The sequence below is a fragment of the Bicyclus anynana genome, chromosome 10, assembly GCF_947172395.1.
Source record: "Bicyclus anynana chromosome 10, ilBicAnyn1.1, whole genome shotgun sequence".
NCBI lineage: Eukaryota > Metazoa > Arthropoda > Insecta > Lepidoptera > Nymphalidae > Bicyclus > Bicyclus anynana.
This window is the reverse complement of record NC_069092.1, coordinates 6,319,501-6,380,448: the sequence shown is the minus strand read 5'-3', so window position 1 is coordinate 6,380,448 and position 60,948 is coordinate 6,319,501. Positions and strand designations below refer to the sequence as shown.

Sequence of the window (60,948 nt, the reverse complement as noted above, 5' to 3'; positions counted from 1 at the left end):
GTTGAGCACGCAAATAACACGTAAACAACAAAAGAAGTTTATTTTGTCCTTTCGAGTGTATCATTCTGTCGTCTTCAATACTATTACTATTCTTATTTTTTTTAATAGAAAAATAGGTGTTTTCTCTACTTTTTGTGTTTCAAAGTAAATATAGAAATCTTATCCTAGATTCAGTTCAAGTGAGCCAGAGAATAATTATTATGAACCAAGTAGAACGATATCAGCATAATTGTGGCAAACTTTGCTTCTATGATCTAAACGTATTAAGTATATTAATAATGTATACTTACCTATACCTAACTGCCTACATAAAAATATGAAGCTATACCAATTATTGCAACACTTCACGTGTAAGCGTTGAAGTCATGTTAAATCTCAGAGCTTTCTATAATATACCTACATAGCTAACGTGACAACCTTAAAGTATTTAAATCATAATTATTACGTACTTATATCGATTATTGTTTCAATTATCGCTGGACATACATAAAAAAAGAACATACATACAGCCGAACGTAGAACCTCCTCCTTTTTTGGAAGTCGGTAAAAAATCGATTTTAACCTTCTCCTCTCTCACCACTTTTCAGTGACTTCACAAAACTTTTAGCAATATTACAAAACTTAAACAAATAAATGTACCTATATCATTAAAAAAACAAGAGCTTAATACAATAGCTTGACAGTATTCTTCAACAAAATCAAGACCCAATTTTTTCAAGCCTTTACCTGAACCCGGTGTATCCATATCACCATTTTTTTCTAGACACGATTGTCGACCTAGTCAAAAAACAGTCTTTGTTCAAAAGTGAAAGTTGAAACAGGGACAATTGTCGGAATTCTAAATAAAGTAGCTTATAAAAAGTCAGTATAAAGAATGTTTTTATTTCCAGACGTTTTCCACACACGCAGCTGTAATTTGACTCGAGAGGTAAAAGTTAGATGAACACCCATCATTTTACCTTTTCGTTTTATCTCGGACTAGCAAAATAGCTAAAACATACGAGCCAACGAGAAAAGTTGTGAGTAGAACGCCTTTAGTACAACCACAATAATTGCCTCCCTCTAGATAAAGAGAGGCTTTATACCCTCTAGCCTGCAGGTGAATGCAAATACTTGAAACTCGGGGTTATTTTATACAAAATATCCTTTGTTTCGCTCGCATTTAGGAAACTTAGGTAGACAACAACTTCGACACTACAGCACTTGAAATGGCACTAAACTAAAATAACTTTACATTATTACTTTGATCTTTGACGTGGGTGAGGAAATTTTTCCATTTTGCATGTTCCTTTGCCTTAACATTAAAAAATATTAATTAAAAATGTATTTCGAAATCTATCTATGTACTTCATAAGTAATTTTACAGTAAAAACAAGTAGGTAAGGCTTATTTGACAGTAAAAAGACTTCAATAAAATAAATACATTATTTCTTTAAATATTGGATAGAAGCAGGCGTTAGTTTGCGGAAGTTGATCATGAATATATAATAATTTATATATTTTGCTATTATCCGCGAAAAGCCGACGAACCCATGCGACAACGTCACCCAGGTCCGACAAAATACCCTCTACGTACGTTTCACCCCAAAACCGGAGCATCTCCTGAGGATCTTTTTAGAACAGTTACCTCCTGTTTGTTTCAAAACCTTTTTCAGTACAACCTTCAAGGCGTCTCGTCGTCTCTTCCATTATGTAAATACGTAGATACATATCTTTTAATTTTCTGATTGCGATTCCGGAGACAAAGCAAATAAGTCCGTTAACTAAATGCAAGTCACGAACGAACCAATATTTGTATGTAAATCAGAAAAACTTGCAAATACGCTATCGCTGTAAGCATCCGCCTTCCTCCGAAGGAACTCTGAAACAGAAATTGATTTCATTAACATGTTTGAGTTATCCGGCGTTTTCCCGTCTGGGTTGTTTATCTCAAACAAGATTCAATAAAGCCCCACTAGCTCTCATATATAATGCTTGTAGCCTTTCCGGCTCTTATTAGGATTGGCAAGGATCTTTTCCTTATACAAACTTCGAAGGAAATTGTGTTACAATATAAGATTATACAAGCATGCGTATTTTAATTAGGTGAAAGTATTAATTAGCTGTATAGCAAATTATCATAGGAGGTGATTATTATTCAGTTAGTACACGTACGAGTAAGTACCTGCAAAAGGAAGTTATTTACGCATTACTGAACCTAAGATGTTTTAAATCTCAACTCAAAACTAGGTATAGTACGAAGAAAAATTAATCCTAATTTATCGATTAAGTAATATACTAGTAGAATATAGTTATCATAATATACTAAATCTTATTATATAAATGCGAAAGGTACATCATTCATCACGTAATCTTGAAAACCGTTTGATGTACAAAGCTGAAATTTGACAGGGAGGTAGTTTATAGTTAGTAGGTATCCACTAAGAACGGATTTTGTGATAGGACCGGATCAAAGTGATCTAAGACGGACGAAATCGTGGGCGTTCGCTAGTATAGTATATACATAGAATTGGAACTTACATACCCAATGAATGGTTTGTACTGTTTGGAGTAAGACTCCACATCCAACGGTATATCTAGAAAACAAACAAAAAAAATAATGTATTCAATAATATATTATGCATGGACCAAAAAAGTACAAGTGGTACCAGCTCAAGTGGCGGAACCCAAGCGCCTGACTTCGCGTCGTATCTATCAAATTACACAACCCACGAATAATTCAATCCATTCGTGCCGTGAACTATACACATAAGTTTGAAAAATACCGCATATTTTCCATAAAGCTTGTCGGCAAATAACAAATTAACCCTTGACTGTAATCTCACCTTTGTTAAGTGACGAAGCAGTCTACGGATGCGGGCATATTTGAAAGAGGTTACGTACCTACACGTACGATGTTCTACCGTACCTATGACAGTTGCAACGTGGCAGCGTACTGGAACGCTAAAACGCTTAGCGGTATTGGCCGTTAGGGTGGTACATAGCCAGTCAATGCCAAACAAGACCCGAGCCAATTTAGAAAATATAAACTAAACTGAACCATAGCACTACCAACATTGCCAGAAATACCAAAATGAAGTAAATAATTAAATGTTTACGTTAAACTTCTAAAATGTAGGTGCTCGTTAAATAAGTACCCTCTTACCTTCGTATCGTGCTTTTGGAAAAGGTATTTCTGAAATATCTCGCTATAACGCTTAAAGTTCGAGATGTTAACTAGGGTTAAAAGCGAAACACGTTGAAGTTAGGCAATTTACATGCTAATACAACATTTTCTCTTCAAAATTATAACATTTTCGTGCTTTCTGATTAAGAAAGATAATTAGGAGAGTTATTCAACGCGTGTTTTATTTGCGTTTTAAACTTAGGAGAAGCTTATAAAATTATAAAGGTGCTAATGTAGAGGCTTAAGCCTTTGCTCGAATATATAATATATACCTACTCAGTAGTAGGTATATACCTACTCATCTTAGCTACATTTCGAATTACATCTATAGGTATATGACTTTTTCAAAGGAATATTAAATTAAAAAGAAAAACGAAACCTACTCGTGCCTACATACAAACATAGTGTATTAAAATACCCGATCTGGTAAAAAAGAAAAGATATGTTTAAAAAATAGCACCTTTTAAAAATATTTAATGAAACCTAATTTAAGTTTCATAAACACCAAATGTCTGGGTATAAAAAATTAGTGAAACCATAATCTTGCTCCCATTTAAAAACCATTCGATGCTTTTAGGGATTGACCTCGTTAAGGCGGTGAATTCAAGGTCTCATTTTGGAGACCCGCTATTGTTTTGCCTATACGTAGAGGTCCTTTGTCTCGGGAGTTGCGTAGACATAAGGCAAAGTTATCTTTGAATTTATCTCTGAGCGTGTTGTTCCTAACTGTTTATACAGATTTATTAGATTTAAAATAATTATAAACTCCATATATTTATAAAGTAACATTTATAAATACGGAGCTTGCACATAATGTAATAGTTATATTATAGCGTAGTTTTACGGCCTATCGTTGCTGAGCAAAAATTTACTTAAGATAAAAAGAGCACGGAACGTAGTACGCAGAACTTAAAACGCGGAACACAGAACTCAGGACTGAGAACTCTGAACAATGTCAGACAATGAGACGAGAATAGAATACGCGGGCCCACAACGTTCTTAGGTACTTATTTCTAAGCCATTTCGTTATCTAAGTAAGTACCTATTCCTAAATATTTAAATTTTCTATTTAAAATAGCTGTAGGTACCTACACATTTTACGAATTAGTTATAAGTTTTCATGTAATTGACACCTTATTTAGACAAACATTTATCTTAATATCATTGCGATGTAGGTAGGTTATCTTTGTTTTTTTTTTAATAGACCTTTCTTAATGAAAGATATTTTTTCATTTTGATTAAAAAAATATCACAAAATCGTTGGACTACACACAGCGCTTAGGAGCACACCGACGTGGAATTAGAAGGGAAAATAGAAGGAGATAATTATACCCCCTCCCCGCTACCCCACCCCGCTTCTGACCCTTGTTCTGACTTTAATCCGTTTAAACTTTTATTTACTTTGTTCAGTCGAATTCATGCGATTGGTACCAAACTGAAGACTTCTTTGATTAATTATTTTAACTTAGATGTAACTGAAGTATAAAGCAAGAACCTAATTATCTATTTAATGTATTTGCATGATTTTGACGTTCATGTCTTGTTTGCATGATTTGATGACTAAGTACCTATCTAATACCTACTTCTTATTCTATAAGTTAAAAATATATAGGTATGCATTAAATAGGTACCTATGTGTTTCTTTGTAGTTTTACTTTACCTATTTCTGTTAAAATTTAGTAACTACCTGCTTGCCTATTCACTATTTTGATTTTTATTATCAACCTATAAAAATAAACTGAGAAAGAAATGGCATCTTCCTACTATATGATATCCACCACACGAGATGACATTTGTTACATATAATCTCAGTTCCGTATATATCAGCTAGCATAGGACGTCAAAGATAGTGAATTAACCTGCAGGAGAGTAGTCAAACGGTCACCGGTCTTTGAATAAAAATAATATATTCTTGATATACAGGTTAAAGGTAAATTCTCGTAGGTGAATTTATATATGAAGAGATTGCAGCTATCTTCAAACCAATGCCATAAGAGACGGTAGCATTTCAAAACTTCTGTTAAATTCTCCGCACAAGTTCAGATACTCGCAGTTGTATAGCGTAGGTAGTATTATGCAGTTGCAGTCGTCGGCAGCCATATTGCTGACCTGTCGCCGAGTGCGCGTGCAATATACCCGTCTCCCTCACACTTATGCTAATCCGTACGTGTTTCTCTTTCACCGGCGTCCCCTGCATCCAATTAGGGCCAATACGCATGCGTACGGTGTCAATGTCAAATCAATCCGTGTAGGCTGATGCTCTGATGCAACCGTCTCATAATAATTTTCATAACACTGTATGCAAAATGCTTGTTTTAAAACCACGTCCTTTTTTAGCTGATAAGCATCCTGTTTTGATGAGCTCCTTAATAACACTGACCAGTTGGATTCCGTTTTTGCATCAAACTAAATTAATCCATATTAGGGAAAACTTAGGTCTTATTATGCATTTGACGACTTAAGTGTCCAGCCAGATAGTAAAAACGTGAAAAAATTTGGTAGATACCTACTACCTAGCTACCAAAATATAAACCTTACCTACCTTTTGTTTGTAGACAAAACCATTAGGTTTACTCGTAAACTTTGTTAGTCACGTTTCTTACATTTAAAATTTCGAGAAATTTCTCACATTCGATAAGGCGGCGCTGTGCAAGTGTTATTCTATTTAACATTATTTTATGCAAAAACACCTTTAGGTCGGAAAATAGGTCTATGTGCGAGTATTTACCTATGTGCCTACCATAAAAACATACCTACACTTTATAATTGTGATTGGAAATACTTTGTTTTATATATTCAAGACGTAGCTTTAACATAGCGTAGACACTATACCAAGTTAAGAATTTATTTTGTTTACTTAATAGGAAATATAGTACTATCTATATAATATATCTTATTTGACATGTATATTCTAAACTAAATTATTTTGTTACAGGAACTACATGAAACTGCAAAGAATGGAACGGTTAGTATAAAACTTTTCAATAATAAAATAACTTTATTTTATATTTAACTATTTATTTATTGGTAGGTATCTACGTATAAATATAGGTATAGAGTAATACAATATTGCACCTACTTACAGGGTAATACAATAACAGACTAAGTAATAAATAAAAAAAAAGAAACACTTTATAAAGTAGGTATAGTTTAGATATATGTAAAAAAAACTATTTGGATATATGTATTATGTAGGTAGGTACTATAAATATATGCAATAAAAATGTAATTATTAAAAATTAATGATTAAAAGGTTGTTAACACCTGCTTGAACCACCGAAAGGCCAACGCACTTTATTACCAATTTATAAGGCATGGACCATAGGTATAAATATTTTCAATATTTGTATGCATTACCTAGCTAAGGCGCGGTGTGTGTGGTACAAATAGGGACGAGTTGTTAAATATTTAGTCATAGAACGGGAGCCATATTTTTACGAGTGCTACAAGATCAGCTCATTACTATCTTATTACGTACGGTGTCGGCTCGGGTCTCGATGAGTCGAAACACATCCAATTTCCCAACTTCCCATTTATTGATATTGACTCGGAGAGGACGCCCCGTAAACGATCTACGGATAAGATACCAAACTGGATGTGGCTTATCGTATATTATCATATCTATCTAATTGGTGAAAGTTTTTTTTTTTTAATTTTCAACTAATGTTGACATTTGAATACGTAAAACGGGTATATTTAGATAGGTGAAATTAACGGAAAATGTTAATAGGTTATTTTAATTTCAATTGCCTATGTAAGCAGTTGAGTTGAGTCGGTTATTACTATATACGAATAGAAAAGGTTTTTTAATAAATTACTAATTTGCCTTAGTAGGTAAGTATGAGTTTCTAATTTCTATCAACACAATTATAACTGATAGAGATAGAGATTGATAGAGCTTGGGGCCATATGATATGGAAAACACAGTCATGTTTCTTCAAATAACATAAATAGTTTAAAAAACTAAAATAACGCTTGATACCCATATCATGGGGTGCATTTAAAACAGCCAGTCCGCCATCCATATTGGATTTGTAATGACATTTCTTAGCAAGTCCTGTATTGTCATCAGAACTCAGTGCGTGTGCAAAATTTCATCCTAATCGAAGACCGGGAAGTGGGTCAAATTATAAGATTATCTTACATAGTTACAAGTGAAGCTAATAAAATAACCGTGTTAAAAAGTAAAACAAAAACTACAACTGAGGTAAAATAGATTTGCGGAGTAAAAAGTTCTATTAAATAAGTAGTAGGTATATATACATTGCGTAAACGTATTAAGGGGCACTTAGTGCATTTGATATACCTAATTTACTTATACAATTATTTTTTTGGTTGGCTGATTTAATTTGGTCGTAAAACTAAAAGGCGAACTAAATATAATTAAGATAAAGCAAGTTAAATTGTCAGTAACGTTTTTACGTAACACGATTTATATTTCTCAGGGAAACAACAAAAAATAAAAATAATGCTTTTTAGAAACAAAAAATAATTAAAAAAAGAAGTTTTTCCAGTGAAACTAAATCTTGTTTTTCGATATTTCGCGGTATCACTTATTATCATCAAACCTAACGCCAGATAAGCTGGAGGCGCGACGTGACTTGCGAAAAATAGTCATTTAGCTTCTACATTCGGATTTGTAACCATGAGGCGTAGATAACCGTAAGAGAGGATCACTGGCGCGCGCCGTCTTAGTAATGAAGTTGCTTCAACATTCCTATAAGTAGGTACGTTCATATGTAGATTGTAGGTATATTAAACTTAGGTACCTATTGAATTTTTCTTCAGTGATTATGTCTATAAAACAGTCAGTTATTTCAAATTATGGTAATTATGAACAATGAATACTTGATGTATTCTGTTACTATCTATGAAATACCGACGTGTCAATCAAAAATTATATAGTTGTAATCAATGATGTTAAATACTGTCAGATGTGTTACTAGCGCATGAAAAATGAGGCGCTCAAAAGAGGAAATTTATACACAATTCAATTCAAAACCAAATTAAAATTTCATTTATTTCAATTAGGCTTAGTTTACAAGCACTTTTGAAAAGTCAAGTTATGTCATGATTTAATGGTGGATATTAAAATCGAAAACTTAAAATTAAAGTTACGAGTTAATTACGAGTTAGTTAAAATGTTAGTTTTGGTCAACAATTAACGTTATTCAAACAAATGATACCTAAATATCGTCTATAATGGCGAGTTGTGTGTTTAGGAAGTGTAAAAATTATACATAGATATTAAACGGAATTAAAGACAAAAGTGCATGTGTGTGCTTAATGTTGTAGCCTATTATTCGGATCACTTTTAGCGGTGATTTTTTAGGGACGTAACCGATCTATAGTATAAAATTATCATTGTAATATACAATTTTACTTTGTAGGTACTGTCATCTGATCTATATTCCAAGTTAGATTACCCAATATAATTTACTGCGAAGTGTGTAGTTGCTCTACATATCGTATAGGTTTGAACAATTGGTTTAATTCGATCCGACCACCCGGCAAGCTCATATATCGTATATTAACAACAATGTTATACAAAGTAACCTATTATTCTTGTACTATATTAGATATATATATACTTTAGTTGTACCTACCTAAATATTATATGGGAAGGTATATCAGTAACAAAAAAATCATCACCAGTAAATTTTACAGGCATTATCACTCGGGGAAATTAGAGTAGCGTTGAAAAGAGCTTTATTTACTTACTAGCTGAGACACGCGGTTTCACCCGCGTGGTTCTCGTTCCCGTAGGAATACGGGGATAATAAATAGCGTATAGCTTTCCTCGATAAATGGGCTATCTAACACTGAAAGAATTTTTCAGATCGGGCCAGTAGAGCGTCCTGAGATTAGCGCGTTCAAACAAACAAACAAACTCTTCAGCTTTATAATATTAGTATAGATATAGAGTATATATTATAATCCAAGACTAACCTTTAGATATGAATTTACGTTTAGCGATCGTGGAAAATTTGAAAAATAAATTTGACTTGGCTATAATTTATATTATTTACTAAACGTGCATGTAACATAAGATATAGGTGTTATATTACATTATAAATAGGTAATATTTGAAAACACGAAGCAATCAAAATTTACAAATTTGTTATATATGGAAATGTGATCCCCTCGACGTTCCATCCCAAACTTAACAAATAATATTGGTTTTATTCTGATCCGTGGTCACAATATGAATAAAAATTATGGTTCATTGATTTTACTAATAATAAAGTATTTATTGTTAAGAATAGCTATACGATAAGTCGTCCCCACTCGTCAATTTAGAATCCTGCAAGTCATAAGGGTAGTTATCTCAGATTACAAGGTACTACAGAAATGGCTTCATTAAATTGTTTTCCTAACTTCCATAGGTGACCTTGGTAATGTTTATTTCTCAATGAAAGGCTCAGGAGGAGAATATAAAGGAAACGCCATTGCGTTCTTGGAGAATTTCAAATTCCACTGGGAATGGCAACCGAGAGAAAAGTGTCATGCATAACCCGATTCCACCTCGCACGTATTTATATATTTATGGGACGATATTTCCTCTTAAAACTAAAAACAACTAGTTAGCAATTCATCAAATATTTGATAAAGCTATATATATACCTAGTCATTCAAATTTAGAAACAATAATTAAAATTAAAAAATTAAAATTTTGAAACGTATTCGAATAATTATACGATACGTCGAGTTATAAAATGAGAAATGGGGAAATTTAAAAAGGTACCTACAACTTATGGAGTAGGTAGTTAATAGGTAATCATTACTCCTACATAGTTATCCAGTTCTTGTTTAATTGCAGTACTATTACCATAAATTGCCGGTTCAAAATCGTGTTTTACTACTACTACATTAATACATTGAATTATTGCATCGATAGCAAGAACGGGTAATAATGTGGGTGACGATTGCTGGCGGCGCTTAAACAATTCCTTATTTAGATTAGACACACCTACATTTTTATTGTACAGACTACAGATAGCTATTAATTGGTACTTTGATGATGTAGGAAGTAGGGGCGGGTTTTGTTATCGAATTACATGTACAACTTGGCAACAGGATGCGCTACGAGTAAGTTGTATAATTGGTTTTCAACCGAGTAGTGATGCTCTGTTTTCGAGGAGTGTCTTTATCGATTGGGACTGCAAGCTGCCAAGCTGGCTTTCGTATTTAGGTTACTCAGAATAAGCGTTACGAAACTACATATATTTACTTTTGATTCTAATAATAACCAATATAGTAGTCAGGGGACTGTTTTTTAAAGTAAAATAATTAAGTCCACTTCGTTTAATCGTTTTACATTTACAAATTTACCCTAAAAATTGAAGGATTTTCCATGCAAACTTTCTACCCCTATTTTATCCCCTCAGGGGTAGGTAATAGTAATTAGTATAATACTTTCTTAAGGGATGCCTACGTCATAGTTGCTTTATGCTTGCAAAGTCTCAGCCCAATCGGTTTAAAATTGACAAAGTTTCATACAAACTTTCATCCCCTATTTTATCCCGTTGGAGGTAGAATTGATCAAAATCCTTTCTTAGCGGATGCCTACATCCATAATATTTACGTGCTAGTTATATTTATTAGATACAAAAGGTGATTAAGAACACATTACAAATTTAAAGAAATAGTGGACTTATTTAAGACAGAGCTTATATTTAATAAATTTACCTACCTATGTGTTATTTTATTAAAATCAATAGTAGGTATGTAAACTGTAGGTATCACAACAAAATTCAAAAGTTAATTTAAAAAAGGCTCTTTATGCGATCGTATTGTAGGTATGTTACGTGACTCAATATAATTCGATTGGATAAGCCATATCTGAAAACGTACCTAATCGAACAGGAATTCGCGCACGTAATTAAGGTAAGAGCACGTAGGTAGTTAGGCCGAGGTGCTTATATGCTGAATTAACGACACTGCACGCTGATTACATTTGGAGTAGAACCTGTCTTTCAAATTGGTATAAATGAAGCCAATCAGAGATAAACAACCGTCGGCCCACGATCCGCTAGCGTGGCCTCTTTCATTTACATGTCAATGACGGGGTGGGGGGGGGGACATGCGGGTACAATGGCGGCTCACCTGACTTCCAACTTCCAATACAATTTATATGATTAACTGTTTGCGTGTATTTGTAGTATCTCTCAGTGAATTGTTTGATTTACATTTTTTTAAATATCTGTGATTCCCGCTTTGAGCATTGCAACACATAATCTGATTTACTTTTTAATTATTATGGTGTATTTGCTTAAAAGCAACATACTTTTACTATGTACCTACATACTTAATATGTATCTATTACACTGGTATTAATTTTGGCGACGATTATTACACTTGAAAATTTTAACTTAACTACTTAAGTTTCTTTTATAGCTTTGTATTAACTACAAGTTGGTATAAGATATCAGCATCGTTTAAATGAACGAGACAATTAGGTAAAATTTATATTCAAAACTTAGTTACTTACGTCAAACTTTCATTTGGTAGGTAGGTGTGTGTGCTTAAAACTTGGTAAGTTTTCTGAAACACTCCGTCTGAAGGTCATTCTTTTCTCCCTGTTTGAGAGATCTCTTCAATTCTAATTTATACTTTGTGAGAATTAAACCCATTCGTACTTTGTTTGTCTGCAACTGAAATAAAAAAAAATACGTTAAATAAGGTTCTGATAGAGCTAAGGTTTCAAAGGCTTCAATCAACTGGAAACTGTTTTCTAGTGACTCGTATACCTATCTAAACCGTTACTTATAAAAAAAAATGATCTTTCAAGTACCAACTACTTTATTAGAAAAATATTTATGAAAAAAAACTAAACTAAATAAATATTATTTAGACAAACATTTGGGTTAACGTAAAACAAAAGCATTGACATTTTAATGAAGTAATAACTCTTACGATTTAAAAGAAAGCACTTAACGAAATACCTACCTATGTTGTCTCATAAGGTCATGGCGCGAAGCTTTAGGACAAGGGCTTGATTAGAAAAAACCAGTTCACTCTCAAGATTGTCACTGACATAATGAATTACGGTCTTGGTTTAAGGTAAAAAAGCTCACCGATGTTGAGTAGGCATCTAAGTTTAGTCTTCCAATTTACAAAATGAGATTGGACCTACCTACTTAAACCATAATATATTAAGGTTTTTTAATTAAAGTAGGTAAATAAAGAATGTTAAGCTTATATTTTTTTATAATTAGGTACTCAATTAAAATTTATTATAATAACCAGGTGTCTGTTTTCAAAATAATTGTTATAGAAAACGATGTCCGGCAGGGTTCATTGATCTCGAACGTGACCTTTTGTTTGAGTCAGAAATTCGTGTCTAGTTTTATTTTTGTTTCAACACAGTTTGCTTTAAAATAACAATCGAAACATAAACAATGTTCAATTAGTAGTTGACTTGGAAATTCACCAATTTATTATCTTTATCAATGTACAAAGTGGGTGTTATTAACCTATAGATGTACCTTTAGGTATCTTTTATAAGATTGCTTTTAGCGGATATGAAAGAGGTAGAACAACATAAACGTCGAAAGTTATTTTCTTTATGCCCGTCCCTACCCTTTCACTAGATATTGGTTAGATATTGTTCAAAACGTAGACAGCTTGCTTCGTTTATGCTAAAAATAGTTGGTACACATCCCATGAACTACGGGTACGATACAGACACGGCTATGGCGCAGGTGGGCGAGGGGGTAACAAATATAGGTGGGGGCGATATGGGCGCATGTTTTATATTATTGAGGCTCCCAGCGCCGGTCCGTTTACCTTGTTTACAGAAATGCGAGCAAAGCTCAACAGGGATAGCCACTATTATACGAAGTTTATTCGAGGCGAGCAATTTCAAACGTGTTATTTTTATTTAAAGCAAAATCGATTTAGCGTTAAATATATTGTATACAGAGTAGTTTGGCTCCCCGTAATCCTCGCTCGATCCGTTCAAAAATACGATCCAATCACGTATTTTATACAGACCCGTACTAAGTCCGATATGATGTTAAACATTTGCGATCCACGACGATCGAACCCGTCCACATATCGTAACATTGGATAAAAACAAAAACTTGTTTGGACGCAACTCGCATCCCTGATTATATTTGAACAAATATTTCTTGTATCTCGTGTACACAGTATAACAAGTCTCTCGGGCCGTCAAATGGGGCCTAAAGGAAAACCATCGTGTGTCATTCTTACGTTTTACGTGATCCTTGTAAAGATGAAGGTAGGAATAGAATAAGGGCAAATCTTTTGAGCTTTTAAGGCACGAAGGTGGGTAGCGACTCCCAAATGGGTTGCTTATTTCCTCGGTATTGTGTCACAGTGTACCTACATTGCATGACTCAGAAATTGAAACCGACCTACCTATCTGTATGTGTAGATATTGGTTATAAAATGAAAATGTTTATCACAACATACTTAATCGAATTCACATTCTTATAATAAACGAACTTGTAGGTATCTAATAGAAGCTTTCTCAAGTATGGTAGGTTAAATTCAGTAAATAGGTACCTAATGATCAATTTTTTACAAATAAGAGGCATCTACGTAAAAAGTAGGTATAATTGTACATGTGTACTTAATAAAGCTGTAATTTTCTACAAGAACAAAACTTATCTCGCAGAAATACTTACGAAAACAAAATAGGTTGTTATTTCGGGCTCTGTCCAAAATAATTTCGTTTCTAATTAATAAGACGTTGTCTAGACGAGTAACGAGAGACCCAAATGGAATTTATTAATCCAAGTTCTTTCAAAAACTGATGCCGTGACACAACAGTTTTGCGAAGAAATTTGGTTCAAGTATCTCCCTCAAGACCAACTTTGTTTACCCAAATTAGGCCTTGTTTTGGGAGACCGAGGGTACATTATCTTTTATTGATGTGTACAACTGTTACATATATCGGGATAAAGGAAAATCGTCCTAAGTGTGCAAGAAATAAAACTCGTATTAGTGTACAACAAGGGTTATGTAAAATTGAGAGCAGCGTGCCCGCTGCCGTTCGAGATGGGACCGTCAAATATTTCGGCCTTTATTTATGTCCACTTGAAGTTTCCCGTAACTATAATGACGACATTTTTTCGCAAAAGAAACAACGGGTACGAGAGACTTTTAAATAACTTTTGCGTACAGGTTTTTAAACTCATCTATATGTAAATGACTATTACTTTCAGAGAGTTTGTTCGGAGTGCCTTTTCTTAAAAGATATTTAAAAATCACTGCATTAGGTATTTTTATTTTAATCCGAACTTCACGTCAACAACAGCAAACAAAACGAACTTTACAGCAACGATATAGTAATTTTTTATCAATATTTTAATATAATAGGTGCGTTTAATATTTAAGATCATAGATTTTATACACCAGAGTACTTATTAGGTAACCGCTTTAATTTTCTGTTGGTTACGGATTACCTGATTCATAATTATTATAATTATTTATTTTCTGGTTGTAGCTGGTAGCTGGAAGCTAACGATGGCGATGACGATAATGAATAAAGGACAGATGAAATATTTTTCTCTATAACTTCCCTACTATATTAATACAAATTTCTTGACAATAAGAATACATAGGTATATTCCTAAAATAAATTGAACACCTTGCATTTTAAGTTTTCTTTATATATCAAGTTTATCACTGTAAAACGAAAATTCTATGAAATATGTAGAAAATGAAAATTATATAACCGAAAGTACCTGACTTTAAGCTTACGTAGGTATATACCTACCTACTTCATGCTTTACGTGGATTTCCTTTGTCGCGGGTTAAATACATAATAACAGGCTGAGAATGGTTAATGTAGGCACCTATTACAAGATCGTTCCTCCTGCATATATTCGTATTACCTTTTCAAGTATAGACTTCTTTGCATTCTGCAAAAGCGGCTTATACCTACCTATTTCTAAAGTTCAAACTGTTGATACCATAATGTAGGTATATAATAAACTTATAAATTTTTTTAATAATATACAAAGATTTTATTACTCTTGATTGTTTTATTTTTTTACTTCTTCGGCAATAAGAAGAAGATTTACACTGTATAAAGCATTATTATTTAGGTATATAAAATAAAAAATAGTTTTTCTCTTGCTTTCTAATATTTTCTCTGCTTAAACAAAAATATATAAAATACTTATTAGGTATATATATTTTCTAACATGACAACTATGCCTAGACAATAATAAAAATATATTAAGTAGGTATATAAAACTTTAGCCTGTGCTAGAGTTACTTAGAAAAAGGAAAGCCGTCCAGAGAGTGAGAATCTAACCCTTCTATCTAATCTAAAGATTCTCTTATCATTTATCATTCTCATCCAAATGATGCGAACGAAATGATGATGAGCGATTAATAATTGATTAATTATTTACTTATTAATGTATAGTATAGTGTAGGGTAGCTTAATAAACTGTAGGAAATAGTAGTCTGAGATGGATATGACGTCGCTCGATCTCGTGTTGGCCTGTGCCGACGCTAGGTGGCGCGACTTGTTTCCGTTAAGAGGGAGTTAGAGAGGGGTAGCCATCAGGCGGGAACAACTGCCGATATAAGGCGCTCGTCGTAAGGTCTAGCTCATTCTTGTCGTGGCGTTCGATCCGTCCACACCATTTGTTGAATAATCCTTCATGGGTGAATTTGGGATAGGCGGAGATAGTGGCTTGAGTGGAAAAGGGAAGTATAAGTTCCCTTAACCCTACATACAACGATCACAAGTTCATGACTCCACTCAAGGTCATTCTCTGAACTTCTCAGTTTGATTTGTTAATTTAGTTGTCCTGACAAATATTGTGAAACTTAAAATTGTTTTTCTTATCTTCTATTCTTCTGAGTCTGTTATAAGTAATACATAATGTTATGAGTAATACATACCTACTTTTAGCATACATTCTCAGTATTGATAGCAATTTTCATTTTCTTTTTAAAAACTAGGCACAAATATCTACATTTTTTTGTTGACATTGTGGTTATGTTAGGACGCGACAAAACCTATCAAAGTTATTTACATATCCCAGAATTATTCTCTCTTAGACAATGTTTTCTACGCAACAAATAAGCCGAAGGCATTTACTTCGAGATCCGTCGGTATTAGGTTGATCTGGCCCGCGCCTCAGTTTGATTACCATACTCCTTAAAAGCCTTACATCTTTGCCACGGATCTACAAACAAGATCAAGTCTCATATGGTTTCATTCTAGAGCAAGGGTATTGCATTAGGTCTTTATGATTTATATATATACTAGCGGACGCCCGCGACTTCGTACGCGTGGAATTAATTTTTTTACAAACGCCACGAGAACTATGGATTTTTCCGAGTTTGAAAGTAGCCTATGTGTTAATCCAGAGTGAAATCTATTTCCATTTCAAATTTCAGCCAAATCGCTTAAGCATCCGAAGCGTAAAGGAGGAACAAACATACACACATACATACACACAAACTTTCGCCTTTATAATATTAGTGTGATAGATATGATGTGATAGTGTGATCCTTGTGCGAATCGGGAGCGGGCCGCTATGTTTTTATAGACAACATTCATAGTTTTCTGTAGTGTATTTAGTATCAGCATTGCACCAGTGCGAAGCCGTGTCGCTTTTTATACCTACATATAAACCTTCCTCTTAAGTCACTCTATCTATTAAAAAAACCGCATCAAAATCCGCTGCGTAGTTTTAAAGATTTATGCATACATAGGGATATTGGGACAGAGAAAGTGAGTTTGTTTTATACTATGTAGTGATGATAGTGAAGCATAGGTATAACTATATACTAGCGGACCCAGTCAAACTTCACTCTATCTGTTACGCAAGCAACCAATCGCAAGAAAGTTATCGGCGACAAAATAGTTTTTAGCTCCAAAAAGAAATGTACCAACTTGTAAGTAAATAATTAAATGGGTTTGGTTTTTTAATCCAGCTTAACTTTAAGTTTAAAATTATTTGTTACTTTCCTACCTCAATGGAAAATTCGATATAAGTGGTTGCGTAGAGAGATAACTAAGCATATCTTGTACTTACTCGTAGGTAGCTACGAATACATCTATATGCAAACCGCGAAAGATTAAAACAATACTTACTCGCTTTAAAATTACGGAGGAAGACGGCAGGCAGTCGTTTCTTGCCTACCTACTTGAAAATTGTATTAACTTTAATCAAGTGGGAATTGCTTGGATGTACCTGTTTCGCAGATAAAAGGGTTTAAGGCTTGTATATGTAGGTTGGTATGCAAATCTGGTGTTCATTTATCTAGGTATACATAGGTATAGTTTTTAATTACATAACATACGATATCGAATAAAATAGAGCGTTTACTTGCAGGTGCTGAATATGAAAAATTTATATAAGTACCCTGTTTATTAAAAAAAAAAATCGGGGTTTTTTTTTAATAAACCAGAAACGATGTTTTTTCCACATTCCTACATAATAATCTTTTGGGGATGTTCTACTCTATAGAATGTTTATTTGTAAATTTTTGCACATTTTAAGTGCCTAAGTAGTTAAGCACCAAAACTTTTTTTCGAGTCGGACTTGTTGTGGCTTATTTTAGTTTATTTCAGTTCAGTTATTATAAAATGTTAATTCAATTTCACAGGTATAGTGTGAAACTTACCTAAGTTAATATTCGATTGACTGTTTTACCTACCAATTTGTAACCCGCTGAAACGAAATTGAAACATTCTGAACAGCCCATTACACCAGCCTTGCGTACAAGTATGTGTAATTGAAATTACATAAAGAACGTAAATTAAAATCGTAAAATAAATAAAAAAGAGCCCTCTTAATATTACGACGTTATACTTTGTTGCATTATCTACGTCAATGACATACACAAGTAGGTAATATTTCCTTCCTTTCATAACTTGGTAATGAATAAACATTTATTGTTAATTGAGCTGGAGGTTTGGTATTTTTTTATTCATCGTGTAAACCAAATAGGAACTTAGAAGAAGTTTTAACTGTGTAACTATATCATTAATACTAGATTGTAAGAAATTAATTTCCATACCTAAGGACCTGACCAGGCAAACTTTTTTCTCTATAAATTTATTTTACACGGAAACAATAAAAGACCGGTCGATGGAAACAATAAAAAAAAATCATTAAAATTGGTCAAAAGAGTGCGGCCACAAACACCGTGAAACAAAATGGTGTGGTCCATGGTCAAGCATGAATCAAGACATATCTTTTAAAGAGAAAAAGACATTTAATAGCGAGGAAAACTCAATTATCTCTTTCTCTTTCATTGAGATTGGACGAAAGAGAGAAAACAATATTTTTGATACCGCGCTATTGGTCGACATTTGCCTTATTCTCTTCACGAGATATCTAGTGTCACAACACCTAAGGCTGATGGACTTTTTATTGCCTAAAATTCTAATTATTTTTTTAAACTACCTTTGCAATCCTGGTTGTCTGTAAAGTCGGTTTACTGACTATATTTGAACGTGACAACGTCATAAGAATTAAATAAATAAAATACTGCTCGTTTTTCTGAAATACTGTTTTTTAATCTTCTTAGACCAGAATATAATTTATTTCTTGTAAAAAAGTTGGAAAACCTAGAGCGAGGGAACGATGCATGACGTCATATTTTTTCAATTTTACAGCCGGCTCCATCAAATTAAAAGACGTTGTCACGTCAAAAAGTCGGTATCAGTGTGACAAATCATTGCAAACGAAGTCGCATTTGAAAGCTAGCGTTCAATAATGCAGCGGGCACATAACTTTACACCAACGACCTTTCATTACTGGAACTCACCCACGGTCGTTGATACCGAGACGGCGCGGGCGAGCTATGCGACATAGTTGAGTTCACTCGTAAAGACGTGCTTCGTTTGTCTTTGAAGTTGACAAATCTGCAAAGTCAATATACGGGAAGTAAGCCATGGAAGAGTTCCAAATTCAAACTTAGTTATATTAAAAGGATTTTAATATAACACACAAAAATGGGAATTAAGCCATGGAAGAGTTCGAAATTCAAACTTAGTTATATTAAAAGGATTTTAATATAACACACAAAAATGGGAATTTTACATGCAGGGAATTTTGAACATAAGGGGATTTTGAACAGAGTTAGCAGTAGCTAGTAGCTAAGTAAATTATTAATTCGTACGTAGGTAAATTAACAAACATGTGTGTATGTAATTATAGGCACGTGAATAATATTAACAATACATTATTTTTAGGAAAGAAGATTTACAGAGTTCGTTGCTTACACTACATTGTTAGATTATGTGCAGAAAATAATTCAAGATGAACAAAAAAGAATTTTCAAAATCGGTCCATAAATGACGGAATTGTCGCTGGACGTACATAAAAAAAACAAACATACATACACCCGACCGTAGAACCTCCTCCTTTTTGGAAGTCGGTTAAAAACAATTAATTAATTAAATATCAAATTCGAAAATATATACTATTTCGATAAATAAAAAAAGACTTCTTACCTATATCAGAAATGACTGCTCCTTGTAAAAAAATAAATAATTTTGAAAGTTTAAATTTTGTTCTTTTTGTTGTATTCTAAGCTTCTAGTCAGCAGAGAAGTATGTGGAGGTTTGAACCTATTGGATTCATATTTAAAAGGGTCCCAGGAGCAAAAAAGGGGAAAGCGGAGTCCATTGTGTCACCCCAATGTAAAAAGTGGGCCAATAGGGAAAGGTTATGCGTGACAATTGATTTTTGGCCACCAATCGATTTAGTTTCACAAAATGGCCGCTGGGAGAAACTAGTTTTTTTTTGCAGCTGGTTCCCGAAGCCGTCCGGTTTCTTATCCTGTTTTCGAAAAAAACTTGTCAGTTATTACTTATCTTCGTTGAGAAAAATACACTGATCCAATTTTAACGTGATTACTTAAACAATTAGATATGATTGTAATCGATATTTAATGCAGAAATTTTCGTAAATACCTATACCAGAGTATTTTTATTTTTCGAGTGTCTTTTTTGGCACGAAAATGCCTGATCAAGTTTTATTGGAAAAAAATATTTTTATTATCGGTTAATTTATTTATTGAACTATGAAAATTGCGTGAAAATCCGTTTAGTAGTTCCGGTGACGAACGAACTAAATGCGTACCGTAAAAATTACTGTCAACATTTCTACGGTCGGTATTCAACCAATGTTAAGACTGGAAGTGATATTAAGAACTTGACTGATGTTATCTGAAAATACTATAAATATATTACCGTATACCGTACCGTACCGTACCGTATATTTTCATAAACGAAACCTTCGGAATTCGGATCTACTTATCGGAGGATTCATCTTATTGTACAAAACTGCTTCCGTGGCACAGGATGTCACGTTGGTCCTCTTCCTGCTGTTATCGCAACCGCGCCATTTTACCTTTAGTATTAGCTACTGACATCAGTGGCGTGCACAAGGCTTTCAACTATGGTATGCACTATAGGTACGAATTGCACAAAAATGAAAAAGTCCTTCTCAGATGTAGGTTTGTAATGAGTCCTCAGGATAGGTATTGCTTTATTGCATGTATGAACTGCACACTACTGCTGATAGGTATTAATAAAATAATTAAGTAGACGTAGAGGCTCAAACAACCAACCTCTACAGCTGTATTAGGTATAGAGTAGATTTTCAATAAAATTGTACAGCTCTACATAATAAGTAGGTACCTATTTATTATCATCATCATTAGCTGGGTTATATATAGCCTTCCTTTTTAACAAAAAAGAAAAAAAGATATGGAGCTGCGACATACCACGCGGCTCCAATTTGGTCTGGTCCGCTAACCTACCCCTCATCACTCTAAGGTGATGTTTGACTTTAGCGATCACTACAATATGTTGACGATATTGACCAGGACCAAAGGCTAAGCATACTTACCTAGGCACGGTGGTGATACCACAAACTTAACAACTTCATTGGGCTGAAAATTTTATAAAAAAAAAATCTTGGAAAAAAGAAGTTCATTATTTTATAGATTAATCCAAGTACCGCGTGAACCGAAATCACATGCTTAGGTAGGTACTATTGAACCAGGCAGTAGATATAAACATTAATTAACTCCTCTATGATCGCTTATACACACGTTCAAGTTTGCATGAGACAAAATTTATCAAGTTGACCGAATGCAGATTTAATTTGGAGAATATTTTATCTAGGTACAACTAGAATTAATCTATATTTCAATCTAAATATAAATCTAGATATAATAATAATATAAACTCTACATCTAAAAAATAATGGTAATATGAACATGGCACGTTACCAATCATTGTGTGTATGTATTTACCTAAGTATAAACTAAGTTTTTGTACACGTTACAGTGAAGACGGACGGACTCAAAAAACGATTCATAAAACTTAGGTAATGGGCACGCGCACATTCCTCACCCGGCTGCCACACTATGCTTCTCGTGCTGCCGCGATAATGTCTTGCCGAGCCACATACTTTACTCGCGGAATTACTCGCGCGCGGAACGCTATGCGGCAAGACGAGTAACGCCATATAACTTCCCTGCTTACTTTCCTCGCTACTTCCCGCGAGACTTGGGTAGTCTGGCTATGGCATTACATAAAATAGAACGCGTATAGTTACCCAAGTATAGGTAGTAGGTATATCTATCGCATGTAGCTTATTATTATAGTGTGATAAATTATAATTATCTATACTAGGTACTCTGAGTAGGATTCAACCAATTAATTAAGTCTCGAAATTTATAACGAAAATATATGATATATTTTCACATATTAATATCTAAGTAGGTCTTTATAATTTAGTATAAGGATAAACTCATTACAATAATAAGTTGCAAAGGTAAAAAAAATAGAATAATAAGTTGCAAAGGTAAAAAATATCAGCGTAGGACCTTGTTTGTGTAATTTTTATTTGTGAATATTTAAATTTTTATTCAATTTAGAGAACATGTTATCTACAGCTAGAATTAATCTAGATTTAAATCTAAATATAAATCTAGATATAGTAAAAAAAAATAAAAGTATCAGCGTAGAACTTTGGTTGTATAGTTTTTATTTGTGAATATGTTTTTATCCAACTACCTACCTACTTTTAAAAAACTTAAGACCTAACTAAAATTTGTCAGCTTTTTAGAAAATTTTCAACCCTAATGAACTCCAAAAAAGTGTCCCAGTGTTAAAATGGTTGTCAGTAGGTAAATATAGATTACATAATTATTATTTAACTAATGAAGCCTTAGACTATAAATATACGTTTTATGATTTTGTCTACAACTAGTCAAGCTAATAAAACTTAAAATGTAGTGAAACTTAAAAGTCGCGCCATCTACTGGCAGTGGAGACTAAAACTCTCGCATTGAAATACATTGACAGAAACAACGTGTTCACACACACTACTACGCTTTATTTACCGCGTCCTACTATACTGATAAGACAGTGACAATGTGTGCGTAGAGACCACTCGTAGAGCTCTATATTTACGCGACGTCTACACAATGTGTGCCTGTAGTTGTAGTAAACGTAAAGCCGGTACACCCACACAGTCAAAAGAGTTCAACGAGAGTAAAGCAAACAAAAGCCAAGCTAGGAACTGACTGCTAGCGACATCTAGTTGAGGCAAATGAAACTAAACTGCTACGGAGCTTTTGTATAAAGTTGCATCTGCAATTTTGTATTTGGATATATTTTTAACAATATGACGAATAAAACTAATTTTTAAATCTTTGTATTTGGAAATTACACACTACGAGTATATCCAATTACCACTATTTAATAAAAAAATCTCAGTTCATATTTATTTGTTTCTAGTAAATTTTGCTTTTTGAGTTTTGTTGTCGTTTTTTTGTGAGTGATTACATAAAAAATACAAAACTTTCTTCTTTATAATATTAGAGTAGATTATTGTTTTCGATATAAAAGAAAGATTATCCAATTACAGTCAAGTCTTTGTCATTTCAAACCGTCGGCAAAATTTATACTATATAGTTTATACATGATGCTATATATACAGGATAATTTCTTGTTAATAATATCGTTTGACTTCGGTACTATTTCATAGCTATTGACGATGACGATGGAAATTTCTTGTCGGAATTTTTTCCTGATTGTTTTCTTACTTGATTATTTTCTTATGGTAATGAACATACGACATACTATATTATACGTTTAGCTAGATAACACTTGAATTAAAAAAACGTAAAATCTAACTGTGTTGTTTTATTTAACCTGGTGTCACATAAAGTATTTCATGATATCCAAAGTAAACAAAATAATTTTAATTTTTAATGGTTGATCGTTCAAAACTAAAATAAAGCATCATTTCGTAGATGACGTAGGAACGTAGTAAATTCGCGTTTTGCCAAATCAAAACAAAGCAAAGCAAATCTTTGGAACACGTTTCGACGTGATGGTTTATGATACCTACCTACTAAAGAACAAAAATTAGAAGATTAATTTGTGTTTTAATGTGTATTATAAAACGGGAACCATGGATTTTTGCTGGATAAAAAGTAGCTTATGTCCAAAATCCACTTTATCTCTAAACCTACTAAATTTCATGTAAATCGGTCAGCATTTCAGCCGTGAAAAGGCAATATACAGACAGACAAACATACTGTCGCATTTATAATATTAGTATGGATGATGTAAGATCATAAAAAAAAACATTAATTGAACAATCTTAAAATTTTCAGATACGATCTTATACGCGGCTACCGGAACTTAAAATAGAACTTTATCAAATACTTACTTCGAGTAGAATGAAGTTGGGTTCATTTGAATAACAGTATTTGGGGCATAATAAATAGTTGGTAACGTTTTTTGTTAATTGAGTATTCGTATTTAATATGATAAAAAAAAATATCCCCATAAATAGACAAAAAAAATATTTCTTAGTTCTGCTAAATTAAAATACAAAGTGTCTTGAGCCAAAATATAATCATTTGCTTTATAATGAGGAATAATTTAACATACATAATTATTCACATCAGTCAGTACTAAGCAGTGATATGTTATTGCATCTAGAGAGTTCTAGTGAACTAGACAAAACAGTAAAACTTGGGATGAAAATATTAGCTGTTGTCGATAAATTAATGTTATATTATAATAATGTATAAGTTAGTGTATTTAGATAAAAAAAATATCCTGTTTTTTATTACGAAATTTGCGGCTACTGCAATTTTTTTTAATTTTGCGAGACTGTATTGTGTGACAAGACCTTTAAAATATGGTTTCTAGAAAGGAGTGCTGGTTGTACTTTATCTGACTGGCTTCTACGTAGCCGCTCAGATAGCCGTAAAATTAAAATGTCTCTTGGTGGGAAGTATGTCTTTACTGTAAGACTACAACTAACTAGTCTTGGCCGAAGGCACTAAATATTATTGTAATTAAGTATTTTTACCTAAGTGATTTTCTTAATTTAGTCAATAAATTTGAATTGCCTAAATAAATCTTAGTTGCTAAATTGTATTTTTTTTTATTTTATTAACTACCTTAACAAACAATTCTCTAGCGGTTATAACACTTCACTGGCGCAATATCATTAAAGCTTCTACAATAATCAAGTTATCTAAAGATGGTATCGCAATGTAAATGAATTACTTGTTCTATGATTCTTGTTGGAATTGGAATTGTGATGAAATAAAGTCTACTTAATGTGCATAGAATGATTACCTGTTCTAGCTACATTAACATATCGCTCATTTGCAACAACATTGACATTTCTCAAAAACTACTGTTTTACAGGAGAGCATTTTCAATGTTTATAATTCGATTTACGGGAGATAATCTTAATTTTTGTTGTTTTTATAGATTAAACATGACAAAGTGATTATCATTTTATATAACAAAAGAATAAAACTTTAAGTTTCATATTTATTCAAAGTGATACGAAGGTTTTTGTGACACCGGGTATCACTAGTGTCATTATTGCAGATAAACAAAATATTTTTTTTTAATTATGTAGGCTTATGACGCTATACACGATAAAATTTTCTTCTTTTAGAGTCGATAGTTAGTAATTATCACAAAAAATGCCGATATAGAAAGAAATATTTATTGACGTTTGGAATAAAGAAAATCAAGAACATAGTAGTTTAAAGTATTAAATCGGTAAAATCAACAATTGGCAACTTCTAACTATCGTTATTATTACAGGAATGGCACAAAGTAAAGAGACACAAGTTCCTAAGTCATAAACTCCTCTGGTGGCATTTGACTCGTCTCAAACATAGCATTCTGCCTTGTTAGTTTTTAAATCACAAATGGTAAAATTTAAAACATTTAACTTGCTTAAGCTTTTTCTTCTCAACATAATTGTTTTTCTTTCAAATTGTTCTCGTGGTCATCTTTTCTATTTTCTTTATCATCCGTATAAATAGTATATTAAACTCCTGGGTAAATATTTTATAAAATATAACATAATTCCCATAAGGCTAGTTCTTTTGCTTTTGAGCTTCAACGTAATTACTGTAAATATCACCTATTTTCTTACTTCCGTCTATGAAAACCCTTGTTGTATTGACTCTCGTTTAATGGGACTCTATTTTTAGTATAGCCTTTATATAATTTCGTATGCTGTCTCCCTTTATGACGTCGTCTAGTTTTGGGTGCTTGTTATGTGTACCTCAGATATCATCAGCGAATATATAATTGGCCAAAAGCCTGAAGACAAACGTCTTCGAACAGTTTAGCTTTTTAATCACATTTCCCCGCCAACTAGCTTCATTTTGCTTATGTTTTCTTTCTATTTTAGCTTGGACTTGGAATATTTCGTGATGAAGTTGATGGAATTGCAATTAAATTCTGTAATAATAGGTTAAAAAACTACTTATTTAAATCACTTCAAGTATATAAAAACACTAACCCTCACAATAAGTCTCATCATGAGAGTCTATCTGATGATGAGCTGGACGAAAATCATCGTTATTCTCTTCGTTATCTGAATATTACTAAAAATTATGTTAATTTCAAGTTTTAGTTAAAAATATTGTATCCCACAGTCCCATTACTACAGGCTACAATACCGTTCCAGTAAGGAAATTGTAAATTACTGTGATGAATTACTATAACTATTGTGTAGTAAGTACTTAAAACATAAATAAATACAGTGAAGAAGGTACTCACTGATTTCTGTACAACTTCTTCATTGGTTGTGTTTCTTTTATCGTGCAACGCTAGGATTTTTTTAACTCTCGAGTTTCTTGGAAACGACATTTGTCTGTCTGAAAGTTACATTTTTATTATTAACTAAAACGACGCATAACAATTTATTATTAAAATTTAATTAAAAACTCACTGTTAATTTTATACAATAATGGCTTAATAACAAACATATTTTTGATTTCAATGAATGAAATGTTTTGCTTATTATCAAAAACGACATAATTACGGTTATTATTAGTTGTAATAATAATGTTTTCTGCAGTAACGTCATAACACAAAATATGTCTGTACAGATATTTTAAATATTTATCTGCATGAAAGGCATATTTGATATTGTGACGAAATGCTTAAAAACATTTATGAATAAAGTGTGTTGAACTTACCTGTAAGAACATTCTAATTCAAAAGATGTCCTCCTTCATGAGTACCGTGTAACCGGCCGCTATTTTGCCTCATTCACAACTGAACTTGTGTCACTGTTGTCGCGAGCCGCGAGAGTTAAAGACACAGCGCTATAACGACACTATAAAAAGAATTTGCGCTCCTTTTCTAATAAAAGACCTTAGATAAATGACGTTTTTGCAGCAAATAGAAAATCGAATTTTCTACATAGCTGTATCAATAACTCAATTATCATAAATTTTGAGTTGTGTCAATCTTGTTGCAAATGAGCGATATTTATGAATATTCCAATGACTTCTTTAGGTTACAAAGCATTTTATCTTACAATTTTTTCACTTAATTAATTAGCTATTAGCTCTTTTTAATACTGGTCAACATAAATACTTTGGGTAGGTCTAGGTAAGAACAGAGGTAATTTAAATTTAGTAGTGGTTAATTAATCATCAATAATAAATATACTTAAACAATACACATCACTATCTAGCCCCAAAGTAAGCATACAGAGTAGCTTGTGTTATGGGTGCTAAGATAGTTGATATTATAATATTATATACAATTATATACTACATATAAATACTTATATAATGTATAAATACACACAGACACTGGAAAACACCCATGCTCATCACACAAATATTTTCCAGTTGTGGGAATCGAACCCACGGCCGTGGATGCAGAGGGCAGGGTCACCACCCACTGCGCCACGCGGCCGTCTAAATAATATAATATCAGCCACAGTCCATGCTGTACGAGTATTGATGGAGGTTGGCAAGATTCAGTTGTTTAGGTGACTTTGTAATGATTGGTTATCAATAATAACCGTAATGGAAGGCATATCCTTCTTTTTCAGGCACAAGGGCCTTAGTGCGTATTAACTATGTATTATATAATAGTGAACTGTTCACGTATTAAAAAAAAATTACATTAAAAGCTTAGGCCCATAGGACTTGAACCAGGACCTCGGTCTGTAACTGGGCAGGTTAACTGCTGGAGTAACGAAGCAGTTATAGTGCATATGTAAACAAATCAGGGATAAATAAAGCAGATTATTACTTATTTATTCTTATAAGTGAAATGGAAATGCAATTTTCATAGTAAAATTATTACATTTTAGTAATTTATTCACAAAAAAATATTTTGTTTCAAGAAACAATTACATACTTAATGCAAAAAAAAATCTTAAGAATAATTGTTTTATAAAAAAAATTAAAAAGATTTTTTTCTTATACGTACTTAATGTGTTTTTCTCTATAGGAACATTTTAGAACTTTTTATTTGCATTTTTTTTGTACTTAAATTAAAAATGAAAAAAATACGATTTCGCAGATAAGGTAACCTGCTAAATTACCGAAGAAATGTGTAAAGTCCTCCCATAGACACTATAGAAGCACGTAATGTACCTACTTACTGTGGTGTAGTAAAAAATATTTACATTTACCTAATCGTACTTTTGTCGACGGTCAATTCATTTATGTGTCATTTTGAGCCTGACTCATGTCATCTGGTGTCACATGTCACGGTTATGTGACTCACGTAGTTTATGACGTCTCGATGGTCAGTGCGTTGTATACGAGTATTTGAGTGCATATCGATGTGGAGACATGCATGTGGCTATGTTACGTAACACGAAATGCTTGTTTGAAAAATGAAAGTTGAAACTCAAATTTATTACCCAACTGTAGGGTTTGATAGACACATACCAAACGACATCATATACCTATAGCTAGCTATAAGTTTGTTTTATTATATAGATTTATATTATCATGTAGATACGATTATATATATAGTAACGCTGTAGATAGCAATAATCATTAAGTAACAGTTGCTTAATTATAACCAAGAGTTAATTACCAAAATATTTTTAATATGATCTGACTGTTTTAATATTTATTTAAACAGAACTTGGGCAGAACTATTCCTTTAATTTTCAATTATTTTTTCATATTCACGAATTTCATTTAATTTTACATTGAATGTACCTACTTTCGAAAACTGTTAAATTAATTACTATTTTTTTCTTTATAATATACTAATACTAGCGGACTCGCTCAAGCTTCGCTTTGACTTATTAATTTATTTATTTGCACTTCTTCCCTATCCCTACCTTACACTACCATACTCCTACCCCTACCCCTACCCTACCCCTACCCTACCTCTACTCTACCCCTACCCTACCCTACAACTATCCTACCACTACCCTACCCCTACCCTATCCCTATACCATAAACCTACCCTACCACTACCCTACCCTACCCCTACCCTACCCCTACCCTACCCCTACCCTACCCCTACCCTACCCCTACCCTACCCCTACCCTACCCCTACCCTACCCCTACCCTACCCCTACCCTACCCCTACCCTACCCCTACCTTACCCCTACCCTACCCCTACCCTACCCCTACCCTACCCCTACCCTACCCCTACCCTACCCTACCCTACCCCTACCCTACCCCTACCCTACCCCTACCCTACCCCTACCCTACCCCTACCCTACCCCTACCCTACCCTACCCCTACCCTACCCCTACCCTACCCCTACCCTACCCCTACCCTACCCCTACCCTACCGCTACCCTACCCCTACCCTATCCCTATACCATACCCCTACCCTACCACTACCCTATCCTAGGATTTAGGGGTTTGAAAAATAGATGTTGGCCGATTCTCAGACCTACTGAATATGCACAAAAAATTTCATCAAAATCGGTCGAGCCGTTTCGGAGGAGTTCAAGTTCGAACACCGCGACACGAGAATTTTATATATTAGATTATAAAGAAAAAAATAGGCTCTATTATTGCTTATTCTCAAGGAAACGGGAATTACACGAGTGAAACCGCGGTACTTCGGCCAGTCATAAATAAACATGTAGGTAATCTATATCTGTTATATGTTTTAAATTATTTTATTTCCTGCATTATAAATCAGCTGCTAATTACAAAACAAAATCAACTCATTACTTTCTCTGTAATCCCGGACATCGGACAGCTATATTTTGTACTGAAGCCAGATTAGTTCATTGACATTTGGCGTAGACGGCACGAGGGGTTGGTGGGCCGGTGCTCTCACCCTCTTTGTTTACTTACGTCAGAGAGGGACAGCGACAGCGTGCCAGAAAATTGTCGCCTGCTTTCGTGGTAGCAGGTGATAATTATTGTCGTTTATTCCGACGGCGGCTGCGTTTGAACTTTTGAAGGTCGAAAAATAAACGTAGATTTCGCATTAGTTGTTTTGACGTTAATGAATGTAAGATCTATTTTTTTTTTCTGTCAGAATAAGTGCTGTAGGTGACGTCACCGGGTGGCAGAAGCATCGCCTGATGAGACCCGAAGGCTAAAAGAAAGACAGGACGGAACGGCTCTCTAAGGGCGTCCCTATGAGACTCGGACCTCGGCTAACAGGGCCGTTCAGGAAGGGTGTCTTTACCTGAGTGACTCAGTCAGATCAGCCCCCAAGATCGTGAGTTAGAGGACCCAAACCAAAGTTAGTTATCGGGGACCTTGTAAGATCTAATGTACGAAACGTTTCACTGAATTCAAGGTTACACTGTCGGCATGCTTATCGGTATTTGGTGCGATTGGCGAAGGAGTTATAGCGGGTTTAAATGTACGAAATAACTTTGAGATTTTATTCGAATACCGATTTGCATCAGTCACATGCACGCGTAATGTGAATGCAAATTATTATCAGCTCTTGCAAGTTAAAGGAACCGGATTTTTTACAAAAACTCTAAAATCTTTGCTTTAGCACATTGATATGATTAGTTGAACTTACGAGGGTATAATGTTGTATTCCCCCAATTATATAATTGTTACCGCGTGGTTACCGTTCCCGTAGGAGTATTGGGATAACATATAGCCTATAACCTTCCTCGATAAATGGGCTATCTAACACTGAAAGAATTTTTCAAATCGGACCAGTAGTTCCTGAGATTAGCGCGTTCAATCAAACAAACTCTTCAGCTTTATATATTTAGTACAGAGTATAGATAACTTTTACAACTAGATTAGAGAGTGAATTCCTTGCCTTGGTCTACGGTTAATTGCAGTTTTTTTTTATAATTGTTTTGATAGCAGTCAAAAAGAAATATGTGCCGATCCTGCCCATTATTCTATTAAATTTTTATTGAAGTAGAATAATTCTTATAAGAATGTCGCCATTATTGAACATAATTTTAGTTGTAATTACTACTTATTCATGATTTAATTGATTATACACGAAAGTGTTCGCTTATTGTTTTAATGATTAATAATTGAAAAAAAAACCGCAAGCCCTATAAAAACTATCGCCTGTTGGAAAAAAAATATCTTTATCAATATAAAGAACACAGCATGCTACAATGACCTCCCTACTGATAAGAAGTAATGACATTGATAAATTCTAGAAGAGATTGAACAATTTTACTAATTACTTTTTATTATAATTCAGTTAAAAATAAAATTAGGTATAGGTACCATAATGGGCTTAAATTTATCTGGAACCTATACTAAGGTTTTTAGTAAATGCTAAGAGTTAGTTTGTTCTGCTATTTTTCCTGCTGGTTTTAATACATAACTAACTCTTAAAATCTTGGGTGGTGGGTCGTTTTAGAAATCACAATATTTTTTAGGATTTTTTTTTATTCCAATATTAATATAAATGCATGGTAATGGAGATAGAAAAGGCTACTTTAAAAATGCAGCAACTGATAATAAAATTGCAGTTTCTCTATAGAAGATTATAGGTAGGTACTTAATAACAATTGCGTTAGCATTTTCCTAGGCTATTTTTTCACAAAATAAATAGCAAATATTCTTTGAAGAAGAAATAATCTCTAGTTTGTCCTCAAGAGAAAAATATTTTCTGTCTCGGTATATTACTTGTGTTCTGGTTAGTCTATAATGATACGGTCTTGTAATTTATTTTGCGAAACATCTAGCGTACCTACTTACGTATGCGTTGGCACCGCAAACGGTACAACCTAACTGTATGTTTTAATTAAAAAAGGGGATTTTAAACCAACTGATTTACTTACTTTGCTAAATTACTTAAATTTTTAATTTTAAATTTTATTGAGAACGAATACAATAAGGAACTTAAGCTAACTTATCCTAATAACTATACAAATCATGTCCACGTGGAATGGTGGCAAGAATACTGGCTGCATTTCCGCGCTGGACAGCCAGGCTGATCCTTTGCGCAAAAAATGAGCCAGCCCTTCTGTCACCAGTCGAGGCAACAAGCCGCGGTGAAATAGTACGGAAAAATTTTTTGGCACTGCGACTCCATGGCCCAAGGGTCTCCACGGCAAAAGGTACAAATATGTAACTCTCTGTCAGAGAGGCATACTTGAGCCACTTACCGGTTTCAGCTTTTTCTGCTGCGGCTCCCGGTCTTGATTCTGTCTCCCTGATATGACACGGTGCTAATGTGTCGACGCATGTAGCGTCCCACATTAGGGCCCGCCCCATTTCCCAGGGAACCAGCGTCAATCCATCAGGTCTCTTACCATCATCCCGACTGATTCCTAACGGCTCGATTAGCGCAGGAATATTACTTAAATACAATTATTTACTTAACTTATATAAGTCTTTCAGTACCTACCTAATAATGTATTGAATCAGCGTGCTCTAAACTCCTAAACCCCTGTAAATAAGATAAGTCTGACTCCGCACATTAAAAATTAAAATCAAAAAAAAAAATTTAAGTTTCTAATAAAAATATATGTATTATATACCTATGTATATAGATTAGAGCCGATCCAAGAAAACCTAATATAATATTTTGATCACTTTGATATCTTTACAGCAATAAAAATATTAACAACAAGGTAGGAATAATTCAAGAGACGGCTGTGCCTGTAAACGAGTGTAGGTGATGTACGCACCGAACTTAGTACATTGCGTCTTACGTTCGATAACATTTGCAGTCTGCCATTGTAAAAAACGAAATGTACATCTCACACTTCGTAAATATCACATGCTTTCTGTAGTTTGGAGTGCTTTCTGGTCTTCCTATGGTCTTGTAGCTAGGATTTACGTATGAGATCTACTAATATAAATTACAACCATTGTTCCCAGAATACAGCATTGCTGGTGTGACAAATTTAAGCAAGGCGGCAGTTCCCAAGATAAGCTGTGTTAAACAGAGATCTACTAGCTACCTAGTAGTAGTACCTGGCTTCGCGGAAATTTAATAAAACAAATAATTGCCAAGTTCCTATATAAAAGGTACCTATTCTATAACTAATATAAACTAGCTGATGCCTGCGACTTTATTTCTAGTAATGTACTTGTATAGGTCGACCGTAAAAAAAAAATAGGTCGCACCAAACCTCTAGTCCTCTCCGAACACGAGGAGTGTGGTTGCAAACAAAAACATAATTATACCAGCCAGCATCACAGCGGACTCGAAGTTTGGCGCGACCAATTTTTTTTTTGCTCGACCTATACAAATATATTAGCAGTAAATGAATTCGCAAGCATCTGCTAGTTTATATTTTATATTAGTTACATAAAACCTATTAAATAGGGACTTAGCAACCATTTTATGCATTTACGATCACTACTGGGTAAAACAATAAAATGTTAAAGGCTACAAGTATTTAGTAGTAAAATTACACTAATCGTAAACGCATCGCGATGACGCATGTGTCACATTCACTGTCGCATTGGTCGTCTCTTTCCAGCAAACATTGATTGCACATTACGGAAAGAGACGACCAGAAAGTGTGATTGTGCTTCCTTAAAAAGGCTTCGCTAAGGAAACTGGCTTTTAGCGTGTGCTTCGGGACGTCGTAGGTAAAAATTATTAATGTTTACCGATCTTGTTTAATGGAAATATATTTCTTTTTTTTAATAGAAAAGTACTCATCTAAAGTTCATTTTTAGGAACCTTACATTATGCTTAATAGTGAATTATTTGATAATTACCACCACAGCTTTCGTGATTGGTACTCTCAAAAAAGTAAACCATGATTAGACAAAAGACTGTCGATTATACTTTAGAAAAAAATATCTATAATGACTTAATTAGAAGATCACGGTTTTAGTAATAAGTATAGATATTTTATTGTGTAAATGTGAAATTTTGACAAAGGAAATGAACTTCGAACTTTTTAACCAATTTATATTTTATAATTAATTAGTTTTATCAACTTTATAAAGCACAATTTAACATTATAACTTAAAATAAAAGTTCCCAATGTACGGTATATTTCAAATGCATGTCATTATAATTTGTAGCTCTAAAAATTAATGATTAGTTGACTGATGAGTTACTTGTGAATCATTAATTTTTACGCAAGTCAAATATAAATGGAAAATAATAATTATTATTATCATTGAACATAAAAAAATATTCAGCAACGTCCCGCAACATTCGCTGAGGTTCTAAAGAGCCTCCAAGGATTTTAGATAGATGGCGTTAGGCTCCACCCCGCACCAGTTTTTATCTAGCTCTCAATTCTAGATTTAAAAAAAAATATTCTTTTTTTTTATCTAGTTTTTAAAACAGTGAATTTTTTTTACAAAATCATCCTTTTATCTTTGTTTTGTTCCATCGAGATTCAGGCTTGAATAAATTTGAATAATGATTTCCGTTACCGATATGGAAAATAACTAGCCACAAGTATATTTTGCGAGTCTACGGTACCACTCAATCTTTGTTGTGCACCCTATTTGGTAGATAGTGTTAAAAAAGAATTCACGCTTTATAACTATGATAATATAATTATACCTACAGATATATAGTTAGAACTAACCCTATTTGTATCGTTTTGCTGCGTTTCTGTACCTTTTATTAAGGTACCTTTTACTTCTACCACATTGCAAAGCTAATAAGACAGTTTCAATTCTTAACTTTTTGGCTAATAAGAAAAGTGTGTAAATGTTCTGCAGATATGATTTAGGTATCCAGAAAATAGTTACCTATAGCTAATAGTTGGAATTCAAGAAGAAGTTCAATTAAGTAATCAAAAGATTGCGGTAAGATGACGTCATATACCTACTTACCTACCTAGGCGCTTGAGTTTTGGTATATATTTACTTTCATGTATTTGTAGTAGATAATAATCAGTAGGTTATAAGTATTTGATATATAAATAGCTTTCTAAACTTCTAATACGTACAAACTTTTCTGATAGAACTTAAAAAATACTTGGACCGTGTTTATTATTTTAATTCTTTTACTAATCCTCTGAGTTAACAGGTGTAAGAAAAATAAATATCCCAAAGTTGCTGTTGTGAAATCGAAAAAAGTATATTAGTACCTACTTATCTTTGTCAATCCCAATATTTCACATTTTTACTTGATTGAAAGTCTGCTGAATCAGTGTGTTTTACAATAGAATAAATAAAGGTTTTTTTTTTCAGGAATAAGTGTACGTACTATATAAATATTAGTACGTATCTAAGAATATTAAGTGAAAACCTATATTAGTATGGACTTAAAAAAGAAGTCCGTATTTTTCGTTTCCCGTTTAAAATAAATAAATGACGTGACGAGTTAAACATTATGTCACTTCAGCGTGATATTATTTAATTGCAGTATTTTTCTTTCAGTTTTACAAATTTATTGGATGTTTCTAGATCAAACAACGTTGCATAACCGTCGGCGATAGGAGATTGTGACGCCATTTTATAGACACGCGTACATTCCAACTGACGCATGCGTACAACAACTTGTCTTATTTGTTGGTAAACACTAGGTATGTTTGGTCGATAATGTTCCAGCCTGTAGGATATAATAGGGCTCGATCATTGATGTATAAGAATCGCAGAGGGCGTTGTTGGATCAATGCTGCCAGTTAATTCACGACTGTTTCTAATTAGAATATCTACCGATTGTAAGCAATTGGTAAATTTCTGTCTATTATTTAAGCTATTAACGGTTACGCATATGAACAAATGAATTGTTTTTTTTTTCAATTATGTAAAGCTAAATATCTCATTTGAAACATTATCTCCTCGTTTGTGCTTTAATCCAAATCTAAGCTGATAGGCTTTTTATAAGAGCTTTTACATAAACTTTCTCTATTTTTGAATCACTTTAATAAGAGATGGAACTTACGTAAGTGAGTACAAGTTAGTTTACGTCGAGGTCATCGACGTCATCCATCCATTGTATCTGAAATCTTTGTGTATATTTACCATGTAATTTTTTTGGATTGTCACGTCAAATTATTTTAGTTTATGAATAGAATTAAAAGTATATTATCTACACATAACATCCCGTCCAACTAATTGAAAAATCAGACGATACGTCTTCGCTGCGCTGCAGAATAGTCAGAAAAATTGATGGTCAACGGCTGACTTAAGATCTCTCGAATTCTGGTAAGGCGCCTTATCATTTAGATGTTTTGAGGCTTAAATTTTCACAGACATACTTACCTACTCGTAGGTAGGTAAATAGAAACAGTGCAAACAAACAGGGGCCTATTTACTATATCTATTTAAGGGAGACCCAACATTCTCCACACCTTTATCCCAGACAGGTATTCAGAGAGCCCATTCCTTCTTATTAAAATTGTGTCGTGCTAGAAAAATTCGTATATTTCCCCCTGGACCACCCGAACAGGGAGAATAAAGTAGGGTCACTTTAAATTAGAAACAAAAGACCGATAAAAGGCACCAATATGCGTAGGTATCATTGTAATTGCAATAAAATAACCTTATCAGTGACCTGTCAAAGTGTTTTGTAAAGTTACTTATTTAGGCAATGTATATTGTAAATACCTACTTGTTTATTTTTTTTAAATGTCGTGTAGTAAATTTTCAATATAATTTTCGTGCAAGTTTAATAAAGCGAGGTCAGGTCCCTATTAAGTGAAAAAAAATATGATTTTTGTGTTGAAATAAAAGAGAAAAATATTGTAAATTACACCGAGCGCACGTAGTTTGGTACAGTAACTGCCAACGAAAACAAATTTTGCGATAATAATATGCAACTGGTTACGAGTAAAATACACGATGTATTAAAGATTTTTTTCAAGAAAACATCAATGCATTTATATTTTACGCAATATGTGGTATTACCTTTATTTGTGACTTACCCGTAGTATTAATTAAAGTAGGAACCTACTTACCTATCTAATATCTAATAAAGTAAACTTTGAAATAGGAATGATTAGTTTTTTATCCTTAACAAATTAGCCCTTGACTACAATTTCACCTGATGATGATGCAATCTAAGATGGAAGCGGGCGGAACGTCTTGTTAGGAGGAGGATGAAAATTGAAAATCCACACCCCTTTTGTTTTCTATACCACATCATACCGGAATGCTAAATCGCTTGGCGGTACGTCTTTGTCGGGTGGTAAAAGCAGGGGCGATGGTTCCTAAAAACCCGATTCTTACCGGGTTACCTTTTAAAAATCCACAAGTTTTACGGACGCTAATAATTTAACGTATCTCAGCTAAAAATACATTCAGACTAAAAAACCACATGAACGGGTTACCTACGAGAAAATTTCAGTCTTCGCTACTTGTAACTAGCCACGGCCAAAACCAGCTAGACCAATACTACTTGTAACTAGCCACGGCCAAAGCCTCCCAGACTAATTAAGAAACTCTCAATCGGTCTAGCCGGGGATCGAACCCAGGACCTCCGTCTTGTAAATCCACCGCGCATACCACTGCGCCACGAAGGCCATTAAAAACGGTATCTTGTAAGGTAATATTTTAAACAAGTTACTCTACTACAGTATTGGGAAGTACTGCATAGTAGTGCATTGAACTTGCTCTACAATTCTACATACCTATTCTAATTGAATAAATCGAGACAGCGTCTCTATACATAAAGACCGTAGACAAGTGGTTATCTATGACCGCATTGATCGTTCAAATCAGTCGCACTCGACGAACATTAGGGTTTCAAACATCCAAATACAAATAGATAAAGCATTATTTTAATTTACTAAGCATTATCGTAACACGTGGTTCAGATAGCAACAGCAAAAAGATTCGTTTAACCGACGGTCATTTTAATATCTATTGATTGTGTAATGAGAAAATCGTGCAAGTTATTAATTATTACTACACCACGACCGCGATAGCCTTTGTGACTTATTATTATTGATAATGCTATAATTTATTTACCAGATAGGTACGTAGGTATAGGTCTGTGTTTGTAGCTATTAGGTACAGTAGGTAGGTAGATATATAGACTTATGATATAAGATATTCTGCTAATTAAATACCATATAGGTTATACATATAATAGATAAATATCGACTTACAAATAATGGCAGGCGTCCACTGATCTGCATTGTACGTATCGAATGCATACTCATATAACGGATTTTGTTATTCTTTGTATAGGATAAGTGGAGTCCCAAGGTGCTGAAATGGCGACCTCGTACAGGAAACCGCAGTATTGGCCGACCCCCTACTGGTGGACTGAGGACATCAAGCGGGTTGCAGGATGATGATAATGATGATGATCGAATAGAGCTTTACAGAGCCAAACATTAAAACCCTTACCACCAACACCTAAACTCCAAAGGCCGAATATTATAGATAAAAAGAACAACATAAGAACTTAGGAGCTCCTTTACCTACCTACGTAACTTTCACTCGTAGGTAAAGTACTATCAGGCAACTCTTAGGTAAGTAATATCAGGCATACTTAGGTAGAGAATTTGCAAATTCTAGCTTTAAGCAAGTCTGAAGTCCCAAAAGTAATATTGCATTCAAAGAACAAGTATAAAACATTTTTACCAACAAAGCATACAGTAGTTGGAATACGTAAGACTGGATACAATTCTATATTCAGTATCCAAACTAAACAGACGAGCTACTTTATCCATTACCTACTAGATAGCAACAACGTGACCCAAAAGTTACTTTTCCATTTCAACTTGGAAATGTCGTTTCGTTCTGGCTACGAAACTTGGTACATTTCTATTTGTTCGCCTTTCTATCAAGGGGGTGAAACTCCCCGGGGAGCTTATTACAAAAGGCTCCACGTTGCATTCGCGTAGATCTGCATGCGAATAACCGAATTTGCGAACTCCGATATTGGAGAACGAGAGACTGATCGATGATTGCCGAGATGAGATTTCTGTAAAATAGCTAGCGCCTTATAAACTCGCGACAATGGATTTACTTAGTACTTAAATGAAGAACTACCTAAGCACTAAAGTTTTGTTAATGTTTTTTTCTAAACTTGTCCAATATTCCCCTATCTCCTCTAAGCGATTGCCATAAGATAATCTAGGCGGTTGTATTAAAAGCAAGACTGCGTGGATTTGAATCTAGACCGCAGATAAATAAAAAATCCCAAGAAAGTTCTACCCGGCTCTTCTTAATAGAATGATTCTTTTGATACGGTAGTAGGTAGGTACATCTATATGTTCTACCATTTTAGGTATGTAGGTAGTTCTACTAAAAGATATAGGTACTCATTTTATGAGACTTTATTTAAATTAAACTTTTATTAATTATGAAGGTAACGGTTGATAATCGTAAATGGGTAGTTATTTTATAAGAAAAAGGAGGAAACTTTACTTAAACTTTGTTTATCTAAAAAAATAATCATATTTTAAATTCCATTAGGTAGGTCCGCGGCACAATCTTAATAAGAACGAGAAGTTTGCATAATTTAACTTATTAAGTAGATATCTTTAATCTAAATAACCTTTATAAAGCCTCGACAGCCTTTCGATATATCAAATACTTTATCGAATGCTATAAAAATATCACAACTCTGAAGTTGTGCTTAAATTGGATTGGATAAAAACCGGTGGACAGCACAGAGTCGCTAAATATACGGGTACTTAGTTATAAATGTGTATGTCTTTTAGGTACAACGGTGATAGGTACCTACCTATCTCCAAGATATCGTACCTAATACATTTCTACTTTTAAGATTAGTTATTTCTTTTTTAAGCTTATAAAATTACTATTCTTGTATTCTTTCTCTCTGTCATGGTTTATATGTATGCAACAATAGATGACGACGACGAAATACGTTAGTTTTAAATATTTTCTAATCTCGAATTTTCTAAACTATAAAGTGTACACTAAAAATGTGAAAATGTTTCATATTCATTCATAAAAAATTAAATAGAATCAGTTATAATATAACACTAAGAACTGGCTACATACCTACCTAATATACCATAGCTGAAAAAATAAATACATTAAATAATCAAATTTAAAGTAGGTATTATACCTTATACCCTCCTGATTGAGGTATAGGAAATTATTTATTGTTGTACTGGTAGGATTAAGAATACCAGCTGCCTAACAATCAACGTCCCTCCGACTTTGGTTCGACAGGGGGAAAGTTCTTGTTATAGGTTGTGGATAAAATATAAATTAAACTGTTTAATTTACTCGTATTTAGGTAATATATAGTTAATATATGTTTAATAAATTAAATAAAAAAGTACACACAGTAAATTTTAACCAACAATGTCAGTCCCTCTATAGATTTCAGCAAAAATAGTCATCACGCTCCCTGAAAATCATGTCTTTCAGTGAATTTACTCTGTTCAGTTTCAGAAGTTTCTGTACATAAAACTATCTAGGTACCAAGACAAGCAGCCTATCTGTCTACCAAGGCATTGGATAGATACCAAAACCTTGATGAATATGTGTAATTAGGTAGGTCATCAACATATAGCAAATAAAGAACAAGTAGCTAGTATTCAACAAGTAGTTAGTATTTTGTATTTCCATATAAGTTTATAGGAATATACCTTCCTTTAGATGTTCATCTTCAGTAAATAGGTACTTTCATACTATGACTAAAGCGGCTACTTCTACGTAATAGAGAAGTGCTCGAGACGGTACAATATCCTACTAAGGAAACCCTTCTAGCAATTAATGTTAGCCTTTACTTGTTGGAACTGTTAAACAGGTCTGAGTGCTTGTACATACTCGTATCACGGACCAAGTCGGAGGAGTTAGCGGATTCAGCTAATTTTGGGAATACATTCTTGTACGTGTCTAAAGCTTTAAACGATCATCATCATCATTAGTAACCCATTTTCGGCTCATTGTTGAGCACTAGTCTCCTTTCAGAGTGAGAGGACTTAAGACAATAGTCTACCACGCTGATCCATTGCGGATTTGCAGACTTCACACACGTAGAGAATTAAGAAAATTCTTGGGTATGCCGGTTTCCTCACGATGTTTTTCCTTCGCCGTTTGAAACACGTGATATTTATTTAATTTCTTAAAATGCGCATAACTGAAAAGTTGGAGGTGCATATCCCGGACAGGATTTGCCCTACACCCTGAATCGAATCGAAGGCAGATGTCATATCCATTGGGCTATCACGGTTCTCTTTAAATAATAAAATTTAAGACAGTACGCTTAAATAAGGTAGTATTACTTTTATTTTAATTTCTAATTTTAATAGCATTTTTATATTTAGACATCAAAAACTATACACTTGCATAGTTTTTATAGGCACATGTAAAATACGTTCAAAAAAGGCGTAATTGTATATACGTGAACCGTCATTTTTATTATAATTAATAACATTTATGTACTTACATCTCAAACGGTGAAGGAAAACATCGTGAGGAAACCTGCATACCTCGGAATTTTCATAATTCTCTGCGTGTGTGAAGTCTGCCAATCCGCATTGGGCCAGCGTGGTGGACTATTGACCTAACCCCACTCATTCTGAGAGGAGACTCGAGCTCAGCAGTGAGTCGAATATGGGTTGATAATGACGATGATGATGACTTGAATATATTTGACCACCTGACCGTCGACGAGTTTTTTAGAGCCGTATCGGACCGTTTGTTTGTTTGTTTGTTTGTTTGTAGTTTGGACTATCAAGTTTATATAGAATAAACACAACAAAAGTGACGCTTCAAAGACACTCAATATTTTTATTTGATTTACTGGTAATCCGCACAGGTAGGTACTTACCTCGCACGGAGTTTCGTCAAATATGTTACTTTTCGTGATAGTTTCTTGTTCTTAAGGTAGAAACCATATAAAAAGTAACTATTCGCAGCCTCAATAATCTATAATTATCTCAAACAAATGCAAAGTAATTTCTTTTTAGCATCAAAATGAATTTTTTTTTATTTAAAAGGCATGGACATTTTCTTATACCTTGGACCACATCGTCGGAGAGTTTACATTCACAAGTATATTCTGTACACTCGGCTGCCGGCGTCTCGGCCATGTTGAAACACATAAACACTGTTGAGACCACTCCAGTTTGCAGAAAATAATATCTTCCAACTAAAATATTAGAAGAAACAAGACTCTTCCGTTGCACTTTCGCGTGCCGGAGATTAAGCTAAAATTAACTTTGATAAAAATACCTCAAGTAACTGAAATTTTCCCACTTAACTAAGAAAATCTGAATCTAAGCTGAGTTTTTATAGAATGCTGAGATGAGAAAATGTGCTTTTAGTCTTTATGTGTCTTATAACTTCATTTGTGTATAAGATATAAAAAACCTTAAGTTCTAAATAGCTTATATCTTGTATTTTTTTTTTTTTTTTATTGAGAAAGAATACAATAAGGAGCTTAAGCTAACTTATCCTAATAACTATACAAATCATGCCCACGTGGAATGGTGGCAAGAATACTGGCTGCATTTCCGCGCTGGACAGCCAGGCTGATCCTTTGCGCAAAAAATGAACCAGCCCTTCTGTCACCAGTCGAGGCAACAAGCCGCGGTGAAATAGTACGGAAAAATTTTTTGGCACTGCGACTCCATGGCCCAAGGGTCTCCACGGCAAAAGGTACAAATATGTAACTCTCTGTCAGAGAGGCATATTTGAGCCACTCTTTTATTTAGGTAGGTACCTATACAAAATGTTTTTTTCCGTAATACGTACGAGAAAGTACTACCTATATAATAGCTGTAATTAATATTACATATCTTCTAGAGTCAAAAGGGAAAGCCCTTAACTGTTCAAAATACGGTATAAATTTTGGTACTACCACTTACTTACCTACTATCTAACTATGTACTCTTAATTATACAGTATTATTAATGTTCCAATTAATTTTCAGTTAATCAAATCCTGTGAAAATAATTTGAGGAAAACAAGATGAATGCCATCCCGTGAAATAAGTAGGAAATAAACTAAATAATTATACAACATTACAAAACGATTGCCCAAAACACAACCCGTTGGGGGCATCTGTTCTTGCCAACATTCGGATAACTAACTAATAAGCCTGACTTGCTATTTGCTATTTGTCAGCAACGGCGAAACCCTTATTACAAAGTACATAAGAATAAATTCCTGTAACACGAAGTTTTTCAATAGATTATTCAGTCGCTTTAAAGTTGTTCTGTTCTTTAATTTGGCCTCTTGAATTGCTGCTCTTAGTTGTTGGTCCAGATTAATTCTATTTTAACTTAATGAAATTGGGATTGTATTATGTACCCATTTACGTAAATTCAGATGTTGTTTAACAAGTAGGTACTCTTCGTGTAAATGAAAATTGAGTTTGATTCTTCTAATAATAAATAATAGGTATCTAGGTAGGTAATATCTAGGTACTTAAAACAGTCGATTGTACTTTTATACTTACGACGACCAAACAATTAAAAGGATTTTAATATTGCATGAAAATGCATTTTTATTTTTAATTACTTACCTATTTAGTTTTAGGTGCTAAATAATTCTATTTGAAAGTTTCCATGTTCCATTCACAAGGATGAGTTAAATATGTTATCCTGTCTTAGAATTAAAATAAGGGTCGCTAATTTTACAGTCAGAAGTTTCTATTTTTTCTAGCTTTTTAAATAGGTATATTACTTGTAGGTACTATATCTAAAGAGCACACTAATTTTAGAATAATAATTTTCTTATTAAGCTACTGTTTAATTTTATTTACAATTTTTATCCAATCCAATCCAAGAGTATAAGTACTATAAAGAATTTTAAATTAATAAATAAATTGCATCGACTGCTTGACCTACGTAACTACATTTACGTACCAATGTTAACAATTTATTGGATGGTTCTTATTAATAATATATTTACCTACATGCCATTTAATATTACCTTTAATCCCAATAAAGTGCAATATACGTCGCATGCAACGACACGAAGAGCTTATAGTTCTTGAAACCAATTATTATGTAAACTGTAAATCTGACTTAATGTAACATGTAGTTATTAAGGCTCGTATATCCAGGTATCTTTTACCTGATATAAAATAACGAATTTATTACAATATTAATTTAGCATACCTACTGGCTCGTGTGTAACATGACACGGATATTTTGAAAATTACACAGAGATTATGTTCCGAAGCAAAATAAGACAGTCTTATCACGATATAAGCGGGTATCAGATTCATTAATTCGGTGCGTATTATAAAAAATGCGAATTTATGTGGAATCCGACATTGTATCGTTATATGGGAGTCTGCGTCAACCTGACCTACTTCAATTTGTGAAGCCTGAAAGTTTGCCCGTGCCATATACCATAGTTTTCTTGGTAGCCAATTTTTGAGTTTGAACCGTGGTGGGTAGGTACGGTAGCAGGTTTTAAGGGTCTAGATCCTCAACTGTCTATTTTAAAACGTATTTTTGTAATATTTTGTACGAGATATAATTATGAAGGATCATGTATCCATTTTGAGTAAGCGGAAAATGCTATTTTTTTCATTCATGAGGGTCTGGATTTTGAAACCTGCTACCTCTTAAAGCCACAACATTCCAAACTCCATGATTGACTCCGTACTTACTTATTAAATTAACATTAGTAACAACAGATAAAATAAATAGAATGATTCAAACATGTTTTTGTAAACAAATTCCAAATCAAATAAGAGTTAAAGTCCAAATGATTATTATCAGTTAAATGTCTATCATGTCAATGGTACTTGCAGTCTTTAGGTATAAAATAAAGTATGTCTGGCTCTCGCAGACCGTCAGTTCAATACATAAAATGGGAGTTCGTATGTCCATGTGTCAAGCAGGTGGTCCTGAAACGCTCTCACGGGATTAGTGTCGTATAATTTTTGCTTCACGCTGCGAGGCTTTTAGCAAACTCTATATTGCGGTGCGTTTAAATTGAAGATTATTGGATGATTTTTATTGTATCTTACTTATTTGGGTAGATAGGTAATTATATTATGGCCGTAAATAAGATTGAAAAATGGTAATTAGTAAGCGCGATCAGTTTCAGAAACTCTTATTTTAATCACATTGGTAGATACCTTACGTCAGTAGTTGACTGCCTAAAATATTATAAAATTAACTCTGGTATAATATAAAGGTGGTAGGTAGGTATAACATAAAGTTATAATACAGCAATGAAATATATAATTAAAAATTATATAGCTTGGCAAGTTCGTTGATGACACTCCTATTATATGCGGGCGACGGGGGAAGGACTGCGTGGGTATGAAGTCGTGCGCGCGGGGCATCGCTAGCCCCCTCCTGGCGCGCGCGGATCATCTGAAGTGCTACGAACGAATATGCCAAGCTATAGTTACCATATTTAGATCCCCTGATATAATGCATCATAACGGAATAGATAGATGTTATTTCACCGCTGTCTTAATGATCCGTCAAGTAATAATTATAACCAAATAGAAACTTAAGAAAATTTTTTTAAATTTATGGTTGGGGTCCCAAGATTGTGTGTTGGTCGACCCCCCCACCAGGTGGACTGACGACATCAAGCGAGTCGCAGGGATTCGCTGGATGCAGGCGGCTCAGTATCGTGATGTTTGGAAGTCCCTACAAAAGGTCTATGTCCTGCAGTGGACGTGTATCGGCTGACATGATGATGATGATGATGATGATGATAAAATGTATATAGGATGGTAACCTATATCTACCTACCTATTTTAAAGACTTATCAACTTGTCTACACCCGAATTATCGTACATCACACATGTTAAACTCATTCCATACAAAGTACACAGCCATTTTGTAGTTGTATTCATTCCATTAGTGATCGAGTTAAAACATGGTGCCGAGTGCACCGAACCCCATTTCGATATTCGATACAAGTGGCCAGTATGAATAGATCCCCGTGGCCGCCCGCTTTAGACCCTTTCACTTCAAGGTTCGTACGATGTAGGGGGGAGAGGGAGATCAAGTTATAGTGGCTATTTACATGCCCAGCCCTTGAGAGTGGGGACGCAACGGTACCAAGCAAGGGCATGTCGACATTCATCATGCATTTTATGGCGAAGCTTTGAAAGCTTACCGCTTACATGCGAGTTTCCATCAATATACCTGTTACCATATTTTGGTATTATGATTTCTTATTAAAATGAACCAAAATTTAATTTACTACATTTGATAGTCATATCACGATTATTTTCTTTAGGTATTTTTAGTTATATATTCCTGGCATGAAATTTAATTTACGAATTCAACACATTAAACACTAATAAATCTTTTAATACCTACAACAGATTTGAATTATTAATCAAAGTTTATTAATTACAAAAAAAAATCGATTCTTTTTACTAATCTGTAAGATTATGCTCACTACTAGTAGGTAATAGCAACTTTGAGTTTGTTTATTTATTAGGTACATTTTCCTAAACCATCGAAACAATTTTAAAAATTAATCCTTAAGTGTCAAACTAGGAATGCTACATTATTAGCGAGTAACACAGATTCTATTTTGTCCTCGGATATCTGTGCGAACGGGAACTGTGACAGCCTCCGTGGCGTAGAGGTATGCGCGGTGGATTTACATGACGAAGGTTCTGCGTTTGATCCCCAGCTGAGCCGATTAGGGTTTTCTTAATTGGTCCAAGTCTGGCTGGTGGGAGGCTTCGGCCGTGGCTAGTTACCATACTACCGACAAAGATTTAGCGATTTAGCGTTCCGGTACGATGTCGTGTAGAAACCGAAAGGGGAGTGGATTATCATCCTCCCCCTAACAAGTTAGTCCGCTTCCATCTTAGATTGCATCATCACTTACCATCAGGTGAGAATGTAGTCAAGGGCTGACTTGTAAAGAATAAAAAATATATATATACGTGGGTGAAACCGCGGGGCGTACGCTAGTAGGTATAAAATCACAAACAGCTACGTGACATCCACATAATTTACAAATAACGACTTTCACTAAGAAAAATTGTGTTAATAAGATGAGTATCATAATAAAAAATGAAGTTTTTATTTTAAAACTTGTCGGGTTTCATAACTTTTAACTTCCCTCAGACCTCGTTACTCCGCACGCTAGCTAACCGCCGATCTGTGAAATTGGGTCATTTATAAACTTCTTCGTAGTCATTTGCCCATCGCAGAATTTAGTGTTATCAAACTTCCACACTTAAGGCCGTGATCTCGGAGAGAGATCTTATCTCCTCTGATATCCAGTAACTATACCCATGAATAATATTTGAATACCCGAGGCCAAATTGGAAATGGGAACCTTGTGTACACCTTCCATACAATGTATTTATACAACACTGTTGTACCGATACTGTGGAAATCTTCGGAAAATAAACGCTGAGAATTCAACAAACGAAAACAAACTAAATGTCTACAGCAATACGATTGAGTTTGGAATGAAATTGAAAAACTACCACTCAGATCCGCTATTTTGGTTAGTAAAGAACCCCTGTCAAATTTCGGAACAGTTCCATTTGCGTCTATCTGTCAGGATTATGTAAACATAAGTTACGGGAGACGAAATGTTTACATTTGCATTTAAATTCTTCCCCGCTTTAAGAATAACAATGGTAATGGAAATATCTTGTGATGCGGTAGGTGTGGTATGAATCACGTTTCAACAATGAATCGGATTTTTATATAGCTATCTATAGGTACTAAAGATTAAGAGCATGTGAGTTCAGATCTGCCTTACTTATAGAATATATTATAGAATGTACCTACGGAAGACAAGGTGTCTTTGGGAGGTAGCAAGGTCTAAATCTTCTATTATTCACTTTTTAAACGTAATTTTGTTAGGAAACTCATTTGCCGCAGACAGTCGCTAGACATTTAGCTTCTTTCTATCCCTAGAGACGAAGAAGATTCATCTTTACGTTGTTTTTATAAAGGTTGCTATGAAGCTGGCTTTACTGGAGGCAAACATGATTTCTCTTAATACTTAAACAAAGCATAATGCAAAATTAATTAATTACACTTTATAGACGAATGAATTTCTGACTTGACTTAGTTGGTGTCGTGGCTTTGATAGGTTTCTCTCAAAGACACTGCATTTCATATTTCACAGATGCCTGTACTGTATTACTTACCTGTATGTTAAGAGCATTAGCTGAAAATATTCAGCTTTTAAAAAATGAGGAATATCTGGGTATGACAGGCTCTCGTTCATACCATTTTACCATCTTAACATATAAACCTGTTACTCACATGTTTGTTTTATTATAAGTATGCTTAACGTTATCGACACCCTACAGTCTCTATTTCGGCTCCCGACGTCAATTGAACATACTGGGGCGGAGTAATCAACGGCTTATTGCAACAAAAGAAAAGGCGACGAGATAATAACACATGTAATAACGGCAAAATGTCGTACAGTGCAACGTGTCACGCCTAGATATGTTACAATTGGCACGCCGGTTGACACGTTCGGCAAATATTGTGCTACAGACTCCGGCAAACACACGGCAAATAGTATACTCTAGCGGAATAGAACGAACGCGAGGGCATTACGTGAAAACAAATTGTGCACGTCGATATGAAATTACGTGTTATTTGCGCCGATCCTCTTTGTTGTTCGCACTATGTCACGTTCGCGTGTTATGGCGTGACACTTTTTTTAGCAATGTAAATGGTTCAGATTTAGGTATATACTTCATCGTGTTGAGTTTATTTTTTTTCTAAATATTTAGGAGAGACGAATATCTTAGTATTCCATAGATTCACCGTGCGGGTGCCAGGTCCATCGTATGGAAGAGAGAAATACTCTGAGCAGAGCCTTGGACTTGTGACCAATGAATTGTAAGGTTAAGGATAGCCTTGATAGTTATTTACACTTAGCTTCTCCGCTCGTGTTGTTCTCCATGTCTAGCCAAATTTGGTAAGGACTAAAGGTGAAGGTACTACTAGAGCAGCTTTGGATACCCTTCTAATACACAATTACATACACTCGTAACCGGTTTAATATACCTACTGCACTAACGATAAATATTCGATATCAACGCAAAATGTTGCCTTAAATAAATGATTGACATTTCAACTTGGTTATACACTAGATCATTACACGTTAAAGTCTATTAACAGAATGAGAAAGTAAATGATAATTTCAAAAGTACAAACCACAGACCGTCGAGTCGCAGATCCCATTTACCTCAGCAATAAATCAATGATTACGTATAAAAGAAAGCAATTAACATCACCGAATAGACAAAGAGACAGATTATCACAATACGAACACCACCTTCACTATTTCACCTGTAATTCTAAACTGATGCTTACCTCTAGAGTGCACAATTGTCGCAATGCGGAAGGGTTTGTCTATTTTTTTGTTTATGCTCTACATTTTTATGATCCCACAAAAAGGGCAAACAAAAAGTAAAACTGCCAGTTAACAATGCACTCTCAATTTCTTTATAAAAATATTACAAAGGGTCGAAACAATTGCCAAGACGAGGTGTGTTTTTTGATATGCCGGAAACAATAGAGTTGACAGACGCAACTTTTGTTACGAATTTCAAGATTTTTTGGTAGTTCATATTGCATGTGCCCGACATTCTTAGAATGTGGACCATTTACGTTAAAAGTAAAGGATTTTTTTGATTGCTAGAAATGTAAGCAAGTTCGTAAAAAGGTTGTCTACAATTTTAGTCGACAATTCGTTCCATTCGGGTATAGGTACATATTTTGTATATATGTACGTATGTATAATACCTATTTAAATTGTTATAGCATCGCTAGTACAATCTCAAGCTATTGTTCTGGATAATAATTCAGTTGAATAACAGTTTTTCAGTGAAAGTGAAAGCAGTGCATTTATTCAAACAGTAGGTACCTAATAGCTATAAATGATTATTAAAAGGTGGTTTTAAGGAAATTTCGGTGTGTATTCAATACATGATTTGACTATATCCAACAAATTTATGAGAATGCACCTACTCGATTAGCATTGCCCGCATGTACAAAGTCATGAGAACTCAACGTTTTCCTTTTTTTGGTGAGAATCGGTGGCGCTATGTAAACAAATCGTGACAGTGAGTAGGTATACTTCGTGAATGTTTTGTTTAAGTATATTATCTAACTTGCGTTCTTATAAAGTAAGTAGTACATATATACGCTTAATCTTTTTGTCTATTTGCTAAAAATTATGAGTTATACGTAGTACGTAAGCAGGTATGTGCTCTACTAGTTATACTCGTATAATCTAATTTCATGCATCTTTAGCCTTGATAGCCCAGTGATATGGATCTGCCTTCGATTCGGAAGGGATAGGTTCAAATTCGGTTCGGGGTATGCACTCCAACTTTTCAGTTAGATATATGCATTTTAAGAAATTAATTATCACGTGTCTCCAATGATGAAGGAAAACCATCGTGAGGTAACCTGAATACGAATTACTGCAACCTGAAAATTTTCTCAAATACGTGTGTAAGTCTGCCATGACGGCATTGTGCCTGCGTGATAAACTATTAGCCTAACCCCTCTCATTCTGAGAGGCGACTCGTGCTCAACATTGAGCTAAACAGATAGGTATCATCATCATCATTATCAACCCATATAATGATGACGATGAGATTCGGCTCACTGCTGAGCTCGAGTCTCCTTATTTGATAATGCCAATAGTCCACCACGCTGGCCCAATGCGGATTTGCAGACTTCACACACGCAGAGAATTAAGAAAATTATCTGGTATGCAGGTTTCCTCACCATGGTTTTTCTCCACCGTTTGAAGCACGTAATATTTAATTTCTTAAATGCACATAATTGAAAAGTTGGAGGTGCATGCCCCGGACAGGGTTCGAACCCACACCCCTCTGGAATCTGGAGGCAGAGGTCATATCCACTGGGCTATCACGGCTCTTATAATTATTATCTATCATCTCAAATAATTATCGCATCTAATATTATAACTAGACCTAAGTATAGACATGCTATAAACGTATACCTTTAGATTATCATCATGATTAACCAAGGAATGTATATAGATCAATCAATCAATAATTCAATTTATTTATTTGCAGATACATGCATGATATATATAAAGGTGGTCGGTAGATGTAGATAGTAAATATATCTTGTCAATTTGGCATTTATATTATTTATTAAGTAGGTAATGTGTTATTAAAATAATTCAAATGACAATTTCATCATTTAAAATTTACATTTTTACAATAATTTTATAAGTAAACATTTTACAATTTATTTTAGACGCAGATGCATCTCCCTGATTTAAGTTTAAAATCCTGGCAATGATCACTGACCAAGTCTGTGATCTTAGTTTATGCTAAACGCTTTTGTCTGAGATTTAAATGGCCAATTTTAAGCCACGCTAATATAATTTATCTTAATAATATCTACAATCTACATTCTACATGGTATATAGGTATATTCAGTCAGTCAGTCTTCATTTGGTTTTAGTCTGGTAGCATTTTTCTGTCGGGAGCAAGTCAGCACATCGACTCCACAGCCGTCATACCGACGTGTGCCAAATTGGAGAAACGCCAGTACATAAAACAAATTGTAATAAAAATGACGTCAGTAACATCGTGTACTTTTCGTTTTATTCGCTAAACAAGCTGATATTTTATTTGTCTGCAACGTTTTATTTTTAACCGACTTCCAAAAAGGAGGAGGTTCTACGTTCGGCTGTATGTATGTTTTTTTTAATATTACCTACTTTGTGCTTTAACAATACGTACCTATACAAAAAAAGGAAACATAATGGAGGTACCTACTTACTTATATGACGTACTTATTTCAAATAATATCTACATAGTAGGTACATATTATGTAGGTATAACTACCATATTGGTCTTGTAGCTAGGTAGCTTATATACCTACAGATTCAATTGGGACTCAAAACCTTGTGTTCAGGTTTTGAGTCAAAATTCAGTCCAAAATAAACGTCATTGTCTTTTAAGAAAAATATGACGAGCAACCTGTAATTAGGAAGTCGGCAATGTTATTTGTCTATATCTTAGAGAGTACGCAAAAGCACGCATTTCGGAGGATATTATTATGTAGATAAAGATATTATGTGTAATTTGTTAGGTACACACTCAATGTGATTTGTGAACTCGTGAAGTCACCTACATTGAGCCGTCTCAACTCAATAAAGTAAACACAGTAACTGTCCACTAATGAGCTTTTACATCTAACATACTCTTGGGTAATGAACCCAATGGGTAGCCTCTCATCAACAACAATATGTCGAGTATCTTCCGCTACATTCTACTGAGTAGACATCGTAGAGATGCAGATATACACACGCAGACTTTGAACTGCGGAACTTTTTTGCGTTAATAATGATTTTTTTCTGGAAATATTTTTCTACTATTATAGTATTTTGGCATTCCGAACACTGATGATAGTATTTGTAGGTAGAATTCTCTACATGACCGATTCCGAAATGAGGAGATCCACAGAAGAAGCATAGTCACCGACATAGCTTAACGCAATGAGCGGCGAACTTAGTTCGAAGAACTGATGGACGTTGGGGTCCTAAGGTGCTGGGCGACCCCGCACTAGAAAGCGCAGTGTTGGGCGATCCCCCACCAGGTAGACTGATGACATCAAGTGAATCGCAGGGATTCGCTGCATCAGAATCATGACGTTTGAAAGTCCCTACAAGAGGCCTGTGTCCTGCAGTGGAAGTCCATCGGCTGATATGATTAGGATATTGATAATAGCTATCAAGTATTCAGGTCATCAAGTGATACATTCTTATTTAAGTGTTGGACGAAAATAAATTTAGTTAATTGTTTATACCTGTGAAATTTTCAAGGTTGCAGAGTAGCAGGATAAAGGGTAGGGAGGTACGTAGGTACTTATAATCCGTCCGATCTTAACCTACGCTAGTGTAGTGTTTGCCCACCGTCCCAAAGTGGACCTTAGGCCGCTCCAAACATTGGAAAACCGGTTTTTGCTACAAATCACGGACGCATCGTAGTTTGTACGCAATAACAACTTCCTTATAGACTTAAATTTACCTTAAATAGCTAGTTACATGAAGCAGCTCTCTCGAAACTATTTCGACAGAGCTGCCATCCATCCCAACCAACTAGTGGTTGAGGCCTGCAACTACACTCCCAACCTTAACGCTAACTTCAAGCTCCAAAACTAATGATCGCAGATACCCTGTTACTTTCACAAAATTTCCTAACTATTATACTACTAATTTATACCTATACAATTTAAAAAACTGTCATCATCCCTATTGTCTTCCATCCACAGTTTCAGTGGCGCCACACATAACTGGCCTGAAGCCAACCGTCGGTTCATATAAATTTTAATACAGAAACATGGCGCTATTAATACGTACCTACCACTACCTTGTTACTCTATTTTCGGTGCTTAGAGCTCCTTTGTTTTGTGTCGAACACTCAACAGCTAACTCTTTTTGTTTTAAATAGAATATTGTTAACGGCTCGCTTTGGTGAAGATATCTATATAATCGTAAACAGGCATTACCTAATAATACTCCTGCTTTGAGTGTGATATCGTGGCTACTCGTAATATTATATATACTTAGTATCTAAACTAGTAAACTTTTACGTCCCATTTTGCTTTGATCATCAGCAAAGTAGGTATTTAAATCGTAAACCACGATGTAAGCAGGTACTTACCTAATAGAATTTATACGCTTTTTTAAGCTGTTTATTAGAGAGTTTACTAAAATCTTGGACTTGGAAAATCGATCACATCTTGTTAAAACATACCTACTTCTAGGACAGTATTTTCTCTTAGGTATTTAGAGAAAACGGGAGCTTATTGTTCAAGTACCTACAAATACAATATGTAGAATGATTTTTAAATAATAAAATACACAGGTAGGTATTTCAGGTATGTGGGATGTGTAAATTAGCCGAATGGCCGACAATTAAATATCGTTAACCTTGATTCTGATGCGTTGTTGTGAGTTTGGGAGAAGTGCACCGATATAAACAGCTATTTTTATTTGACTTTGCACTAATCTTTCGACATGTGGTATCAGTTTGGTGATGTTTACACAAAGTGGTGTTTACGTTTATTTAATTTAATCAAATAAAACATCTTCAGTTTATATTCTGGTACCTAGTAGTAGACTTGCCTATGATCCTTCTCAGTTATTCGGTAACTTATCGCGGAAGAAGAAGGCAATTGAATCTCATTGATAGGTATTATGTGATTTTATATTTCAACACGATTTAATAATACAAAAAGTATATCGTAGCATAGTTACCTCGTATGAAAACCATTTCTTCTAAGTACCTATGTCAAATTCGGCAACTGCAACTGAATTTGAGCAACACTGAAATAAAAGTTGTTAAAAAGCACATCTTTTAAATTTAAATCTATTTTTTTTATTTAAGACTCGTTTTTAAGCAAATAATAAAGACTTAAAACAAACCAGTTAAATGTTCTCAGTGCTACTGAAAAATTTCATTTCATTATAATGTTTATTATTTGTACCTATAGCTTAGCATGAATGATGATGCATTAATCCTTGCGCAAATTTTCAAAGGACTAGGCTAGGAAAAACATTCAAATAAACATAAAGAAGAAAGATGACGAATGCCAAATTCCTTAGTTTATATACTAAAGCTTATTAACCCTACAGGGAGGAAAGCAATACCTTTTAAACTGAATGCCTTTAATAGTGGCTAGTTGCGCGCAGAGAGAGAGCACTTTACTTGGTCAGCTCGATACAAGCATACGAATGTTGTTCATTTCCCGACGTCTAAAGGAGGTGCATTTCCTGCAACTTGCCTTTTAATGTAGCGTTAGCAAAAAACTGCAAAGATGCTATATATTTTTCAAAATGATTAAATTTTGTTTATGTCTCATCTCTCTAGGTATATGTTTTTGTATATTTAAATAAGATAGGCATACGAGAAATGTAAAATATATACCTACATATTCTGACTTCTTTTGTTGACTCTTGTCATGAGAGAGTCCATTAACTTAAAACTGGACTCAACTATATAATTTGTATTTTTCAAAATAAGAAATTTTATTTCTAATAAATTTGTCTGTCTATGGGTAGGATTTAATTAAGATCCTCTATAGGTAATTAAAAAGTATGTACCTATTCAATTGCCTTCGATCCATGAAGAAATTTAATAGGTAACGAACAACAACAACATTTGTTCATTTTTTGTGCATATGAATCGAACAAGCAAAATAAACCATCACAAAATTATAAATAGGTAGGCACACATATTATCCTGTATACATTAATCTAATACATTTGTATTTTTTTGCTGTCGTTACCTCGCCACTCAACGCCTGCAATCTCCGCACCCCATCTTGGAAGATAAAAAAAAAACAAGTATCGACTCAGCTAAAAAATTCAACAGGAGAAAAAAGAAAACAAGGTAATGAATGTACAATTTTATAAGGCGCCATCGACTCGAAAGCGAGATCACGTCGCACCGTCACATAACATTGCAGATTTTATTCACGCATTCGAACTGTTTTTGGAAGATTCGTAATGCAAAAACGGTGTTAATATTGCATTTTATGTACGGAACGTCCGATCCGTTGATTAAGAATTTAAATACCTTGGGATTTCTCGCCTGGGGGTTAACCGTCTTGTGCTCGAAGAAATATACTTATGTAGGCAGTTATTTATACACGTAATGTGTTTTGGGTTGGGTTTCATTTACTTGCCTTTATACGAAGTGTCTACATAAATATGGATTTATTAGTTATTTATACCTACATCATTTCCCTGAAACTTTTTCTTAGCCAAGCGATAAGTTTTCTGGTCCTTGAATGTCTATTTTCTTGATTAAAAGAAATTTCCCAGCTTTCATATTATATTGCAGTAAGTTTTATAAGTTTAGGTCCCGTTTTGATAAGTTTTCCTCCGAAATGGGATTATATGAAAAGGTTAGGATTGAGTTTCCGCATAACAGTGATAGAGAAGATGCGTGCCTTCCAATTTTCTATCTAAATGTAGACCTTTCGATAGGAAATTTCTTATATAAATAGGTCCCCCTCTAAATATACATGTCGTAACCCCAGCAAAAACACAAGATAATAACAAAAATATTTACCGAAGCTCAAAGGGAATAAAAAGATGTCCCTTAATGCGGGCCCAGATGTATTCGACCTATTATTTGTTTCCCCAGAAATGTTACCTTCCTAAAGAAATATGAATGCAAATACTACTTTTCCGAGCGGAAAGGGCATTTGCTGGCATGATTTGCTTTCCCTTTATCCAATATATAAATACGCGAGGGACCAATACCTATTCGGGAAACAGAGGAATAAGTGAGATCCGTTGCGAAGGGATGGTGATCATCTCTCACCTGTGTTTTAAATTTTTGAATGTTTACGTCCAAAAATTGATCGTTAGATACATACTCATAAGAAAATGTACAATGGTATTAGGAAATAGAATGTTGGCAAACGTTTTAAAGAGCGGATTAGAAACGGAAAGTTACGGCGCGTCGAATGAGACATGACTCAGTCCAGCGTACGTTACAGTCATATTAACCACGTCACAGATTACGCCACGATCGTAAAATTCGTCCGTCCATTGAGCAAAACAATAAAACGCGATTTGGATCAAACGGTGTCACTAGCCCGGCAAGTTCAAGTGCGCTATTAAGTTGCACAAGGGGCAATAAACGGTTGAAATAAAAACGTAAATATTCACTCGTCGTAAAGGCGGTAACATTTATAATAATAGCGTGTGCTCGCAGTTTTATACGAGACGGTTATTTTTATAGGCATCGGTTGGCTCGTAAAAGCAGTAGACTAGAGGCAGACGGGTTTTACGGTTCGAGGCATCGGCGCATCGGTGACGGATCGGGCAGGTGATGAGATGCGGTTACGATCTCGGATTGAAACGTTGTGCAGTGCACAATACCAGGGCAATGCGTCGATGTGAACCGCACAGAACTGTGCATGCCTAAACATCTCGCATTCCAGGCACGCTCACGGTCCCGATTTACGTAATTTGTTAATCTTAGCCAGCACTCGTGCAGGTGAATATTTATATAGCGTAGCGAGTTACGACTGATTTTTTTTGTTTGTTACAGATTCAAGGACTGTGGATGACCAGGACAGCAATATGTTTGAGGTAATTATTTTATATATTAATAAACCTTCAAATACACCTTAGGCAGATGTGCTAATTACGTAGTACATAACTATTAATATTACTAATTTTATTGAAACAAGCTGTAAAAACAAAATATAATTCTTGAAGTTTGTAAAATTATTAACTATGTTTACGTTGTAGTTGTCAGTTTTTATTTATTTTATTGCATATAAAACTATTTTATGGATCATTGATTTTATATTTTAGGTCATTAAAAACTGAAATTAATTTAAATGAGGAGCTAATTAATTTTACTACGGATACGGCTGGAAAATTAGTTGACGTTACAAATATTTATTGGTTACGAAAATTCGTTGAAGCCCCTTACACGTTTTTTTTACCACAACATGTTTAACATCTTCTACATTTGCAATATTAGATAATGTAAAATTAGATATATTAGATGAGTTAGTCTATAAGAGAAATCCATAAATCCAATAATAGTTGTTGAATTATAAAAATGTTAATTTCGATAGGTACAATAATCTTGTCTTTATTGGCCGACTTTTTTTTAAGTATCTACCTGGGTTCCTTCTTGACGAAAAGTCGGCCAAAAATTAAAAATAATTCGTCCATTTTTAGATTCTTGATAATAAATTGACGTTCAACAAAAAACTCTGATAGTTATTGAATTAGTAAAAGCCATTTTTAAGTCTAAAAATAATTATTTTTTCGATATGTTGTGAGATAAAAGAGATAGTGTTGGAAAATTCGCTGTATTTTCTTCAAATCAAATTTAAATTCAAAAGAAAACTCCTGAGCGTGATTGAGAAGCGTCATTATCATTACCCACAGGCTCTGAGCGGTCGTTCGCCCGCGGCTTCTGTCCCTTATTATATTTTCGCTGACATCTGGTCCAGTTTGTACGGACAAGATGCTGCTAAATGGATTGGCGTCTTACTTGACCGAGACATTTCATTATATTTGCTCTCTGCATCTGTACATACATATAAGTAGCTATAGCACACATGTAGATAGGTAGTAGGTACTTACTTATTTACTTAATAAAGATCAGGGTGATAGGGTGATTACATGCGATGTATATACATACGACTGAACTTAGAAATCACACTTGATTTATACAATATACTAGCGGATGCCCGCTACTTCGTCCGCGTGGAATTCAGTTTTTCACGAATTTTCAGGGATGAAAAGTAGCTTATGTGTTAATCCAGAGTATTATCTATTTCCATTCCAAATTTCAGCAAAATCGCTTCAGTAGCCGCAGCGTAAAAGAGGAACAAACATACTTACACACTTACATATACACAAACTTTCCAAACTTTCGCCTTTATAATATTAGTGTGATTATATACTATATACTGAAAATATATAGTATTCAGTATATAGTATTAATATATAGTATTGTCGATATTCGGTAAAGGGGGAAAATGCATGGGACTTAAAACTTAATAACCCTTGACTAGTATTTTTTCAAATACATGTCAATATTGACTATAATTTCACACTGTTTGTCTGTGTACTCGTAGATCATAATATCATATATGATATTTTTTTATTTATATATACTTATAGACATAATGAAAACGTGTCCCAAAACAAATGACAATTACGTGACAATTAAGTCGTCAGTCTGTATCGAGCCTTAGTTACCTATAAATATTTCCATAATATTTCAAACTATTCTAGGTAGCGTTTCTTTTTAACAACTCAATAAAATAATCAAAGAATACTCTAACAAGCGAAAAGAAATAAAAAAAAGAATAAATCGTGACTGATACAATCTGACCAATGAAGTGTGAAAGCATCAATTCGTAATTGCAAACAATATTTTTGAAGGTTGTTCGTCTGATTGCGTTTTATCACGCTATGTTTGACCGCTTGAGTAGTTGTAGGTAGACACTGTGTAGGTATGTCGAGGACTTTAGTGGCGTGGAAAGACCTAGGTCTGGACGAGTTAGCATTGATTCAGTCTGTGGAAATGATAAATAGATACCTACCTAGTATCGAGATAATTATTTGGCTGCTGGGAGGCTTCGGCCGTGGCTAGTTACCACCCTACCGGCAATGACGTTCCGCCAAGTGATTTAGCGTTCCGGTACGATGCCGTGTAGAAACCGTAAGGGATGTGGATTTTCATCCTCCTCCTAACAAGTTAGCTCGCTTTCATCTTAGATTGCATCATCACTTACCATCAGGCATTGTAGTCAAGGGCCAACTTGTAAACAATAATAAAGAAAAAAAACCATTGATGTATCTGGAATAATTTCCTTCATACGCCCATGTGACTACCTACCTTATTTTTAGGATGAAATACCAGCTATGGATATAACTATTAAGCCATACTTTTCAAGCTGACACAATGTATCTTGGGCTTTTCACCTTTCTGAGGAGAAGATATAGGTAGTCAAAGTTTAATTTGAGTTAAGCCAAAGAAATATTCTGTAGGTAGGTACCATGGATAGAGACGAATAGGTAGAGGTAGATGTTCAGTTGAGATTTCATTCAATTGCTAGCTTACTGAATAAAAAAGCAATAACTGGGTGCGTGTCAAGGGTTACTAGAGACGGGTACGACACCGTCACACAAATCAACACACTGTTAGCTATTTAGGTAGATAGGGCCGCACGCACATATTTCGGTAGGAATGTAGGATGTGTCTCACGCACATTGATTTAAATTTTGATAGGTATTTATTTACATCTACCTATGGGCGTACCTTAGGACCACCTATATAAGGAAGATACTGATTTATTAACCGACTTCTTTTTCACAGCTCTTACCTCCATAGGTACCTTTAAATAAAATTTAAATATAGCTATACTCACCTACATGTATATATCTATGGGTTTTAATAAAGTAAATTTGTAGGTATCTATTATTATTGTGTACATTGGTTTTTACGCAGTTTCTGATTAGCAAAACATGTGCTTAGATATATTAAGTTGAGTACTTGATTCACGGCGTTAAACTGTTGTTTGATCCACTCTTAACCCTTAACTACCTACCTACCCTATATTTCCTTAACCCTTAACCTACCCTTCCCTTAACCGCCTACATGCGGTCTCAGAGACCAACGAATTTTCAGTCTTTTTTATCGAAAATTACGTGCGTTTAAGATTATCATAGACTTACTTAATTCCCTTTGTTATAGATGTTGTAAAAACATGGTTCTTCATAAAATAACACTATGTAACAATAACTGCTAAGTGATCAAAGGTTTGTGTGTATAATATATTTTAGCTGGTGAGAGGCTTCGGCCGTGGCTAGTTACCATCCTACCGGAGACGTACCGCCAAGACATTAAGCGCTCCGGTACGATGTCGAGTAGAAACCGGAAGAGCCTATGGATTTTAATTAAACTAACAAGTCAGCCCGCTTCAATCTTAGATTGCATCTTCACTTACCAACAGGTAAGATTATTGTCAAGGACTTGTAAAGAATAATATTAAAATAATAATTTCCAAGCGTTTACCGCTTAGATATTATTCTTATGCTTACTTAAGTTGCGAATTCTCAACCGCGCGATTCTTTCGTTATTCAAATATAGGTACAAATAGTTGTCAGTGATAAAATCATTTGAGAAGGGTTCAGTTGGTAGGTATACCTAAATGCATTAGTTTTTTACAAAATGTTTATATACTTAGGTACGTGAGCAGGGTTACAGCTGTATTAAAGAAATAATATATTCCCATTTATTTAAAGAAACAATATTATTACACCTCGAGAAAATTTGTTTTCTCGGATTTGTACGTATATTTAGGCTGGCAATGGCGGCTGAATTCTTCTTCTAACTGAGCTTTTGAGGTAAGTTGTTGTTTGTAAATACCTATACCTACCTACTAGGTACCTACATTTTAAATTTCATGTGTTATACTACGAAGGTAGCGGTTAGATTTAAAACAAACCTACGTAGTAGCTACTTTTACAGTTTAAATTGACAGTTTCAATTGCTTCCATTAATTCAAAAGTTCTTGAGCTGCCATCACCAGCATCCAGCGGCTTCCTGTAACCCGCTTGATGTCGTCGGTCTACCTAGTGCTACCAACGCTGCGCTTTCCGGTACGAGGTCGTTATTTCAGCACCTACCCAACCTTCATCAGCTCTTTGAACTTCGTGCCCCGCTCATTCCATCACATCAGCTTTGTGACCTTTTAG

General features: G+C 34.3%; 1 long non-coding RNA gene across 1 annotated transcript; it reads right to left on the bottom strand.

Moving 5' to 3' along the window:
- Window positions 1-2,524: 2,524 nt before the first annotated feature.
- Window positions 2,525-48,995, bottom strand: LOC128198436 (uncharacterized). The gene is made up of 5 exons (XR_008251162.1): window positions 48,861-48,995; window positions 19,626-19,953; window positions 18,938-19,034; window positions 11,658-11,820; window positions 2,525-2,576 (listed from the first exon to the last, which is right to left on the bottom strand). It is a non-coding gene; the product is annotated as an uncharacterized LOC128198436 (long non-coding RNA).
- Between the last annotated feature and the right edge of the window lie 11,953 nt (window positions 48,996-60,948).